This window comes from Pyrus communis, chromosome 3 (genome assembly GCF_041283825.1).
Source record: "Pyrus communis isolate YQ-2024b chromosome 3, ASM4128382v1, whole genome shotgun sequence".
NCBI classification, from domain to species: Eukaryota; Viridiplantae; Streptophyta; class Magnoliopsida; order Rosales; family Rosaceae; genus Pyrus; species Pyrus communis.
This window is the reverse complement of record NC_142567.1, coordinates 2,726,471-2,798,559: the sequence shown is the minus strand read 5'-3', so window position 1 is coordinate 2,798,559 and position 72,089 is coordinate 2,726,471. Positions and strand designations below refer to the sequence as shown.

At 36.7% G+C, this 72,089-nt stretch overlaps 5 protein-coding genes and 1 pseudogene across 6 annotated transcripts; 3 read left to right on the top strand and 3 right to left on the bottom strand.

Annotated features, from left to right (window-relative positions):
- Nucleotides 1–12,601: 12,601 nt before the first annotated feature.
- On the top strand, nt 12,602–14,435 carry LOC137714621 (putative FBD-associated F-box protein At3g50710; annotated as a pseudogene). Its single transcript, XR_015960457.1, has 3 exons — nt 12,602–13,601; nt 13,832–13,955; nt 14,119–14,435. The product of XR_015960457.1 is annotated as a putative FBD-associated F-box protein At3g50710 (transcript).
- An 11,734-nt stretch (nt 14,436–26,169) lies between these two features.
- LOC137715931 (FBD-associated F-box protein At4g10400) lies at nt 26,170–28,745 on the top strand. The gene is made up of 4 exons (XM_068455295.2): nt 26,170–26,299; nt 26,764–27,678; nt 28,084–28,212; nt 28,309–28,745. Exons 2-4 carry the CDS (start codon nt 26,770–26,772, stop codon nt 28,588–28,590), a joined length of 1,320 nt encoding a protein of 439 aa, XP_068311396.2. The 5' UTR covers nt 26,170–26,299; nt 26,764–26,769; the 3' UTR covers nt 28,591–28,745.
- Nucleotides 28,746–33,157: 4,412 nt separating this feature from the next.
- On the bottom strand, nt 33,158–33,910 carry LOC148697741 (uncharacterized). The gene has a single exon (XM_088690616.1). It carries the CDS (start codon nt 33,787–33,789, stop codon nt 33,217–33,219), a length of 573 nt encoding a protein of 190 aa, XP_088546742.1. The 5' UTR covers nt 33,790–33,910; the 3' UTR covers nt 33,158–33,216.
- Nucleotides 33,911–38,084: 4,174 nt separating this feature from the next.
- On the top strand, nt 38,085–40,829 carry LOC137716536 (Tetratricopeptide repeat (TPR)-like superfamily protein). The gene has a single exon (XM_068455989.2). The coding sequence runs from the start codon at nt 38,187–38,189 to the stop codon at nt 40,353–40,355; it is 2,169 nt and encodes a 722-aa protein (XP_068312090.2). The 5' UTR covers nt 38,085–38,186; the 3' UTR covers nt 40,356–40,829.
- Nucleotides 40,830–43,960: 3,131 nt separating this feature from the next.
- LOC137715845 (uncharacterized) lies at nt 43,961–49,458 on the bottom strand. The gene is made up of 16 exons (XM_088690615.1): nt 49,109–49,458; nt 48,190–48,292; nt 47,835–47,904; nt 47,658–47,696; nt 47,454–47,571; nt 47,305–47,362; nt 47,120–47,191; nt 46,869–46,929; nt 46,647–46,706; nt 46,495–46,514; nt 46,335–46,400; nt 45,725–45,892; nt 45,277–45,534; nt 44,889–45,101; nt 44,514–44,785; nt 43,961–44,424 (listed from the first exon to the last, which is right to left on the bottom strand). The coding sequence occupies exons 1-16, from the start codon at nt 49,216–49,218 to the stop codon at nt 44,283–44,285; spliced, it is 1,830 nt and encodes a 609-aa protein (XP_088546741.1). The 5' UTR covers nt 49,219–49,458; the 3' UTR covers nt 43,961–44,282.
- Nucleotides 49,459–66,061: 16,603 nt separating this feature from the next.
- Nucleotides 66,062–68,820, bottom strand: LOC137716133 (uncharacterized). Its single transcript, XM_068455534.2, has 5 exons — nt 68,469–68,820; nt 67,599–68,363; nt 67,324–67,519; nt 66,696–67,224; nt 66,062–66,337 (listed from the first exon to the last, which is right to left on the bottom strand). Exons 2-5 carry the CDS (start codon nt 68,043–68,045, stop codon nt 66,232–66,234), a joined length of 1,278 nt encoding a protein of 425 aa, XP_068311635.2. The 5' UTR covers nt 68,046–68,363; nt 68,469–68,820; the 3' UTR covers nt 66,062–66,231.
- Nucleotides 68,821–72,089: the final 3,269 nt, after the last annotated feature.

The window sequence follows — 72,089 nt, the reverse complement described above, 5'->3', positions numbered from 1 at the left end:
AAGCACTGTAATCTTTATATTTTGTTTTTATATGATGGAACTGTCTTTATTTTTTTTGTTTCTGTTTTCGGATTGAATATAATTTCGTGAACAAAATTTCTAGTACTGAATGCTTTCTTCTTGGGAAGATAGTTCTTACCATTCGTTGTACGGACACATGTTCATATCAAGCATCACGATAAAAATGGGTTTGATTCAAGAGCGTCACACAGGTGTTAACAATAGGATAAGTGCATTACCAGATGCACTTCTTTCTCACATACTTTGCTTCCTACCAACCAAATATCCTGCGAGGACCACTCTGATCTTATTGCTTTTGCGAAATTTGTGGATCGTGTATTTTACTTCCGTGACTCAGTTGACATCGGAAAGCTCTTTCTTAGATTTCCTTTTGAAGAATTTGAATTGCCCTGTGTTGAGGGTTGGATTTGCACTGCCATTAAACGCAATGTTGTTGAACTTGATCTTTACGTTGGTGGGGATCCGGACTATGTTTTTGAGTTGCCACGAAGTCTTTTCATTTGCAAAACACTACAAATTTGGAAGCTGCGGTCGAAGTTTATTACCAACCTCCTACATCAATGTGTTTCCCAAGTCTCAAGGTCCTTAGGTACCAGTTCATCATCCTTTAGGTAGATCATTGCAAAAGCTTTTATCTTACTTTCCTGCACTTGAAAGTTTGACTATAGAATGATGCCTTGAAAATGAGGATGAGGAGGATATGGATATCAACATATCGGCACCAGAATTGAGGACGTTAAAATAATTTTAGAGGTCAACAATGCTGGTAATCGCTACAGGTTTTTGTTGAGAATTAAGCTTCTTACTAATTTGAATTTAACCTGCAGATGTTTGAATCCTGCAGATGAAGAAGAAGATGAAGATGAGACTTTCCTTATTTAGTAGTAGCCATTAGGTTTAAATATTCTAACGGCTAGTTTAGCCCTTTGTTTTAGGAAAGATGAACAACTGTGTTTGTTCTTATCCCTATTGTACTGTGTTGCTGGATCCATTCCAAGTGGAAGGATCCCAGCGCCTAATGCACTAGAGGGCTGAGATTGGTTCCTGAAATCAGGCCTATCCAAGCCTCTATATGCTAGGGTTTTTCTTGTTAAAAATATATGCTAAGAGAAATCTACTTCACTCCCTCACTCTCGACTCCCTGCATTTCGATTCTTTGAATCTCAATTTTCAAAAAGCTAAAACCTTTAAAACAAAACCAACCATGGCCTGGTACCATTTCAACATGGTATCAGAGGTCTAGGTTTGATTCCGAACAAGGGCGTGATACTGTGAGTGAAATCTAGCTTCGAAGAAAACCCAGAAAACCTTAAAGGTGGTTCCTTTGTTGGTTGGTTCACTGATACTCACTAAAAAATGGTGGGATCGAGTTCTTCCGGTGGAGATTTACAAACTCCACAGTCTGATGGTGCAAACTACGATTTTTGGGCTGTCAAAATGGAAACTATCCTCATAACACATGATGTATGGGATGTGGTAGAACTCGGAGTACAACCGCAGGAGATTCCCGAGAATGAAGAAGGCTTTGGAGATGAAGAAAGTGAGGCTGAGCAAGTTCCAGTGGAAGCACCCACCATTTCCAGAGAAGACAAAATTAAAAAGGCCAAGGCGCTGAGTCTCATTCAGGGAGCTATAACAGATGAGCTCTTCCCTCGCATCAGAAATGAGAAGACTGCTAAAAGAGCTTAGGAAATTCTGAGAAGAGAGTTCAGAGGAGACAAAAAGGTAAGAGTTGTTAAACTTCAAGTTATTAGAGATGAGTTTGAATATCTGAGAATGCATGATAATGAAGCCTTAGATGACTACTTGGCTAGGTTCTTTGAGATAGTGAATAATCTGAAATCACTAGGTGAGGATGTGCCTGAGAAAATGATTGTGCAGAAGCTATTAATGAGCCTAAGTAGAAGATACAAGTCCATAATGTCTATAATAGAGGAGACTAGAGATCTGGATGTTATAAGGGTTGAGGAAGTCTTAGCCTCGGTTAAAGTCTATGACAAAATGGAGGACTTACATGATGAGAGGGACAAGGTCACTGGTACTGAAAGGGCATTTAGTAGCCTAAAAATTGGACGAAGTATTCATGGCAGTATTGGTGGAAGTTATAAAGGTGCACAAAGTAAACAGAACCATAAATGGCAACAGAACAAGAAAGGGAGAAATTGGTCACAAAGCAGCAACTGGAATGGTAATGGTAACTCCAGTTGGAACAACCAAAATGGTGGAAATTAGGGCAACAACAACACTTTCCAAAGAAAACAAGGAAGCAGTAGTCAAAGTGTCGTGAAACCACAGTGTCAAACTTGTGATAAATATCATTTTGGCATTTGTAGGTATAAGGGAAAACCAAAATGTGGCAAGTGTGGCAGATTTGGACACACTACAAAGGATTGTGACAATGACAAACATGTTGCTAACTATGCAAAGGAGGAAAATGTGACCACTGGTACAATGTTCTATGCTTGTCACTCAGCATCAATAACTCAGGATAGATCTATGTGGTTTGTGGATAGTGCTTGCAGCAATCACATGACTTCTCAAAAGTCTCTACTGTTGAATATTGACAAATCAGTTACTTGTAAAGTTAAAATGGGGACTGGTGACTTGGTTCAAGCAATAGGCAAGGGAACATTGATATTGAATACAAAGCATGGGAAGAGATACATCAATGAAGTTCTGTTGGTTCCAAGACTAGATGAAAATCTGTTGAGTGTTGGTCAAATGATGGAACATGGCTATTATGTTCTGTTTGGTGGTATCATGGCTGTAATCTTTGATGACAGCAACCTTGAGAATGTGGTAGCTAAGGTAGTTATGGCAGGGAATAGATGTTTTCCATTGTCCTTAGAATCTATAAATCTAGTAGCTAGAAAAGCCTTAATCGAATAAGAGTCATGGATCTGGCATAAAAGGCTTGGTCATTTGAGCTTTAGCAATGTGAAAAGGATGCAGAGAGAAGGAATGGTGCTTGGTTTACCTGAACAATCTGAGATGAAGGAAATCTGTGAAAGTTGTGTTTCTGGGAAGATGCACAGAGAACCATTTGATAAAAAGAAAGTGTGGACACTAGACCTGGTGCACACTGATGTCTGTGGACCAATGCAGAATGAATCCATTGGTGGCAACAGGTACTTCATCACATTTATTGATGATTTCTCAAATATGTGTTGGGTGTATTTCCTCAGAAATAAATCTGATGTGTTCAATGTGTTTAAAAAATTTAAAGCCTTTTGTGGAGCTATAAAGTGGTTTCAAGCTTAAGAAGCTGAGAAGTGACAAATGAGGTGAATATACCTCTCATGAATTCTTAGATTTCTGTTCTAACACTACAATGGAGAGGCAATTAATAGTTGCATACTCCCCTCAACAAAATGGAGTTACTGAGAGAAGAAATAGAACCATTGGTGAAATGGCAAGGTCAATAATGGCTGAGAAGAACATCCTTGTGGTTTTTTGGGTTGAAGCAGTTGGAACTGCAATATACTTATTTAGTAGTAGCAGTTAGGTTTAAATATTGTAACGGCTAGTTTAGCCCTCTGTTTTAGGAAAGATGAACAGTTGTGTTTGTTTTTATCCTTATTGTAATGTGTTGCTGGATCCATTCCAAGTGGAAGGATCCCAGTGCCTAATGCACCAGAGGGCTGAGATTGGTTCCTGAAATCAGACCTATCTAAGCCTCTATATGCTAGGGTTTTTCTTGTTAAAAATATATGCTAAGAGAAATCTGCTTCACTCCCTCGCCTTCGCCTCCCTGCATTTCGATTCTTTGAATCTCAGTTTTCAAAAAGCTAAAACCTTTAAAACAAAATCGACCATGGCCTGGTACCATTTCAATAGTTTTGTATTGATGCTCCCAAACTTAAATGCCTTGAGCTCTACCTGAATAGCGGAAATAGCCTTATCAAAGCCGTTATCGATCTCCAGTTTGATGAACAGTCTGATGATGATAGTGCACGTAAGGAACAGATCTCCAATATGGATCTCTAGTATGCAGAACAGCCCAAATGGCTTAATCTTTCAATCAAAATTCTTGAAAATATCGACAACGTCAAGTGCCTGTCTCTTTCAGCTTATAATTTGGAGGTAAGCATGTCCTCACTTGTTTCTTTGTGTTATGTATGTTGGGAAGAATTATAAGGAAGTTATAATTATTAGGGTGGAGGTTAAAGGTAAGAAAAGACAGTGACTACTTGTTTGTTAGATCGTAGCCCGTGTTTTAAAAAACTATTTTTAAGACTCGCCTAGACGGTTTTTGGGGCGGAATATGAAGAAAACGCCTATGCCTAGCGGGAGTGGGCTATAGCCTACAGACTAGCTTGAACGCCTAGGCAACCTCGGTGTTTGATTTTTATTTTTTAAAGAACAACCTAAACCCAAAATGACGTCGGTTTCGGTAGGGTTTTTATAAAATTCATGCTAATTTTATGTTTCTAACTTGATTTCTATTAGTTTGTTATGACTTTATGATGTGAATTAGAGAAATAATAATAGTTAATTCAATTCATTTATATATTACAATATTGTAAATTCAATTAATTTATATGTTATTAAGTAAATTTACTTAAATCCGCCTAGGCCGCTTAGCCGCCTAGGCGTTAGGCCTCAGCTCCGATTAGCGCTTAGCGTCTTTTAGAACCTTGTTTTATTTTGCCAAGCACAATACTAGGGATTCGAAGGAATCTGCTTTTTCTGATGCCATTTTTTCAGTTATATTGCATAGTATATGAACGTACCTGGTGAATTGAACCTTGGCTTTTGTACGAAGTGCATTCTTTCGTTGTTTATTTATATTGCGATATATTTACACTAAAACATCATCAACGGAGAGGCAGGATGTTGAGAAATGAATATTTTACATTTCATGTCCGTAGGAATGCTCACAGGACAAATTTCACGAGAAGGTAAAATACCTATTTTGGCACAATATGCACAAAAAAATAAAATAAAATAAAAATCTTGGCTGACGAAAAATTTTCATTGGGTCAAATTTGGTTTTGTCGCCTAAGACTTTAGACGGCAAAGGTTCGTTGGGAAAAGTTGGTCCTGCAAAAACCCATCACTTGAAGTCTTATCCAACGAGAAGTAGTCGTTTGTCAGGCGTAACTGAGTTTGCCCGACGAAAGAAATCGTCATGGTAAAGTGCATTGACTGCCCCTTACCCAACAAAAAAAATAAAATAAAATAAATAAAATATATATATATATATATATATATACACACACACACCCAATGACGTCGTTTTACCCCCACTAAATTAAATACTATTAAAAACTTGACCCGAAGAAATTTTCATCGGTCTCCTAGAATTTGGAGTCTCTCAGGGCATACCAACCCATATAACTTGTCATCCTCGAAATGGCTCACAAGGAACTCCTCTATATGCCTAAGGGCATTAGTGAAATCTCCATTTGTAGCATTAAACGCCTGAGGTTGGAAGTTATCAGATGTGTTTTTCTCCATGTATTGTAATCCTCCTAGTTATAGCATGAATTAAGCGCCTGAAGTTGAAAGCGATTAGCTAAGTAGTTAAAGTTACATTAAGTTACTAACTAGTTAGCGCTTATATATGGCAAGTTAGCAACATTCATTTATCTAAAACCATAATGTATCACTACTAAAAAAATCTCAAAGGGGAAGGAATATAGATTGACCGATCTTTTCTAGAAAAATTAAATTGAAATCATGTGCAAGCGCTTGTTCTCTCCTCCAGAGAACTTCCATTGTTTCCACCCGAGGGTAGGGTAGACTCCGATCCAGGAATGTGTGTTGCCTTATCTGAAGCACTTGACCTTTTACTCATTTGTTTAAAGAAGGCGGACTTGCAGCAGGTTATATAGGTTAGAAGGCGGAGTTTCATTGATTAAGGTTCTTTCCGAGAATGCAAATTGGGATGAGGTTTAACCTAGCTACTTCAGCCTAGAAGATGAGAGTACAGTTGCATGCCAACTATTTCAGGAAATCCAATTCAACGCTAAAAGCAAAGGTTTTATTATACAACCGATAAAATTTCCGAGAAATTAAATAGTACTGCTTGTTAAATATCTTCTGTTTGAAACAAATTCAACCAAGCTTATTGTTATAAGCTCCCTGACTGATTTAAGGTAAGGTCATAATGTGTGATCAACACATTAAATTTTCCTCTCCTGATAATTCGTCCTGAAGTAACTTGTTAGTATGATAGCCAAGCAAGCGATTGGCAAACAAGGCTCAATCCCCTTAAAACCAAAAATGCAAAGAAAGCTTCCTTACAACACAAGTAAATAAAACGAGGCATTGTGCTCATTTGATTTACACGAGCGAGCATTCTTGAATTCATCGATTTCTTAAAAAAGACTTCCCTATGTATATTTATTTATGGAATAATGTTACACAAAGCAACCCAATTTCAAGGTGTCAAGGTGCATGATACAATTCAAGGAAGAAGGTAAATATATAAACCGAAAATATCAACAGTATGACAGTTATAAAGAAGAAAACATGATCACTTTACAATTCGTGGTTAGCCATTGATTTACACTGGTTGGCAAAACCAGTGAACACTAACAAACATTTTACATTAATCCTCTATTTGTGTAAGCAATACCAACAGCTGCTGCAATTTATTCTTATTCTTCTTCTATAATTTGGAGTCTCTCAGGACATACCGACTCATATAACTTGTTATCCTCGAAAACCGCTCATAAGGATCTCCTCCATACGCCTAAGGGCAGTAGTTAAATCTTCATTTGTGGCATTACGCGCCTCATCATGAGGTTCAAAGTGATCAGCTGCATTCTTTTCTGCATACCAATGTGCATTACTGTAACCTCCGGTAGTTGCAGCATCAAACTCCTGAGGTTGAAAGTGATTAGTTACGTTCTCTTCTGGATACCTAGGGTCATTACTGTAATCTCCAATTATTGTAGCAGTAAGTGCCAGAGGTTGAGAGTGATCAAATACGATTTGCTCCATATAGATAGGGGCATTATTGTAATCTCCAACATTTATAGCATTAAGCGCCTGAGGTTGAAAGTGATTAGCTGCATTTTCTTCATAGTTATCTCGTTCCTCCAGCTTCCTTTTCTTTGATATGTCATCCTTTCTTCTAAGAATACAAAGAACAATATTCTTCTCCTGCATTTGAGAATCGCGTTTACTTTTGTTAATATAAATTCCAATCCTTACTAAAATAAATAAAAAGGTCTACATGCATATACATACATACATACATACATACATATATATAATGTGTTGCTTTCTCTAACGACTGTAGAAAAGAGAGCAATATTTTTTATTAGTGAGCAAAGTTTCAATGTCAACTAGAAAATTAAGAAAAAGAAAAAGGAAATCGCAAATAATGAAGTCCTTATAAGATTGTTCCCATGCCAATATACTTCCTTGCCTGCCAATATTAATATATGTATAAGCGTGAATATATTTTATAAGCTTTTGATCCGTTCTTCTTAACTTTTTTTCTAGAGGCTAATTTTATATAGTGATTTTCCGAATAATTAGACAGAAAACTTAAAAACAATTTAAAAGAAAGAAAAGTGTACTTACTTGATGATGTTTGTTTCGTAGTAAAGATGGATCAAGATGGAACTCATGCATAATCCAATGGTCATTCTGTGGGGATCCTTTGTTCCTGTACGTAAATCTTTTTCTGAAGCCAATAGCATGTTTAATCCCAGAAGCGTAGATTTTCTTGCCGGCGTCTTCGCCTTTCCAGGTGCCGCCGGTGGTGCCAACTGTTCGGCAAAAACGCGAGCCATTGGGAGCCTTCAAGTTGAGTGTGGTGAAGACGTAGATATCTTTATCATCTGTACATTCATGACCTTCATGTGATGCACGGCTAAGACGTCTCCATATGTCCGATGGTTCTTCAAGACCGTAGAGATCACAGTCATGAACAATGCCTTTGGGATAGTCCTGTCCGTCAAGTTTGGGACGAAGGTAGTCAAGAAGTAGTTCGTCGTCTCGAGGCATGAACCTGTACCCTACTGGAACTTGGTAGTAACCAGCCATAATAACTTTCTAACAGCAAGGATTTGAGAAGTAAGAGAAAAACGGAGGCGATGAGCAAGTAATGATACTGAATAGGGTGATCACTAGCTAGCGGCATGTATTTATATAGGTAACAATGGGCTAGGGTTTCTTGTGTGTCAAGCTAGTTAAAATTACATGGTATTTATCACGTGACCTTTTTAATAGGAATTAAGAGAGTGTTTTATCTTTATCATCAACCGCTAGCTAAATGGGAAATAATTCCAGTATCAAAAAGTAACCGTCAATATACATGCATGGTTTAAATTGCCCAACCAACCATATATACATATTTTATAGATATCTAAACTACGTTAATAAAATCCTTTTTGTCAATCAAAAGATGGCAAAATCATAAACAGTAAAATAAATTTACACAAACTAAATTTTACAGTTTTTTTAAAACCCCCACCCAAGGATGATCCTAACATCCTCTAATTTTCAAAAATAAAATGCAAAAAAGAAAACTTCTCCCTCTAATCCACATTCTTTTTTTCTCCTTTCTCCTTCCCATTTTACAAAAAAACTAAAAATGTGGTGCATATGCTAGTATTTACTAGAAAACTTCATTTTAATCCTTGAAAAAGATAATTTTAGAGTATAACCTTGTGTAAGATCAATATCTAATTTTCTTCCCTTGATACATTTAGTCACCTCATTTATTAATTATATTTTGATGTTTTATTTCTCTTTTTCTTTCTAATTTTAATGTTTTTTTCTTAACAAATGGTATTATTTACTCTATCGGGAACAGAGTGGGTTTAGCCTCACAATTGGCTAACAATAATGTAGTTCGACTTCGCCTTTAGCGAAAATCGAACCTAAGACCTCTCACTTACAAGTGAAGAGGAATATCATTACACCGTAATACTTAAAAATTTAAGTTACAATAAGGATTTATTTTAATTAATTGCGTAAACTAATAACAAAAAGCATCCCAAAAAATAACAAAAAGTCAAAGAGAACAACCATTTTACATCATCAAAATCCAAGGGGTAGGCAAATGAGCCATGGACCCGCAAGTCGGGTGGGTTCAAGCAGTTTGAGGCGGGTACAGTGCATGTCTAAATATTTTGAAGAAGGAAGATGATGGGGTGGGACAGGACAGTTGCAGAAATTGACAGGGCAGGGCGGGTCCAAAAATAGAGAAACATGCCTCTAGCATTGGACAATTGGATTGGATTTAATGATTAAACTCACTTCCACTACACCGTTGGATTTATTTATTTTTTTCCTCACTCAGAGACACTCTTGTCCCATTCACTCATGACTCAAGTCACTCGACAGCAGCCATCACCAATTCCGACTCGGACACTCGATGGCCCTCGTCTCCATAGACGATGGTGGTGTTCAATAATCTTGACAGCGGTGAAGAGGTGGTCGCGATTGGAAGGTTTGGGAGGAGTCGAAGGTGATGGCAATCCCAACTCGCAAGTCGTCAGAGAGACGAATTCAAAAACAACACCTTATCTATTAAAATATTGAATCACATTTCAGAAATTTGAATTTAAAAATGATCATTTCGACCAATTTCACTTACTTTTGATGTTTGGGTTAAATACTGCCTTACTCATGCTTGTTCAACTCTTAAACTTTTCCTTACATTTTTTAATGTAGATTAGGAATATGCTAGCTTTCCTTCTTCGTCTTCTTAATTTTCCAATGTTCTAGTAATATTTTTGTAGTTACCATTAGATTCAAACTAGTTGGGCTTACCCAAGTCATTCCAAGGCCCAACCAAAGCCAAAAAAAAAAAAAAAAAAAAAGCTAAAATTGTACAAAAATATGAGTCAAGTTCTCAAAAATGATCGAAGCCTGGAAGGTTCCCACTAACGTCGCCGCTTCTGTGGTTCTCATGTCCCTCCATTTCTCCGTAGATTTTTCTCCGGGATGTGTGTTGCCTGCCTTATCTGAAGCACTTGACCTTTTACCCATTTGTTTAAAGAAGGCGGACTTGCGGCTAGTTAACATGTATATAGGTTAGAAGGCGGAGTTTCACTGATTAAAGTTCTTTCCGAGCATGCAAATTGGGAAGAGGTTTAACCTACATACTTCAGCCTAGAAGATGAGAGTACAGTTGCATGCCAACTATGTCAGGAAATCCAATTCAACGCTAAAAGCAAAGGTTTTATTATATATCCAATGAAATTTCCGAGAAATTAAATAGTATGTACTGCTTGTTAAATATCTTCTGTTTGAAACAAATTCAACCAAGCTTATTGTTATAAGCTCCCTGACTGATTTAAGGTAAGGTCATAATGTGTGATCAACACATTAAATTTTTCTCTCCTGATAATTCGTCCTGAAGTAACTTGGTAGTATGATAGGCAAGCAGGCAATTGGCAAATAAGGCTCAATCCCCTTAAAACCACAAATGCAAAGAAAGCTTCCTTACAACACAAGTAAATAAAACGAGGCATTGTGCTCATTTGGTTTACACGAGTGAGCATTCTTGAATTCATCGGTTTCTTAAAAAAGACTTCCCTATGTATATTGATTTATGAAATATTCTTACACAAATTAAGCAACCCAATTTCAAGGTGCCAAGGTGCGTGATACAATTCAAGGAAGTAGGTAAATATATAAGCCGAAAATATCAACAGTATGACAGTTATAAAGGAGAAAACATAATCACTTTACAATTCGTGGTTAGCCATTGATTTACTCTGGTTGGCAATACCAGTGAACACTAACAAGCATTTTACATTAATCCTGTTTTTGTGTAAGCAATACCAACAACTGCTGCAATTTCTTCTTCTTCTTCTATAATTTGGAGTCTCTCAGGACATAGCGACTCATATAAACTTGTCATCCTCAAAAACCGCTCATAAGGATCTCCTCCATACGCCTAAGGGCAGTAGTTAAATCTTCATTTGTAGCATTATGCGCCTCATCATGAGGTTCAAAGTGATCAGCTGCGTTCTGTTCTGTATACCAATGTGGATTACTGTAATCTCCGGTAGTTGCAGCATCAAACTCCTGAGGTTGAAAGTGATTAGCTACGTTCTCTTCTGGATACCTAGGGTCATTACTGTAATCTCCAGTTGTTGTAGCAGTAAGTGCCAGAGGTTGAGAGTGATCAAATGCGATTTGCTCCATATAGATAGGGGCATTATTGTAATCTCCAACATTTATAGCATTAAGCGCCTGAGGTTGAAAGTGATTAGCTGCGTTTTCTTCATAGTTATCTCGTTCCTCCAGCTTCCTTTTCTTTGATATGTCATCCTTTCTTCTAAGAATACAAAGAACAATATTCTTCTCCTGCATTTGAGAATCGCATTTACTTTTGTTAATATAAATTCCAATCCTTCCTAAAATAAATAAAAAGGTCTACATGCATATACATACATACATACACACATACATACATACATACATACATACATACATACATATATATATATATATATATATATATATATATATATAAAATGTGTTGCTTTCTCTAACGACTGTAGAAAAGAGAGCAATATTTTTTATTAGTGAGCAAAGTTTCAATGTCAACTAGAAAATTAAGAAAAAGAAAAAGGAAATCGCAAATAATTAAGTCCTTATAAGATTGTTCCCATGCCAATATACTTCCTTGCCTGCCAATATTAATATATGTATAAGCGTGAATATATTTTATAAGCCTTTGATCCGTTCTTCTTAACTTTTTTCCTAGAGGCTAATTTTATATAGTGATTTTCCGAATAATTAGACAGAAAACTTAAAAACAATTTAAAAGAAAGAAAAGTGTACTTACTTGATGACGTTTGTTTCGTAGTAAAGATGGATCAAGATGGAACTCATGCATAATCCAATGGTCATTCTGTGGGGATCCTTTGTTCCTGTACGTAAATCTTTTTCTGAAGCCAATAGCATGTTTAATCCCAGAAGCGTAGATTTTCTTGCCGGCGTCTTCGCCTTTCCAAGTGCCGCCAGTGGTGCCAACTGTTCGGCAAAAACGCGAGCCATTGGGAGCCTTCAAGTTGAGTGTGGTGAAGACGTAGATATCTTTATCATCTGTACATTCATGACCCTCATGTGATGCACGGTTAAGACGTCTCCATATGTCCGATGGTTCTTCAAGACCGTAGAGATCACAGTCATGAACAATGCCTTTGGAATAGTCCTGTCCGTCAAGTCTGGGACGAAGATAGTCAAGAAGTAGTTCGTCGTCTCGAGGCATGAACCTGTACCCTACTGGAACTTGGTAGTAACCAGCCATAATAACTTTCTAACAGCAAGGATTTGAGAAGTAAGAGAAAAACGGAGGCGATGAGCAAGTAATGATACTGAATAGGGTGATCACTAGCTAGCGGCATGTATTTATATAGGTAACAATGGGCTAGGGTTTCTTGTGTGTCAAGCTAGTTAAAATTACATGGTATATATGACGTGGCCTTTTCAATACGAATTAAGAGAGTGTTTTATCTTTTTAATACGAATTAGGGTTTCTTGTGTGTCAAGCTAGTTAAATTTCATACATTTTTCTTACCTTAGTTTCTAAGCGATCAAACAGAGCGTAATGTGTGTGTGTGTGTGTGTGTGTGTACATATGTATTGCTCTTTTCCTCTGGTTACGCTTGTAAGTAAAAACAAAAATGATTAATTTTGTGTTATTGTTGCAATTTAACCACGTTTTGTTGAAATATTTCAGGTAAAAATGAGCTTGGTGTTGAAGCGTCGAGCAAAAGTTAAGGATAGGATCAATGCGCTACCAGATGCACTTCTATGTCACAAACTTTAGTTCCTTCCTACAAAATATGCTGTGAGGACCACCATTTTGTCTAGAAGGTGGAAGAACTTATGGACTTCTGTTCCCAATCTCTACTTCAACGACAGAAAAGATTTTCCTTCTTTTCAGGCAGGTCCATATGGCTCTAACCTTTTTACCAGATTTGTTGATCGTGTACTTTACTTCCGCGACTCATCAGAGACAAAAAAAATTCCGTCTTTCAGTTACCTATACTGATGATTTGTCTCATGTTGATGGTTGGCTTTGCACTGCCATAAGGCGTAATGTCGTTGAACTTGATTTTGAGCTTTGTCAGTCTCATTATAGTCAATACGGGGAATTTGAGTTGCCTCATAGCCTTTTCACGTGCTGAACACTAACGGTTTTGAAGTTGAGCTCAAACTGCATTACCTATGCTCCTCCTACATCGGGGTGTTTCCCAAGCCTCAAGTTCCTCAATGTCACAGTTCATTATCCTGATACGGACTCAATTGAAAAGCTTATTACTTGCTGTCCTATCCTGGAAAACTTGAATATAGATGGAATTCTAAGATGCAACGTAGTTTCAGATATCCATATTTCTGTGCCTACACTGAAGACATTAAGTATAAATCTGTCCGTTGATCCTCAGTATCATGATTACAATCTTCTTATCAATGGCCCAAAGCTTGAAAACATTGATTTCAAGCAAGATCTTTCGTCAAATTATTCTCTGGAGCATTCAAAATCCCTAGTAAAAGCTAATGTTGTTCTCAAAGAAGTTCCCTGCCGTGTAGTTGCACTACTGGAAGCAATATCAAATGTGAAATATCTGTCTCTTTCAGCTGAACGTTTGAAGGTAAGTTTACCCTCACTCTTGTTCCTTTCAGCTGCTGTGTAGTTGCACTACTGGAGGCAATATCAAATGTTTCCTTCTGTGCCTATATTTATTCAAATTTGTTAACAGAAGTACGCTTTCAGCTTATTTCGAGTGTTGTTTAACACCTTTTATGCCCTTAGCTTCCTATCAAATTGTTCTGTAAGTGCTGTCTTACATGCAGGACTAACTAACTCTTATTCTATATCCAGCGACTGCTCGATTAACATTAATGATCTTAGAGACAGCCAGAGACATGACATGTGGGTGCCTCTTCAGAATATTAAAACCGGGAGGCTGCATCTTGCCGTAACTGTCGTTGAAGACAATGTGAAGGTACCTTTTTACTTCATCTCAACCATGTTCTATTGATCAGGTTTACGAGTTGAAAGTAAAGAGATTAGAGACTCGTGGTTCTAGTTGCTGCATAGGTGCAATACTTAGCACAGATGCTGTAGTGTGCATTCAAGAATTTAACTTGAGCCTCCTACATATGCAGGGAGGGGTTCTCTTTTGTATTCGTAGGTACGCTATGTGAGTTGATTCTGTTGCCAATGCTTTGTTGGAAATCAAGGTGAAAGGAGAACATGACACAATAGCAGGTACCATTGGGGGCGTCTTATAGAACTGTTTTTTTTGTCACCGGATTCTCTTTTGGCGGTGCCCGGGTAGAGGGGGCTTGTTTGTTTGACAGACTCTGTAGACCTACATATGCTCGTCCTGTCAATCTGTTAACATTGGTTTGTTTTTGTTTTCTGTAAAGAACGAAAATTGTATGACATATTTTTTGAACACACACTAGTGCATTACATCGATATTCATGGTCGAAACCAATTTTTATATAGTTCGTTTTGTGTAGTTATAAGTTCTTGATTGCAATTAATGCTTCAAAAGTCCGGGGATGACGAAAATTTCTAGCCCCTTTTCACCATAAGGATCCCTTCGTGAACAGGTTGATCAAGTGGTCCCATAAAGAATTACCGACATTGCAGCCACACTGTGGGATGCTGCGGTGGCTGTGTCTCGAGAAGCTTTTCGGTTAGCAGCACATTGTAGCACATTCAGGGGTCTAAACCACAAAAAACATAGAGAAAGAGAAGCAGAGAGAGTGGAAGAGAGAAAGGTGACATATTTGTATAGGGTTTAGGCATTCAAATTACATAAGTTGATTAAACAAGTTCGACTTCCATAATTTCATCAAGCAAACATTTTGTTGGGTATTTCCTTTCTGCACAACTTCAGCGGGATGCCAGAGTGCCAACAGTCCATGATGAATCAATGAGCCGAGATTATTTTATCAGATGAAAAATCTTCAGCTTCTTCCATTTCATAATTTCGAGTCTCAAGCAGGCAGGAATATAGGTAGAGTGCTTTTCAATTCACATGACCTCAAAATTGTTTGGACGGACAAATCTGTGAGAAACATCACCACACAATCATCCATTTTGTATGATTCAACTATCTACAATTTCCTCACATGATATACAGCAATGGCTGCTCTTCTCTGCAAACATGCTTTCGAGAATCTGCCTCCACATCCCCATCTTCGGAAGAAAACCTTGTCGTATATCATCTGCTTCAAACCCCAATCCACTTCCTGCACCAGATTTTCTTTGCATAACCCATGAATCAACGCCTTATATGATGCAAAACTCGGACCAACACCCTTAAAGAAAACAATATAAAACCTCCTGATAAGACCCTGGATTCGGATCACACCTCTTCAACAACCCGAAAGTATAATCCCCTGATCGAATCTCACTCGCTTTCCAAGACCTGCTATCAATATATTAAACATGATGGTATCTGGATCGATACCCTCATTTTCCATCCTCTTCAACAACCCGAAAGCCTCATCCACCTTCCCATTGACGCACAAACCATGCATAAGTGTCGAAAAGGTCAGCGTATTCAGCTCACACCTCTGCTTAGGAAATTCGTCGAGCATATTGACTGTTTAGGTGTGGAATGCTTATAATGAGATTTGTGGAGACTTCATGCAGGGTTTTTGGTTTGTTTGAGGTTAGAGGACATAATATGGAGGGTCACTTAACTACACTTTGAAAAAGTGGCATCCTGGACTATAACATGACTTTACATATTTCAAGTTTATCTCATGCCGTCTTATAATTGGTTTGAGATACTGCTATTTTATTATCTCGTTTCATGTAAGTCATTTCTCGCATGTTCTTTAAGCTATTAGATTGAGTAGTTTAAAAGAGAATCAACGGACACAATTAAATAAGAGTGCCCGAAGAGTGGCTCTTATTCCCTAGCTAAATTTCCTTGTATTCTTAGCCTACAGCCGTTAAATATTGAACAATGCTTTCCATACACTCCAGACCTTTTAAATAGTGCATACGAACTACGAAGAGCTGTCGCTATAAACTCTACCGCCCAGTGGACCGGGTTTCACATGATTGCTATTACTGGGATTTGTTACCAGCGGTGCTCACTGCTCAAGATAACGGAATCTGGAATATCTTATCTTAGAAGATGTAAGGTTGCTAGAGCACTGATTAGAGGTTGCCAGAGCACGAGTGGAATCCGCCAGAATTTGTGCCTATCTGTTTGTTCAACCTCAAGACTATCTCCATACGGGGATTCAAGGTATAGTTTTGAGTAAGATGACAATATCTGCAGATCAACCGTACATAGATAAGAAGTTGCCAAGAATTCTCTACGTTTGCAAGGGAGATGGATCCCATCCGGATCCAAGTTGTGGGAACCCTAGGGATCCTCACATCCTAACCGTTTATCCTACATCATGAGGTCATAGATCATTTTGAATTTATTTATTTAAAATTAAACACAAATAGTACCTAACGAAAACTGACCGCACGATGTACGATGAACGGTCATGATATGAGGACCCCTAGGATCCCCACAAAGAGGATCCGGAGAGGATCCTCATCCGTTGCAAAAAGGGTTCAAAGTACAGTTCTTGGTTTATGTACAATTCTGGTTTCAAACTTCTAAAAACATCAACTTTGTCAAAACCAGAAACTTTCTATGTTTGCTACTGCTTGTTTTCAGTTGTATAATCAAATGGAGACTTCAAATGATGTAGGTTTTGGTCAGGTAGAACTCCAAAGGATGTAATATGGTTAAAGAGTACAATTCATTGTGTCGATAAGACAATAAACTAGTTATTAGTGAAATCTCCATTTGTAGTATTAAACGCCTGAGGTTGGAAGTTTGTTTTTCTCCATGTATTGTAATCCCCCTGGTTATAGCATGAATTAAGTGCCTGAAGTTGAAAGCGATTAGCTGAGTAGTTAAAGTTACATTAAGTTACTAACTAGTTAGCGCTTATATATGGCAAGTTAGCAACATTCATTTATCTAAAACCATAATATATCACTACTAAAAAAATCTCAAGGGGAGAGGAATATAGATTGAGATCTTTTCTAGAAAAATTGAATTGAAACCATGTGCAAGCGCTTGTTCTCTCCTGCAGAGAACTTCATTGCTTCCACCCGAGGGTAGGGTAGGCTCCGATCCAGGGATGTGTGTTGCCTTATCTGAAGCACTTGACCTTTTACCCATTTGTTTAAAGAAGGCGGACTTGCGGCGGGTTATATAGGTTAGAAGGCTTGATTAAAGTTCTTTCCGAGCATGCAAATTGGGAAGAGGTTTAACCTGGCTACTTCAGCCTAGAAGATGAGAGTACAGTTGCATGCCAACTATTTCAGGAAATCCAATTCAACGCTAAAAGCAAAGGTTTTATTATACAACCGATAAAATTTCCAAGAAATTAAATAGTACGTACTGCTTGTTAAATATCTTCTGTTTGAAACAAATTCAACCAAGCTTATTGTTATAAGCTCCCTGACTAATTTAAGGTAAGTCATAATGTGTGATCAACACATTAAATTTCAAGGTGCGTGATAAAATTCAAGGAAGAAGGTAAATATATAAACCGAAAATATCAACAATATGACAGTTGTAAAGAAGAAAACATGATCACTTTACAATTCGTGGTTAGCCATTGATTTACTCTGGTTGGCAAAACCAGTGAACACTAACAAGCATTTTACATTAATCCTCTATTTGTGTAAGCAATACCAACAGCTGATGCAATTTCTTCTTCTTCTTCTTCTATAATTTGGAGTATCTCAGGACATACCTACTCATATAACTTGTCATCCTTGAAAACCGCTCATAAGGATCTCCTCCATACGCCTAAGGGCAGTAGTTAAATCTTCATTTGTGGCATTACGCGCCTCATCATGAGGTTCAAAGTGATCAGCTGCGTTCTGTTCTGTATACCAATGTGCATTACTATAATCTCCGGTAGTTACAGCTTCAAACTCCTGAGGTTGAAAGTGATTAGCTGCGTTCTCTTCTAGATACCTAGGGTCATTACTGTAATCTCCAATTGTTGTAGCAGTAAGTGCTAGAGGTTGAGAGTGATCAAATGCGATTTGCTCCATATTGATAGGGGCATTATTGTAATCTCCAACATTTATAGCATTAAGCGCCTGAGGTTGAAAGTGATTAGCTGTGTTTTCTTCATAGTTATCTCGTTCCTCCAGCTTCCTTTTCTTTGATATGTCATCCTTTCTTCTAAGAATGCAAAGAACAATATTCTTCTCCTGCATTTGAGAATCATGTTTGCTTTTGTTAATATAAATTCCAATCCTTACTAAAATAAATAAAAAGGTCTACATGCATATACATACATACATACATACATATATATATATATATATATATATAATGTGTTGCTTTCTCTAACGACTGTAGAAAAGAGAGCAATACTTTTTATTAGTGAGCAAAGTTTCAATGTCAACTAGAAAATTAACAAAAAGAAAAAAGAAATCGCAAATAATTAAATCCTTATAAGATTGTTCCCATGCCAATATACTTCCTTGCCTGCCAATATTAATATATGTATAAGCGTGAATATATTTTATAAGCTTTTGATCCATTCTTCTTAACTTTTTTCTAGAGGCTAATTTTATATAGTGATTTTCCGAATAATTAGACAGAAAACTTAAAAACAATTTAAAAGAAAGAAAAGTGTACTTACTTGATGATGTTTGTTTCGTAGTAAAGATGGATCAAGATGGAACTCATGCATAATCCAATGGTCATTCTGTGGGGATCCTTTGTTCCTGTATGTAAATCTTTTTCTGAAGCCAATAGCATGCTTAATCCCAGGACCGTAGATTTTCTTGCCGGAGTCTTCGCCTTTCCAAGTGCCACCGATGGTGCCAACTGTTCTGTTCTGTATACCAATGTCTATTACTGTAATCTCCGGCAGTTGCAGCATCAAACTCCTGAGGTTGAAAGTGATTAGCTGCGTTCTCTTCTGGATACCTAGGGTCATTACTGTAATCTCCAATTGTTGTAGCAGTAAGTGCTAGAGGTTGAGAGTGATCAAATGCGATTTGCTTCATATAGATAGGGGCATTATTGTAATCTCCAACATTTATAGCATTAAGCGCCTGAGGTTGAAAGTGATTAGCTGCGTTTTCTTCATAGTTATCTCGTTCCTCCATCTTCCTTTTCTTTGATATGTCATCCTTTCTTCTAAGAATACAAAGAACAATATTCTTCTCCTGCATTTGAGAATCACGTTTGCTTTTGTTAATATAAATTCCAATCCTTACTAAAATAAATAAAAAGGTCTACATGCATATACATACATACATACATACATACATACATACATACATACATACATACATATATATATATATATATATATAATGTGTTGCTTTCTCTACCGACTGTAGAAAAGAGAGCAATATTTTTAATTAGTGAGCAAAGTTTCAATGTCAACTAGAAAATTAAGAAAAAGAAAAAGGAAATCGCAAATAATTAAGTCCTTATAAGATTGTTCCCATGCCAATATACTTCCTTGCCTGCCAATATTAATATATGTATAAGCGTGAATATATTTTATAAGCTTTTGATCCGTTCTTCTTAACTTCTTTTCTAGAGGCTAATTTTATATAGTGATTTTCCGAATAATTAGACAGAAAACTTAAAAACAATTTAAAAGAAAGAAAAGTGTACTTACTTGATGACGTTTGTTTCGTAGTAAAGATGGATCAAGATGCAACTCATGCATAATCCAATGGTCATTCTGTGGGGATCCTTTGTTCCTGTACGTAAATCTTTTTCTGAAGCCAATAGCATGTTTAATCCCAGAAGCGTAGATTTTCTTGCCGGCGTCTTCGCCTTTCCAAGTGCCGCCGGTGGTGCCAACTGTTCGGCAAAAACGCGAGCCATTGGGAGCCTTCAAGTTGAGTGTGGTGAAGACGTAGATATCTTTATCATCTGTACATTCATGACCCTCATGTGATGCACGGTTAAGACGTCTCCATATGTCCGATGGTTCTTCAAGACCGTAGAGATCACAGTCATGAACAATGCCTTTGGGATAGTCCTGTCCGTCAAGTCTGGGACGAAGGTAGTCAAGAAGTAGTTCGTCGTCTCGAGGCATGAACCTGTACCCTACTGGAACTTGGTAGTAACCAGCCATAATAACTTTCTAACAGCAAGGATTTGAGAAGTAAGAGAAAAACGGAGGCGATGAGCAAGTAATGATACTGAATAGGGTGATCACTAGCTAGCGGCATGTATTTATATAGGTAACAATGGGCTAGGGTTTCTTGTGTGTCAAGCTAGTTAAAATTACATAGTATTTATGACGTGGCCTTTTTAATAGGAAGTAAGAGAGTGTTTTATCCTTATCATCAACCGGCAACCGCTAGCAAAATGGGAAATAATTCCAGTATCAAAAAGTAACCGTCAATATACATGCATGGTTTAAATTGCCCAACCATACATACATATTTTATCGATATCTAAACTACATTAATAAAACCCTCTTTGTTAATCAAAAGATAGTAAAAAGACAATTTTGTCTTCTCCCACAAAACAAAATCAAGGGTAGTAAAATAAGTTTACACAAACTAAATTTTATAGTTTTTTTCAAACCCTCACCCAAGGATGATCCTAACATTCTCTAATTTTGAAAAATAAAATACCAAAAAGAAAACTTCTCTCTCTAATCCACATTCCTTTTTTCTCCTTTCTCCTTCCCATTTTACAATAAAAATAAAAATTATTTTCAGACACAAAGAGTGGGGCATATGCTAGTATTTATTAGAAAACTTCATTTTAATCCTTGGAAAAGATAATTTTAGAGTATAACCTTGTGTAAGATCAATATCTAATTTTCTTCCCTTGATACATTTAGTCACATCATTTATTAATTATATTTTGATGTTTTATTTCTCTTTTTCCTTCTAATTTTAATGTTTTTTTCTTAACAAATGATATTATTTACTCTATCGGAAATAGGGTGGGCTTAGCATCACAATAGGCTAACAATAATGTGGTTCGACTTCGCATTTAACGAAAATCAAACGTAAGACCTCTCACTTACAAGTGAAGAAGAATATTATAAGTGAGGAATGTGCTAGCTTTCCTTCTTCGTCTTCTTAATTTTTCAATGTTCTAGTAATATTTTTGTAGTTACCATTAGATTCAAATTAGTTGGGCTTACCCAAGTCATTCCAAGGCCCAACCAAAGCAAAAACTTTAAAAAATTAAATAATAAAAAAGAAGCTAAAATTGTACAAAAATATGAGTCAAGTTCTCAAAAATGATCGAAGCCTGGAAGGTTCCCACTAACGTCGCCGCTTCTGTGGTTCTCATGTCCCTCATTTTCTCCGTAGATTTTTCTCAGGGATGTGTGTTGCCTGCCTTATCTGAAGCACTTGACCTTTTACCCATTTGTTTAAAGAAGGCGGACTTGCGGCTGGTTAACATGTATATAGGTTAGAAGGCGGAGTTTCATTGATTAAAGTTCTTTCCGAGCATGCAAATTGGGAAGAGGTTTAACCTACGTACTTCAGCCTAGAAGATGAGAGCACAGTTGCATGCCAACTATTTCAGGAAATCCAATTCAACGCTAAAAGCCAAGGTTTTATTATATATCCAATGAAATTTCCGAAAAATTAAATAGTATGTACTGCTTGTTAAATATCTTTTGTTTGAAACAAATTCAACCAAGCTTATTGTTATAAGCTCCCTGACTGATTTAAGGTAAGGTCATAATGTGTGATCAACACATTAAATTAATTATCCTCTCCTGATAATTCGTCCTGAATTAACTTATTAGTATGATAGCCAAGCAGGCGATTGGCAAATAAGGCTCAATCCCCTTAAAACCACAAATGCAAAGAAAGCTTCCTTACAACACAAGTAAATAAAACGAGGCGTTGTGCTCATTTGGTTTACACGAGCGAGCATTCTTGAATTCATCTGTTTCTTAAAAAAGACTTCCCTATGTATATTGATTTATGAAATATTCTTACACAAATTAAGCAATCCAATTTCAAGGTGCCAAGGTGCGTGATACAATTTAAGGAAGTAGGTAAATATATAAGCCGAAAATATCAACAGTATGACAGTTATAAAGAAGAAAACATGATCACTTTACAATTCGTGGATAGCCATTTGTTTACACTGGTTGGCAATACCAGTGAACACTAACAAGCGACATTAATCCTGTTTTTGTGTAAGCAATACCAACAGCTGTTGCAATTTCTTCTTCTTCTTCTTCTATACTTTGGAGTCTCTCAGGACATACCGACTCATATAAACTTGTCATCCTCAAAAACCGCTCATAAGGATCTCCTCCATACGCCTAAGGGCAGTAGTTAAAGCTTCATTTGTAGCATTATGTGCCTCATCATGAGGTTCAAAGTGATCAGCTGCGTTATGTTTTGTATACCAATGTGCATTACTATAATCTCCGGTAGTTGCAGCTTCAAACTCCTGAGGTTGAAAGTGATTAGCTGCGTTCTCTTCTGGATACCTAGGGTCATTATTGTAATCTCCAATTGTTGTAGCAGTAAGTGTCAAAGGTTGAGAGTGATCAAATGCGATTTGCTCCATATAGATAGGGGCATTATTGTAATCTCCAACATTTATAGCATTAAGCACCTGAGGTTGAAAGTGATTAGCTGCGTTTTCTTCATAGTTATCTCGTTCCTCCAGCTTCCTTTTCTTTGATATATCATCCTTTCTTCTAAGAATACAAAGAACAATATTCTTCTCCTGCATTTGAGAATCGCATTTGCTTTTGTTAATATAAATTCCAATCCTTACTAAAATAAATAAAAAGGTCTACATGCATATACCTACATACATACATACATACATGCATATATATATATATATATATATATATATATATAATGTGTTGCTTTCTCTAACGACTGTAGAAAAGAGAGCAATATTTTTTATTAGTGAGCAAAGTTTCAATGTCAACTAGAAAATTTAGAAAAAGAAAAAGGAAATCGCAAATAATTAAGTCCTTATAAGATTGTTCCCATGCCAATATACTTCCTTGCCTGCCAATATTAATATATGTATAAGCGTGAATATATTTTATAAGCCTTTGATCCGTTCTTCTTAACTTTTTTTCTAGAGGCTAATTTTATATAGTGATTTTCCGAATAATTAGGCAGAAAACTTAAAAACAATTTAAAAGAAAGAAAAGTGTACTTACTTGATGATGTTTGTTTCGTAGTAAAGATGGATCAAGATGGAACTCATGCATAATCCAATGGTCATTCTGTGGGGATCCTTTGTTCCTGTACGTAAATCTTTTTCTGAACCCAATAGCATGTTTAATCCCAGAAGCGTAGATTTTCTTGCTGGCGTCTTCGCCTTTCCAAGTGCCGCCGGTGGTGCCAACTGTTCGGCAAAAACGCGAGCCATTGGGAGCCTTCAAGTTGAGTGTGGTGAAGACGTAGATATCTTTATCATCTGTACATTCATGACCCTCATGTGATGCACGGTTAAGACGTCTCCATATGTCCGATGGTTCTTCAAGACCGTAGAGATCACAGTCATGAACAATGCCTTTGGGATAGTCCTGTCCGTCAAGTTTGGGACGAAGGTAGTCAAGAAGTAGTTCGTCGTCTCGAGGCATGAACCTGTACCCTACTGGAACTTGGTAGTAACCAGCCATAATAACTTTCTAACAGCAAGGATTTGAGAAGTAAGAGAAATACGGAGGCGATTAGCAAGTAATGATACTGAATAGGGTGATCACTAGCTAGCGGCATGTATTTATATAGGTAACAATGGGCTAGGGTTTCTTGTGTGTCAAGCTAGTTAAAATTACATGGTATTTCTGACGTGGCCTTTTTAATAGGAATTAAGAGAGTGTTTTATCTTTATCATCAACCGCTAGCTAAATGGGAAATAATTCCAGTATCAAAAAGTAACCGTCAATATACAATAATGGTTTAAATTGCCCAACCATACATACATATTTTATAGATATTTAAACTACATTAATAAAACCCTCTTTGTGTTAATCAAAATATAGTAAAAAGATAATTTTGTCTTCTCTCACAAAACAAAATCAAGGGCAGTAAAATAAATTTACACAAACTAAATTTTATAGTTTTTTTCAAACCCTCACCCAAGGATGATCCTAACATTCTCTAATTTTGAAAAATAAAATACAAAAAAGAAAAATTCTCTCTCTAATCCACATTCTTTTTTTCTCCTTTCTCCTTCCCATTTTACAATAAAAATAAAAATTATTTTCAGACACAAAGTGTGGGGCATATGCTAGTATTTATTAGAAAACTTCATTTTAATCCTTGGAGTATAACCTTGTGTAAGATCAATATCTAATTTTCGTCCCTTGATACATTTAGTCACCTCATTTATTAATTATAGTTTGATGTTTTATTTCTCGTTTTCTTTCTAATCTTAATGTATTTTCTTAACAAGTGATATTATCTACTCTATCGGGAAAAGGGTGGGCTTTGCCTGACAATAGGCTAACAATAATGTGGTTCGACTTCGCCTATAGTGTGACATCCCACATCGCCCAGGGGAGTGATCCTTAAATGTATATTCTCATCCCTACCTAGCATGAGGCCTTTTGGGAGCTCACTGGCTTCGGGTTCCACGGGAACTCCGAAGTTAAGCGAGAAGGGGGCTAGAGCAATCCCATGATGGGTGACCCACTGGGAAGTTGCTCGTGTGTTCCCAAAAACAAAACCGTGAGGGAGTGGCCGGGGCCCAAAGCGGACAATATCGTGCTACGGTGGTGGAACGGGCCCGGGAAGTGGTCCCGCCCGGGCCGGGATGTGACAATTTGGTATCAGAGCCTAACCCTGGTCGCGTGTGTGCCGACGAGGACGTCGGGCCCCTAAGGGGGGTGGATTGTGACACATCGCCCAGGGGAGTGATCCTTAAATGTATATTCCCATCCCTACCTAGCATGAGGCCTTTTGGGAGCTCACTGGCTTCGGGTTCCACGGGAACTCCGAAGTTAAGCGAGAAGGGGGCTAGAGCAATCCCATGATGGGTGACCCACTGGGAAGTTGCTCGTGTGTTCCCAAAAACAAAACCGTGAGGGCGTGGTCGGGGCCTAAAGCGGACAATATCGTGCTACGGTGGTGGAACGGGCTCGGGAAGTGGTCCCGCCCGGGTCGGGATGTGACATATAGTGCAAATCGAACCTAAGACTTCTCACTTACAAGTGAAGAGGAATATCACTACACCGTAGTACTTAAAAATTTAAGTTACAATAAGGATTTATTTTAATTAATTGGGCAAACTAATAACAAAAAGCATCCCAAAAATAACAAAAAGTCAAAGAGAACAACCATTTTACATCATCAAAATCTAAGGGGTAGGCAAATGAGTCCTGAACCCACAGGTCGAGTGGGTTCAAGCAGTTTGAGGTGGGTACAGGGCGGGTCTAAATATTTTGAAGAAGAAACATGACGGTGGGTTCAAGCAGTTTTAGGCGGGTACAGGGCGGGTCTAAATATTTTGAAGAAGAAGCATGACGGGACGGGACAGGACGGGTGCAAGAATTGACGGGGCAAGGCGGGTCCAAAAATAGGAGAAACATGCATCTAGCATTTAGCATTGGATAATTGGATTGGATTTAATGATTAATCTCACTTCCACTACACCGTTGGATTTAATTTTTTTTCTCACTCAGAAACTCTTGTCCCATTCACTCATGACTCGATTCACTCAACAGCAACCATCACCAATTCCGACTCAGACACTCGATGGCCCTCGTCTCCATAGGCGATGGTGGTGTTCGATAATCTTGACGACGATGAAGAGGTGGTTGCGATTGGAAGGTTTGGGAGGAGTTGAAGGTGATGGTGGTTCCAACTCGCAAGTCGCCAGAGAGAGACGAATTCAAAAACAACGCCTTATCTACTAAGATAATGGATCACATATCAGAAATTTGAATTTAAAAATGATCATTTCGACCAATTTCACTTACTTTTGATGTTTGGGTTAAAAACTGCCTTACTCATGCTTGTTCAACTATTAAACTTTTCCTTACATTTTTTAATGTAGATCAGGAATATGCTAGTTTTCCTTCATCTTCTTAATTTATCAATGTTCTAGTAATATTTTTTTAGTTATCATTGGATTCAAATTAGTTGGGCTTACCCAAGTCATCCTAAGGCCCAGCCAAAGCAAAAACTTAAAAAATAAAAAATAAATAAATTGTACAAAAATACGAGTCAAGTTCTCAGAAATGATCAAAGCCGGGAAGGTTCCCACTTCACAGTTGCGGAGGTGATAAAAACGTCGCCGCTTCCGACGCTCCTGTGGTTCTCATTTCCCTCCGTTCTCCGTAGCTTTTTCCTCAGGTATTTTTCTTCAATATTTGTTGTCAGCTCCTTTCCTTACCATCTGTTTGGTTACCGAGAAAACTGAGAAAAATCAAAACAGAGGAAAAGATTAGAAAATTAAAGTCTTACCCTTTTGTATCGTGTGCCCCTGCAAAATAAATGTATAATCTTTATGATTTATTTCTGTTTCACTAGAAATTAGAATTTTTAGTTGTTTATTGATAGATTGAAAGTTTATTGCTTTTGCATTCAATTGGAAATCCTTGAATTGAAATATCTTAATGCTGTTAAATTTCATACATTTTTCTTACCTTAGTTTCTAAGCGATCAAACAGAGCGTAATGTGTGTGTGTGTGTGTGTGTGTGTGTGTGTGTACATATGTATTGCTCTTTTCCTCTGGTTACGCTTGTAAGTAAAAACAAAAATGATTAATTTTGGTGTTATTGTTGCAATTTAACCATGTTTTGTTGAAATATTTAAGGTAAAAATGAGCTTGGTGTTGAAGCGTCGAGCAAAAGTTAAAGACAGGATCAATGCGCTACCAGATGCACTTCTATGTCACATACTTTCGTTCCTTCCTACAAAATATGCTGTGAGGACCACCATTTTGTCTAGAAGGTGGAAGAACTTATGGACTTCTGTTCCCAATCTCTACTTCAACGACAGAAAAGATTTTCCTTCCTTTCAGGCAGGTCCATATGGCTCTAACCTTTTTACCAGATTTGTTGATCGTGTACTTTACTTCCGCGACTCATCAGACATAAAAAAATTCCGTCTTTCAGTTACCTATACTGATGATTTGTCTCATGTTGATGGTTGGCTTTGCACTGCCGTAAGGCGTAATGTCGTTGAACTTGATTTTGAGCTTTGTCAATCTCATTATAATCAATACCGGGAATTTGAGTTACCTCAGAGCCTTTTCACGTGCACAACACTAACGGTTTTGAAGTTGAGCTCAAACTGCATTACCTATGCTCCTCCTACAGCGGGGTGTTTCCCAAGCCTCAAGTTCCTCTATGTCACAGTTCATTATCCTGATACGGACTCAATTGAAAAGCTTATTTCTTGCTGCCCTATCCTGGAAAACTTGAATATAGATGGAATTCTAAGATGTGACGTAGTTTCAGATATCCATATTTCTGTGCCTACACTGAATACATTAAGTATAAATCTGTCCGTTGATCGTCAGTATCATGATTACAATCTTTTTATCAATGGCCCAAAGCTTGAAAACATTGATTTCAAGCACGATCTTTCGTCAAATTATTCTCTGGAGCATTCAAAATCCCTAGTAAAAGCTAATATTGTTCTCAAAGAAGTTCCCTGCCGTATAGTTGCACTACTGGAAGCAATATCAAATGTGAAATATCTGTCTCTTTCAGCTGAACGTTTGAAGGTAAGTTTACCCTAACTCTTGTTCCTTTACATTTCTTGTTTGGTAGATAATTGTATTGGATGAAGAAAGCGGTAGAGGAGGAAGGTAAGAGGGGCAAGTCCTGCATATAGTGTACCATTCCTCTTCAATTCAACCTTGGATTTATTGATAATGTTGGGGTCCAGGAGTAACGAACACTAGGTCATCCTTTGTTTTTATAAAATGTTAACTGTACAAGAACATCCTCTGCGTACCCTCATTCTCCCGTTTACACGTGTTTCCTTTTTATCCTTTGTTGTAAGCTTAAAGATAGTGATGGAACAGTTCCTTCCTTTCGTCAATACGATTGATTTCAAATTGCTTGTTATGGATAAGAGAATCCTTAATTTCTGATTGAGTGCTTTAATACTTGTATCTTTCATGTAGGAATGGTATCTCCCTGTTTTTCGTAATTTGAGCCAACTGAAGGTGGTTCTTTATGATAGCTGTTATTGGGAAATGCTTGTAATGTTACTCCGTAAGACGCCCAATCTGGAGGATCTTATCGTAGAAGATGTAAGTAAGATTTGGGGGATGCATATTGTGCCGCATGGTATCAACATGCCCTCTTAAGGATTCTTAATCTCATTCATTTTTGTAAATTATTGTCAGAGAACCATATGTCAACGAGATTATTCAAGGCTTCGGTGGAATCCACCGAAGTTTTTGCTTGTTTATCTTCGATCGCACCTCAAGACTATCACCATAAGAGGATTCAAGGGACGAGAGATTGAGAGGGAAGTGTCAAAGTATTTGTTAGAGAACGCTAAGATTTTGAAGAAAATGACGATATATACAAGTCTTGTGCATATTACAGAGAAAGAGCTATACAAGGAATTCTTAATGTTTCAAAGGGGTTCGGTGACTTGTCAAGTTGAATTCATCAAGATGTAGTTGTACAATAGTTTGAGCTTTGAAGTTCAATTTTTTGGATTACAAGGATTTTTTTCAAACTCGTAAAAGTATCATAGCATGATTGTTGTTTGATGGTGGATTGAACCTATTTTGCAGTCTCTGTTCCATGTAATGATGGAATCTCTTTAAGCTTATTTACCTTTGTTTAGTTGCATGTAAGTTTTTCTCGTTGTTTTAGTTGACGCGTGCGCGTATTTTGTTTTTAGTTTTTATTCGTGTTCTTTCACATCTCCCTCCACCCCTTTTTAATCTCTCTACTGTCTCATATATATTTAATCTCCTTCTCTAAAAATAAAGGATTTATTTTTATCTACGCTCCTGTAATTTCATTTTGATCTTACTTTACCCACGAAGGATTTTTTGTGCTCTAACAGAGTTGTCAAATGAATCTGCGAACATAGAAAATGCCGTACACGCTACATTTAGAGAACGAGTTGTACAAGGAGGATTCTGATGTTCCAAAGGGCTTCGATGATTTGTCAAGTTGAATTTTTCAAGATGCAACCTTTGGTTTTCCAGAGATTTGAATTTTGAAGTTCAGTTGCCTGAGTTCAGAAGAATTATGTTTTCAAACATGTAAAACCATCCTGTTTGTTGTTAGAAGATATATCATAAATCTACTTTGCATTCAACTTTTGTTATTAATTTGGGGCTACTTTAGAAGCACTTTTGTTCATAAGCGTTTTTTGCTAGAATAAATCTCTTTGCTTCTTAGATCTCAAGGAAATTCGATTATGGCTGCAGATGCATACATTATATATCTGAATCGAAAAATCTCCAAGGCTTTCAAATTAAAATATACGGACGGGCAAAAATCTCTTTGGCCTAGTCGTACATGATTGAATCATATGCTGTTTCCTGCCATATAGAGCTGTACACATGCTCCTCTTCTATGCCAACACCATTACAATAAACGTGAGAATAATCACCAACCCATTCACAATGATCAATCGGACAATTATCCATCTGATCATACTCACAAGAATCCACATACCAATTCATGTCATTACTTGGTGAGCAAGCCACCTGATCCATTTCAAACCATCCCAACTGATCGCAATCCTGACCGTCCAAGCCTCCTACGATGTTCCACAAGTTACTATCTTCCAAATCTTTGATAGTGATGAATTCAGAGTCTGTATTACTCGAACCATCGCTGCCCATTATTGTTGGTTTGATTATTTCTGCCTCTAGGGACTGGATCACACTGTTTAATCTCTCCTCGTCTCGATCTTCCTCCTGCAATTCTTCTAGCAACGACATGAGAATGGCACCATTTGTTTCCATGCCTTCGTGAACTTTGAAAGCATAAGCGTCGTTGTCATTCATGCTTGCATAGTTTCTGATCAGTGTGGTGGAAGAATCCATTTTGCAGAAGAAGTTTTTATTTTCTTGAAGGAGAGAAAACAATTGAAGAAAATAAAGAGTTTTAAGGAAAGCCAGGCTCAAGAAGTGAGATATTGCCCTTAACTATTTGTGTATTTGGTATATGATTCCCTTCAAGAGAGGTAGGACTTTATATAGGCATATGACCACGAGGGGGACCTTTTATTATGGACTGGCCAATCATGTGTGCATGAACAAATAGAAAAATGTCATCTTGTCAAACCATATGTTAATGTCGATATCAATATTGACATATATATATATATATATATATATATACATATATATATATATGTGCACACACATCAATGTTTGTCAGACTAGCGATATAAATTATTAATCATATAAGTTTGTATTTGAATATGTGGTTCAAATTGACGACAACTTGGTAATACTACGTAGTATGTATATAGTATATTAAAATCGAAATGTTATGTAACCACTGATCAAATGAACTCAATTTTGTTTGAAATATCAGTTATATTGACAATCTACCAGCATGTTGCGTAACATGTATACAGGTGGACTACTTAATTTTAATTAGAGAGAGAGAGAGAGAGGATTATGTAATGATGAAACATCCATGTTAACAATGGACCACTTCACAGTTTCACCATTAAACAAATATCTCATTGTCAGTCTTAAAATCCCCAGCTTTGCTTGCAAACCAAGCGAAAATGCGAGATATCATGCATGCATTGAATATGAGGCAAACAAGTACGGCAGAACATATATTTGGCTGACGGATCACCAAAACAATAACAATATAATGTAAATAATTAAGGGTGGTCAGCTGGGCCTGTCCCAGTTGCTTACTTGAAAAGATACATTCTTGGACAATATTATTAGAACAATGTTGACTTCTTTGGATTCTTTTGCTTTGGTGATGTGAAGTTTGAGGCTCTCGTTTCAATTTTAAAGGCAAATAATTGATACCAACTAGGCAACTATGTGCATATGTAATTGATCGATGTTATTAAGTTTAATCAAGGATCGGTTAAGTGGTGTGTCCAATTGTATCTGATACTGACCACATAACATCTCTTACCTCTATCACATGTCGTGTAGGATTTTCTTTCGACAAACGTATGAATAAGTGATCAACAAGTGGCTCCCACATGAATAATAATGGTTGATATCCATTTTTAAGAATTTTTGGGTATTACCCGGAACATGATCATGTGATGTTACTGTTTTACTCAAGTTATAACACGCGTATTTACATAACATCTCTTACCTCTATCACATTTCTTGTAGGATTTTCTTTCGACAAACGTATGCATAAGTGATCAACAAGTGGCTCCCACACGAATAATAATGGGTTGGTATCCATTTTTAAGAATTTTTGGGTATTACCCAAAACATGATCATGTGATGTTACTATTCTACTCAAGTTATAACACGCGTATTTATTGTTTTATTAATATAAGTAGATCATATCAACTATATTGCATACCACATTATAATATATAAAATAATATATTACGTGATAAGTGTTTCCATATACATAAGACTTTCTTTTTTTTCTTCCAAGTCTTGCTTACCGAAACATGTTTGGTGGTGTTTAAAGATTTAGATCCCTTATGTATAGTACTTGTTAATAATTAAATGGATGGTGAATGAAAAAGGATCCCACACACCATGTGATTATGTCCGTTAGTTATTGTGCAGAAAATTATGGACCAACTTTTCTGATCCCCTATCGACTCTATTCATCATCATCTTTGCTATGGTAACGTGTGATTAGTTGGAATTGGCGAGTGCAATTTTGCTAACCACTTAAATTATTTTAAATTTTAAAATTTGTGTAGTAAATAGATTAAATCAAACATATTCAACGGTAATTAATATAATGGTGAACATCACTCTTTAGAGTAGTGAGTAAAAATATTTTTGAAATCAGTTGTAAGCAACATATGCCCCTGTCTTTCGTATAATTAAGAAAACAATCAATGTGCCAATGCATGAATGAAACTACAAGATATTAAGCTAGATTTAAAGTTTGAAAACCTTCAATATAACCAAAAAACACTACAAATTATGAGGTTTCTTTTTTCAATTAAAACTTTTCTAATCACATTGTATAAATTAAAGAAAATCTTTTGAGATGAGGTTTCACATGATGATGAGTATATAGTTCTCTCCTCTTCTTCTTTTTTTTTCCGCAAAGAGGAAGGTTAGTAATCATTAGAGTTCTGTTCAAAAAGTTTATATAAAAATTAGAAAAATGTAGTCTCTTTATAATGAATCATTTGTTGTTAACAACAATTCACTTTTTTTTTTCTTTTTTTTTTTTTCAAACATAGCATTAGTGGGCTAACTTGTTAGTTGTTAGGGAGAAAGGAATCAGTGAGAATCAAACCCGCACCCGAATTTATAAGTATAATTCTTTTTTGCTAGTGCGGTATAACGCTATCTGCAACAATAATTTAACTTTGAATCTGTTTTATTTGTATAAATTTATAGCCGTAAAATAGTTGAATTTTCTACTTGCTCAACCCTCGCAGAGAAATTTCTACTTCGTACATCTAATTCTCTTTAGGCGTTTATAATGTCTCTTCTTCAATTAGGTTTTCCCAATCCAAGGGTCTACAAATCTTTCGTCCAAATTAATATATTGTAACACCAGTTATTACATACAATTGCTCATTAAACAAAAAATTTAGGAGTAACCAAACTACCACGCGGTATAACTCGGCCAATTTTCTCAAACTACACCAAAATAATTAATTAAAGATACGGCTTGCAGTTTTCTTTCTAGACGTCAATAATAAAGTGCGAACAACAGCTCCCTAAAGAAGAAAAAGAAGAAAAAAAAAAAAAAAAAGGAGGTTCTAGGTTCGATATTTTGTAAGTTGTGAATCTGTTTAATCGTGGCCACATGTATAGTGAAATTCTCAAGTAACCTTCTTCGGGCCTAGAAAAGGTGGATAAAACGTGGTTCGTCACCAATTATCCCCTTTTTAAAAGAGGAAAAAAAAAATAGGCAGGGATAGTTATTCATAATTTTAGTTATTGTTGGTAACATTAGTAAAACATTGTTATTAATTTATTGTCAGTGATTTGGCAAGGCCGATTGTGATTTCCTTCAAATAACAATATCGATTCTTGATGTTACCACTAGTTATCTCTCGATGATATCAGCTTGTAACAACTTAAATTGCGACGCGAAACATATTCATAAATTAGATGTTACATGTAATTAATTAATAATAAGTTTCAATTATACATATGCATCCTTGTATTAACATACGTTTCCTGCCACAGATTTTGGTGTCCATCTTCCTCAGAAGGAGTATTAGTTGTAGTAATGCAGCCATTGTACTGAGACCCTCCAGAACTAGACATGCGATCGATGTCACCAAAACAAGAATCATCCATGTACCAATCAACTGATTCATCAGTACCCTGTGAAGAAGAAAACCATATTTCCATATCCATCCAACCGAACCCAGGTGCGTTTGTTTCCTGGAAATCCCTACCGTCCACAGATCCAACATCGAACAGCTGAAAATGATCCTCTTGGTTAATGCTACCAAATTCATGAAGATTATCCATGAAAATTCCATCACCTTCACTCGTGGTAGGCTCGAGCTCTACCTCTAGAGCTCGGATCAGGCTGCTTAACCGTTCCTCGTCGTGATCTTGATCGCCACCTTGTGTTTCTTCCAACAAGGACATGAGTAGGGCATTGCTCACGTTTGATGATGCAACTCCAACTGATGATTCCGAGAAATTATGGTTAACACCCATATTGGTATATGCCAAGTTTTCAGGTGCCAAAGAAACCATTTGGGAAAGAGACCAAATTGGCAAGAAACTACGAAATGAGGAATATTGCAAGGTGGAAGTCTAGAACTTGTGTCTAAGTTATTAGACCTAAGTGATTTGCAAGTGTTATGAAACTATAAACAAGTTAGGCCTTTTATATATATACATACATACATATATATATATATATATATATATATATGTATGTATGTATAAGTAGGCATGCAAGTCTAGGCATGCAAGTCATGATAACATGGGCATATTCGCACGAAGACATCTTATCATATAAATTTCACCCACTAGCTGCCACCTGTGCTCAATATATATCCCTTTAATTTTATTCAAAGACCTAGGTGTGTGTTTGGAATATTTAAAAAAAAATAAAAATTCTAGGTAAACCGAATACGTTTATGTTATATTATATATATATTTTTTTCCGAGTTAATGTAATAATTAAGTTATAAAACTCTTTTTTACAATGCTTTTTCAAGAAACACTTACAAAAAAAGTTTAAAAGCAGAAGTTTGCAATAAAATCTTTTATTTTGTTTTGTTTTTATTTTTACAAAAAGTGTCATGGATAGAAGTGTTTCACATAAAAACTTCTCAAATTTATACTAATATATAATGCCAGCAATCCATTTGGAGTCACAGGCTTCACAAAAATTAATAGGACACAAATGCCCTCTAAACAAAAAAGTTCAAAACTAGCTGAAAAGAATGCAGGGGTAATTTTTTTATAAAAAAAAGAAATTTTTATTCTTAATTTTTTTTTTTTTTTTATAATTAGTATCTCACTATTACGTAGAATATCCACGGGTTTCTTCTAGCATGGTCTAATACTATTCATTTAGTCCAAGTATTTGACTTTCTTTTTCTTGGATAGAGTTATCTGTCTGCACTTGTGACACGTTTACGTAAGGGTAATTGGAATAAGATAAGGGAATTGAATTCCGATTACGGAGTATTCCGGTGTTTACTAAATCTTAAGGAATCAAAAAAAGTGGTGGAGCCCACACGAAACAAGGAATCCAATTCCTGAAATTGGAGGAACGGGATTCCCTAGTTTTGTGAGGTATTTGAATTCCCTGAGGGTAAGGGAATCAGGAATGGGTCTTTTATTCCTATTATGCCCTCACTTGTTTCTTATTATCCCAACATTGCCCTTCATTTGACACTCATTATGTCATTTTTAATAAATAAATAAAAAAACCTATTTATATATTTTTATATAGATAATTTTATTTTATAAATTTAATTAAGAATTTAATATAATTAATTAGTATGAAAATAATTTATTTATGTAAGGGTAATTTAGTCATCAAATTAGTTTTCATTCTGATTCAAGTGAATTAGTAAACAACTTACATGGACTCAACATTATTCTTGCCATCCCTTAATAAATAAATAAAACCTATTTATATATGCTTATATAGATGAATTTTATTATATAAATTTAATTTAATTAATTAGTATCAAAATAATTTATTTATGTAAGGGCAATATAGTAATCAACTTAGTTTTCATTCCGATTGAAGTGAATTAGTAAACAACTTATATGGACTTAACATCATTCCTACTCCGATTCCAGATAGTTTTAGTAAACAACTTTAACAAGAATTTGATTCTGATTCCACCTCATTTCAATTCCTCCTCAATCCAATTCTCCCTCAATCCAATTCCTCTCAATTTGATTACGGATTAGTAAATGCGGCATTGGAGTATTGATTACATGGAACATCCACTAGTTTCTTATAGTATCTTGTAATTCAAGTAAAGAAAATATTAGGAAGACTATCATTTTAGAGTCTAGTTTGTAAATCATATGATGTGGCAGTTGATAATTGAATTTTATATTTGATGATCTAAAAAAGGAATCTAATATAAACCGTCACATTATGTGGTCTAAAACGATTGTCTTTCTAGCATCATCCTCCAAGTAATTAACAGAGTTTGTATGTGGTTCAATATCTTAGTAGATAAAGAATTGGGTTTTCACACATACGTTCCGAATTCAAAACTTTTCATCTCTTGAATTATTATTATAATAATTTCAAACTTTCTTTCTTCTTAATAATAATAAATAAATAAAAAGTAAGTAAGTTAGTCTTACATCTTAAGTCTCGTGTTCAATTTTCTCTTACTTCAATATTATCCACTTGTATAATTTATTGTTATTAATTTCATTGGCTCCTCTAAGATAAAAGATACATTATAAGAGATGCAATTATCTGATCAAACACTCGAGGGGGCTGTCAGTCAAAGATATGGTTGGAGGAAGATGCTGACAAAATGCATGGATACCAATTAGTGAAACATGTTTGATCGACCATCCAACAGGCTACGGTGCATGTGGTGCCAGCACATCAATTTTGGTGGAATTCAGATCCCAAAATCTCCCTCAACCTCTATTAGTGGCCTGTGAATACGAATCCCCACCCAAGCGATATGCTTACCGACAAGACATCAACACGTTACAGCAGGCAGGCACCACGCCAATTAATTAAAGTATAATCATTTTGATTAATCGTAATCTTGATTTGTCATCCACTTGCTCGAGTTAAAGAAAGTTCTAGTTTGCAGTTGAAGGGTTAATGCGTTCTTAAGTAGTTCTGAAATTGGAGTTTGATTCTAATTTTACACGAATTAGTCTGTTAAAAAATTTGAGTTGCATAAGAGTGATGTTAATTATTCATTTCAACTAAATGATCAACGATAATAAAAAACAGAAAAAATAAATCAACATGTGTCGTATTCTTGATGAAGGTAAAATGTTCTACCTTTGGATTTAAAAAGTTTCCAAAGCTGTCAACCGACCTTGATATATCATTGTTTCTTTCTGCCGACAACTTAAAAAGCAAAGAACAAATTAGGAGACTAAGGGGAATGGATAGTAGTAAATATTATGCTAAATCAGTGCAATGGGAGTACTTTAAACTATTTGATTAATTGGCTACATAAAAAACATCACTTGGTTAGATAATTACTAAACCCCATACACATGTTGTTTTGTTTATGTGCATGCATGCGTTCCAAAATTATATTGAGAGAATGAAAGAGTGAAAATTGGGTTAGATGCATGATAGGATAAGGATAGCCTGGTGGGATGCATTTGGATTTCGATATTAGAAAGAACAAAAGAAATTTCATATCGTAAAATTTTCGATATATAAAATTTTGGGGTTCCTAGTGCAAAGGTTTGCGTTTTTGTAAGGGCTATAAATCAGTTAGTTGGAGCTTGACAGTGAAAGTAACAAGAAAAGTTTATATTCAGCTAGATAAGAATTAAGTTGGTATGTTTGATTCGTCAAACTTGTGAGCAACCGTATTCTTTCACGAGACATATGGAACTATATTATAAAATTCTTGAACAAAAGGTCATACTTGTGATTTTTCTTTTGAAGAATCACGTTTACATTTGTTCTAAGGTTAGATTGACCATCTTCAGTTTGACATTAATTTTAGAAGGAGATTGATATTAGGTCTTTTTTTTTTTTTTCGCTTCTATTGAAATTTCATTAACTTTAAGAGCCGAACATGCTAATGCTAAAGATTTTGTTTGTTTCCATTATGAGCGAAGCTCAATATTGTTAAATATCCTATATCAACCGTATTTATGATAAAAGAAGAGTTTAAATATCTTAATCCTACTTCAACTAACATCGAAGTCTTTTGTGATAAAACCTCACACTTATAGGACTCTGCAAGTAGTAATTAACAAGTTGGAGACAATATCGATGTTGTTGAAAGTGGGCCTTTGCTCCTTCACTCTAATACTTTGACATGGTATCAGAGTTAGGGAGCGGGCCCATACTGCACGCAATGGGTGGGTTCCCTTGGCCCCGTGCGATGATGGTGGGTCCCTTGGCCTAGGGTGAGTCCCCTTGGCTCCACATGATTCTCGATGTATGGATCTCCCACGTGTGACCCACTAATTGTCTCTCACGTGACAGGGCATGTTGAGATATCTCACATAAACCATATCTCTGAGAAAAAAGAGTTTAAATATCTTAAACCCAATGCAACCAATAGGGAGACTTTTGTGATAAACCTCACACCAGTTGAACTATGCAGGTGGTAACTACCAAGTTAAGGACAATATTGATGTTGTTAAAAGTTGATATTTGACCCATTTCTCTGATAATTTGAAATGATATCAGAGCCGGGCCAATCAAATTCACAATCCTAACCCAACTTTCATCTCAATCGGGCCACCTAACCCAACTTTCATCTCAATCAGGCCAGGACTTTTAAGCCTATTCAGATCATTGGGTCTAGGACAATGCCAACATGCCCATCAAAACAAGAGTTGGGCTTTTGAGGCTAGGCAACTAGTTCAAGATTATTAACATGGATTTTTGCCCATTAGATTAAATACAAGTTTGCTAATTGAGATCATGTGGTGTGTCAACTCAAAACATGCCAACAATACTCAAAACCAGCATTTTCCATAAGTACTTTTCCAATTGTAGCTTTTCGCGTTGTAAGATCCACTGCTCGTATCTGTCCACTCAAGCCTGTTCAAAACCCCAAAGCGTGTCCAAAAGCAGAAAAGCCAGCAGCTTTCTTGTTTACTGCAATTCCCAGATCACCCAAAACGGAAGAAATGGTGATATCAAACAAGCCGAATCAGTATTCAACCGCATGCCCGAGAAAAACACTATTTCCTGGACTGCTATGCTCACTGCATATGCCGAAAATGGCCAAACTTCCAAAGCACGTAAACTGTTCGATGAAATTCCCCAACGAAACATAGCATCGTATAATGCGATGATCACGGCTTATATTAGAAATAAATGTACGGTAGGTGAAGCTTTTGAGTTGTTTTCTGGGATGCCGGAGCGCAATGAGGTGTCTTATAGTGCCATGATCACGGGTTTTGTAAAGGCGGGGATGTTTGACAAGGCTGAGAAGCTTTACTGTGAAATGCCAGTAAGGTGGCGGGAACCGGTTTGTTCAAATGTTTTGATAAATGGGTATTTGAAGGTTGGAAGAACTGAAGACGCAGTTCGAGTTTTTGAGGGTATGGTAAATAGCAATGTGGTTTCTCAGAGCTGTATGGTTGATGGGTATTGCAAAATGGGAAGGATTGTTGATGCTAGAAATTTGTTTGATCAGATGCTGGAGAGGAATGTGGTTACTTGGACAGCACTGATTGATGGGTATATGAAGATGGGAATTTTCGAAGCCGGGTTTGAATTGTTCTTGGATATGAGTAGGGAAGGGCTAGTGAAGGTCAATAGCACTACAATGGCTGTAATGTTCGAAGCTTGTGGCAGTATTGATAGATATCGAGAAGGGATTCAGATGCACGGGTTAGTTTCTCGTAAGGGGTTTGACTATGATGTCTTTTTAGGAAATTCTGTTATCATTATGTATTGTAGATTTGGTTGTATAGATGAAGCTTCTAAGGTATTTAATATGATGAACAAGAAAGATGTAGTTTCCTGGAATTCCTTAATTGCGGGTTATGTTCAATGTGCTGAAACTGAAGAAGCTTTTAGATTGTTCGAGGTGATGCCTGCAAAGGATATAGTATCATGGACGACCATGTTATCGGGATTCTCTTGCAAAGGGATGACTGAGAAAGCCATGGAGTTGTTCAAAATGATGCCTGAGAAGGATGATGTTGCCTGGACTGCCATAATTTCGGGTTTTGTAAATAATGGGCAATATGAAGAGGCTCTCATTTGGTTTATTCAGATGCGTCGAGAGGAAATCAGGATCAATCCCCTTACTTTGAGCAGTGCACTCAGTGCTTCTGCCAGTTTGGCCAGTATAAACGAGGGGATGCAGATCCATGCTCTTTCATTTAAGATGGATATGGAGTTTGAATTATCCGTTCAAAATTCTCTGGTCTCTATGTATTCAAAGTGTGGGAACACTGTTGATGCCGATAGGATCTTCAGAAGTATCACTTCGCCCAATACTGTTTCATTCAACTCATTGATTACAGGGTTTGCACAAAATGGGTTTGGGAAAGAAGCTTTTAACTTATTTCAGAGCATGCAGAATGAAGATTGCAAGCCAAACCAAACCACCTTTCTGGGTGTTCTTTCAGCCTGCGTCCACGTGGGACTAGTAGAAGAAGGATGGCAGTATTTTAATTCGATGAAATTGGAACACAATATAGAACCAGGACCGGATCACTACGCTTGCATGGTTGATCTCCTTGGTCGAGCTGGTTTGCTACATGAAGCTGTCGATTTGATTCATTCAATGCCATTTGAGCCCCATACCGGGGTTTGGGGAGCTCTTCTTAGTGCTAGCAGGACTCATTTATGTCTTGATCTTGCACTGCTTGCAACTCGGAAGCTAATCAGATTGGAGCCTGATGACGCGACCCCTTATGTGGTCTTGTCTAATTTATATTCTACTTTAGGGAAAATGAAGGATGGAAACCAAGTGATGATGACCAAAAAATCAAAGGGGATAAGGAAGAGTCCAGGCTGCAGCTGGATTACAGTGAAGGACAAGGTTCATTTGTTTCTTGCAGGAGATCAATCCCATTTGGACTCACAAGCAATTAAAGGATCACTCTCGATCATATCAATGGAAATGGAACAGCTACATTTTTATAGACGATAATTTGAAATTTTCTATTTATTCGTCGTCTCAATCATCAAGGTTTTGGGATCCTTCCGCTGTTATGTACTTCAGTAATTAGACTATGAGGCCTTGTTCGGACGGAAACCATTGTTCGTCGGAGATTTGAGTAGAAGCTGTTGCTTATTCGCCTAAACTTGGTTTGGTGAGGGATACTATGGTATGGTTTTTCGCCAATATACCTCTGAAAGAAGTGAACTAACTGTTGGGTTCCCACGCAAACAGATTAATACTTGCAGTCGTGCTGGAAGAGTTAATTGGTAAAAACACTTGTGCTGGAATAGTTATCAAATTCTCATTTGTTTTGTATGTAATATATTCAAGGGAGTTGTAATTGAAAAATAAGTTACATATTAGAGTACCTTGTATTACAAATCCAAAGTCAGTAAGTACATAATTAACTGTGTAATTTCAGATCGAACTCGGAATATTAAATACATTCCAATTCCTATCCAATTTTTTCAGACTTTTTTGGATTTGGAATTTAAATCACACGGAGTATTTTGGAAATTTTCAACTCGGAGTCGGTTGGAATCGCATATATGTTTCTATCCAACTTGCACGCCTAATGAGGAGGGATACTAAAAATGAGCCCAAGCGTGAGAGATTTTCTTATGCAACAAAGATTTAGATCTAATGGCCTCACCGCGCAAAACTGTTTGTTGTGTTCAGTAGGTGCATTGCTCGTCTAATTAGATTGATGAACAGAGGGGGCTTTTAAATATGCATGGGGTGCTTTTTTGGTTTAATCCGTCGTCTGTCACTTCCTGTTTTAGCTTTGTGTACTAAGGAATGCTACACCAGTTATGTACTGGTGTGGAGTTTCATCGTCCACAACTGCAGCTAACCGCCACCACCTCCACCACAACCACCGCTGATGCCACCAACGTCACTAGTTGTTGTAGCTACAGCAGCTGCAGTAGCAAGTAAAACCATCTCCTCCCAAAACAGTTCCTCCACTTAACATCGTGGCCGGCAGGGTCCTGTGCGAAAGTGAATTTAGAGGGTAAGGGTTCGAATTTTCGTGTGATTGTGTGGAATTTTTATATTATTTTGTTGAAGTTTATGCATTTAATAAAAATATTTTGAAAAAATAATGGAGATGAGGTTCAAACCCATCCCCTAGGCCAATGTAAAAAAGCAGTAATACCATTTTCGCTAAGACTCAAGTTTGTATTATTTTGCACATAGTACTATATATACATATATGCATGCAAATTTGAAAAATTGGGGTCCTTCTGATTTGGGGACCCTGTGCGGTGGCACCACTTGCACCCCCTTAGAGCCTGTTCTGGTGGCCGGAAGCTCGTTGACCAGAATGAGGCACCGCGGTGGCTCGTTTTGCTTTACGATTCTTGTTATTAGACGTGTAGAAAGCAAAGACACCAAATAAATGCAGCAACCCCGAATAAGCCTTCGGCTACGAGAGTTTGCGCAAATGAGTCACTTCTTCACAATTATCCTCCACAGGAAAAGGGGCATGCTGCGCGTTCTTTATATATACACGGTTCGTATTGCGGATGTTAGGGGTTGGATCGTGCATGCATTATGTTAGACATTTTTTAAGGGCGTTTATGCGGAAGTTCACAGTTGCTGTTAATTTCTTTAGGGTTTACTAATTTGTGGGAGGTAATGCGTCAAGTTTGTCATTCAACATTTTTCTTCCAATCATAAGTTGACTTTTGGTGCAATTTCTTGGAATTTATCATGCAAGCCATACTTATGCATATAGCAATTTCTTGGAATTTATCATGCAAGCAATTAGTAATATAAATTGATTTAGTTAACTGAATCTTCAGATATTGCGCTAAAAGTCTAAATTGATATTGGGCAGGGTAGTGTGTTTTTGAAATTTATCTGATCCGATAGCCAAAAATTAAAAAAATATGTGAGAAGTAAAATAGGATGTGTGAATAGCACACCCTTTCTTTTATTATTATATGAGCGGTGATTTGACAAGATGGCTTTGGCAGAGAAGGCCACTTTTATTTCTTCGAATGGGAGCTTTGATTCAATTTTTCCGTTAGAGGGTATTCCTTTGCTAAAAATTGTGCAGACTCTAGAAATCTCTTGTTTGGCCCGTGAATTCTTTTTCAGGAAAACTAATGAAAATGGTTTAAAAACTTTGATTTTTAACGATAAAGATAAAATAAAGGATAAAATGAATAGTACCATGATTGACTTTTTAGTGTAAAAATGTAATTTTTAGTTAAAATGAACAGTACCACGGACTTTTCGTTAATTTGAAATTTTCTTCGTTTATTTTAGATTAATATAGTGTAAACTATCACATGTATTAAAAAAAAAAAAAAAATTCTAAACTGGTATAGATAACACCTCCTATGATTGTGGCATTTAAATTTAGGTACACAAATTCATTATAATATAGTTTGGTACAGACAATTCAGTACAAATATTTAGGTACATTAATTCATCATAATATAATTCGATACAGACGTTTCGATTGCAAACAAATCTTAATATATTTCGGTACAATCATTTTTGGAAACTTTTGTATTTACATATTTTTCTTATGTCTCGCTAATTTCTTTTAAATGTTTTCTCATTTTAAGTTTATTTATAATTGGGAAGAAATAGTACAACAAGCAACCCCTAAAAAGAGATAGTATAACATGATCCAATCACAAGCACCCTCACCCTCCTCCGCCACAGCCTCCACCACCACAGCCCCCACCGCCACAACCGCCGCCGCAGCCCCCGCCACAACCGCCACTATCTCCGCCGATCACATTACTAGCTACGGAAGTTGCAACAGCTGCAGTAGCCAAAGCCAGAATGACCATCCCACCATCTTTCTGTCCACCACCTTCGCCTCTTTCAACATCGCCGCGGTTAGGTTTTTGAGCCGAAGAAGGCACGACGGTGGCTTGGCTTGTTTGCTTCTTCTTGTTACCTGTACTACAGCAAGAAAGCACCCCAAAAATACCAATTACGACTGCAATCACAGAGCCAACGGCTATGAGACACATTTCAAATTCTTTCATTTCTTCACAGTTTTATTCGGTATCGCAAAAGGGCATGTCGCGCACTCTTTATACCTCTACGTGTTGCGTATATTTGGGGTTGCCATTTTCATGTTGACATTATTAATTTCAAGGAACAATGCGTGAATTAGTCTGTTATGGCATGTACGAGGCAGTTTCTTGGAAATCTATTACGCAAACACAGAGCTAAGTTCGTAGATATTGACGCGTCGGATATGGCCTTATTCTTCAAATCATGGTCCTCCCATTATTCTAGCCTAGAGTAATATTATTGCTTGTAATAAAAATAAAATAATTGTTTTAAGTACAAAACCGAGTTAAAAATAATGGTCAGATTTTTTTTTTTTTTTTTTTTAATATCCGAAGCTGACTGAATCTTCATATTTTGATAACAAGATAATGTTAATTATTTTAAGTATTGATATTTGGAAATCTCATATGTTCAACAAGGTCTTCAATACAACATCAATTTGTTCAATAAAGCAACAACAAAGCCTTATTACACTAAGTAAAATCAGCAGTATGAATCCTAAACGTCAATGTGCTCGGTTTGATCAATAAAGAGCGGGAAAATGAAAACCCTTATCTGAAGTGAACATTTCATTCTGTTTTTTGATATCCTCTCTTTTTGAAACACTAGTGTTATACAAATCCAGTTTAAATGGCTACTTCAAATAATTAATTAAAAAATAATTGCAGTACAAACAATTTGGAATTGTTACAGTAATTAGACCTATACGAGCTGTCCTTTTGATTCTTCACCTCTTCACAATTGGAGAGTGAAATGAATCTGACATTTCAGTACCAAAAGAGCTGGCTGCTAGGCCTGCCGGCCGGGCTTTGTGTACAAAAATAGACAAAATCGCCCGAGACAAAGTATATATCAAGCATCCTCTCTGTTTCTTCAATCTGATCTCGGGCGATTTGAGCCGCCTTTGTGATTATTGTACAAGGGTAAGATCCATCCGGACCCGTGTTTCCTTCTTCCGTAACACCGCCAATATAGTATGAACAGAGCTACCAAGACACCGGCTGGAATAGCCCATCTGCCTCAAACAAAGAACAAATTAAAACACAACTTCACTTGCAACTCAAGCAACATCCTGAGGACTAAGGAGTAGAAGAGTTTTGTTACCTGTCCAGATCAAGGACGGGACTGTAAACGAGTGTTTCCCAAGTGGCTACTATTACATGCCACACAGGGTTGTAGTAGAGAGACTCTGCAGACCAAAACATCCTCGTGTATGTCTCTAAGAAGATGAACATGATCCAGGCCCCGATTTCAATCAATATAAACTTTATGATAAACCGGCCAACGACCACCATGACAAGGGAGAAGGTGACCAACCAATTGAAGAGTCGGTGATTGTATTCTTTTATAAATAGAGATCGTGACTTCCCCAACATCTGCAAATCAAATCATATACATCGTACAAATGAGTTTTTGCACCCAGCAGAGAGAAAATGAAGACGAGGAAAAAGAAAATGGAGAACACAACGTATGCCTGACCTTCATCATGCGAACCTCATAGTTCTCTTTTGCAGGTCCAACACACTCTTGCTCAAAACTTTGGTTGCACTGCAGGAAACCTGCGTTGAATTTTGCCATGGAAGGAAGTCTGAGAACTTGAAGCCGGTCCATTTTATCCTCACATCTGGTATACAATGCCTCACAGAGCTTTGAAGATTGATATTCATTTGCCATGACCACATTCTTAAACACCTAAACAAATTCGCAGAGTATAAGCAGCAAAGTCATGTTAATATATTTGCAGGATGTGTAGCTGGTGCAAGTGAGGGTGCCAAAAAAATAGGTAAAACGACTTGGCATGTTAAGGCAGAGACTAAATACATGACTCGGAGACGGGTTTAGAGCTACTATTACAAAGTTAATATACCTTGTCTACTTCTTCTTGAAGTTGCTCGACTGACTTCTTTGCATGGTGACGGCCAAAATGTTGATCCTCAAAAAGTTTCATCACTTCCTCCATGGACCGTTCATGGTATTCTTGCACAGATTGCTCTACGAGAGGTAAACTGAGTTTTTCCATCCTTTCATGGTACAGCTTTAAGCATCGCTCAAGAATACCCTTATTGAAAACCTCCACCAGAGAACCTGTTGATGGGATCTCCCCCTTGTTCAACGCTTCAAGAATCTGAAAAAAATAAAAAAAATAAAAAAAAACACAAAATAAACTAAAAGAACGATTGTAGCTAGGATCCTTTCTTTAAGTTCTCTTAAATACCTTATAGATGGGATGCAACACAACATAAACTGTAATGAAACTTAATGATTCTCCTATCTTAGCTGATTTTAACCAACCAACATTATAATATAACAGGTACCTGCTCCAGAAAAGATACAAACTCCTTTCCATTTAGAGTTTTTCCCTGCACAATCTTTGGACGGATGATACTAGAAACAAGCTGTTTTAGTTGTTCCTTTTTCTTAACATACATCGGGTCAAGCTCACCATCCTTCATGTCGCAGAGTTTCGTTCGCTCAAGGTGAGGCTGTTTGAAAGTTCGGAATCACCACAGAATCAAAACATTTGACAAACAAATAGAAAATATATCTATAGCAAAGGGAAGTTTAAATTTATTATAATACAAGCACAATATTACAATATTATGGATTATATTGTATAGGTTAGAACGACGCTTATTTTTATCAAAAGTGAACTCAAGTGTCTTACTCAATGTTGAAATAACCATATAGCATACATAGCAACTAAGAAATCATAAACTATTGCACATGGGTCAAAAATAAAGCTTGTCCAAAACATGCCCACGTCAAGGGAACTCGACACAACATTTTTGTCCATTTTTAACAAAAAAAGTCTAGGGATTTGCAGTAAATGTGTAATGCTGAGAGGCTTCATTGAACAGCCTCCCAACTAAAACATAAAGCCAAGAAAATGAGTGCAAAAACTGCTGAAAATAGGAAAACCCATACTTGTGGTAAACTGAAGGCTGTGCTATTATCACCCATAATAGCCAAAGAATCTCGGATCTGGTTAACCTGATAAAGACACACAAAAAGGGTTCGCTTTCAATCCGTGAACAGCAATATCTCAGCAGAAATGCCGGCAAGTGAGAATATAAGGTGAAAATACCATATCAATGTTTTTGTTGCCTGCAATGTCACAAAGCACCCACTATTAAATCCATGATAGACAAACAAATAAATAAGTTGCACTGCATTTATGTAAGAAGTAAAGACAGATCTTTTGCAAGGATGCATACTGGGAGGAAACAAAACACTAACCATCATTGTTAGGGACGCGAAGAAGAGCTTCATTAACCATTTGTTGCACAGATTTCCCTTCTGCAGAATAAACACCACAATGTCAATTCATGAGCACTGTGCTGGAAGCTAGGAAAAAGGGTTGATAGGTGAGAAGACTAATCTCGGTAGACTGTCATTGTAACTTATATGTTGCTCATATTTAACTTGAACAAACATGCTATAGGCATTTCTCAAACTTACGTAAAAAATCACGCTGGATGAGCCACAATAGCTTTGCAGGTTCAAAAGCAACATCTTGTCCCTACAAAACAATCCAACTATTCACATGTGTAAATTATTGCGAGATAATACATGCCAGGGACAATGATTTAAGGGATTGGAACTTACCTTCACTCTATTTGCGACATGAAATTTGCAACCAAGACGCAAACATGTCAGTTTTGATAATAGCAAAACAAATTAAGTATAATAACAACAAGGATTGAACAAACTGCGGACCTTCCATAAAATTCTTCAGCAAGCTCAACAGCAAATGACAACCTGGCAATGTCAGCTTCACGGATCTACAGAAAATGACAACCATAGAGATATATCAAATAAGGCAAACTGGGATTGAACAATAATGGACCAAGGACCTAGTACATGTTTCTAATACATCACATGTTGTGCAACTCACCGTCTCAGGCAGGTTATAAACAAGAACAGAACTCATAACAGTTGCCAGAGCGAAAATCCTGCAAAAGAATACTCAGAAACCCAGCAGAAGACATAACCTGAATGACCATCAAAGGAAAATTGAAGATTACATGATGACTTGGAGATTACCGGTCATCATACACGTTTGACTTCCCAACACTTTCAAATCCCTCAGTATCAAGGTAAAAAACCGAAGTTTTCACTCCGTCAATATCCAATTCTATTGGGGTTCCCCATACCCAAATCCCTGTAAGAGGCAAACAGCCACCGTAAATATATCTCTCAAAAAACAATAATGCACATCCATGATATCAAGGTTGCATAAAGATTTACCTTTTGTTTTTGTGTCACGCATGTGTCCAACACCAAACCCTGTGGGAAAACCGTTTAAAAATAAAACTTAAAGGTTGTTATATTGTTCAAACCAACAACCAATGCATAAAGATTAATCAAACAAGATCCACAGGAAGAAGGCGATAGAAGTATAACTAATAGAAGTAAAGACTACACCTTCATAACAAGAAAGGGAGAGCAGTTGGTTGAGCAAAAAAGATTTTCCAGAGCGGTATGGTCCAATAACCTAAGAAAAAAAATCATTTGAATAGAATCAAGATGTACACGGAGAACAGAAAGTTTGCTTTACCCAGGGAAATGTAGGACAATAAATTTAATCGTAAATCTTTTAGTCATATTTGTATGCATGGAGACTGAAAACCACTGCCCTTTAGCCTACATGATACTACTACACCTCTACAAAGGTGAGGTCATTAAACTCTAGCTAAAACTAAACATCCAGAGTTTGGAAATTAAAAATGTAAAGTTCGCAAGAATTATAGATGCTACGGAGAACAGGTTTAAGTCTTACGGCAACAGCTGCAATTGGATTTGTTATTCTTTCAATGGCCTCCAACCCTTCCCTTGAAAGACGAAGTTTTGTATGACCAGGATCAGGTTCCACAATAGGAAATCTGTATGTAAAATATTGCACAAACATTAGCCACATACGATGTGCATAACAATGGCAGAAAAACAGCAACAATGGTTAGGCAGCATGTAATCTCAAAATAAGGTGCATAAAGTGACTCATGGGTCGACAAGGTTTCCAAAATATGATGCGAAGATTCACAGTACCGCACAATTGAGGCAGGGAGCATAGTTTCTTATGATGTTTTATTTCCCTCGTTATAGTCTCCCATTAGTGTTTAGGAACATCCTACCTACTTCGATAGCAAAACAATATTTAACCTTCACAATCTAGAGCACCTTAAAATCATGTTCAACATTCGTGATTGGCCGGCACTCTCGCATTGCTGCATTATTCTAATTTACACTATCAGATAGTAAACTAACATAACCGCACTACAATTCGCTCATAAAAAAAATTTACAAAAAAGAAACACAGTGCTCATATGAAGCACATTGACATACTTCATGCTGTTAACAAATCACTAAACGACACAAATAAGCTAAAAGTTCCCAACTTTTCAGTATTTTGGAAGCACTTTTCCAACTTTCTCATGTTTCTGAAACTTGTTTTTAGAATCACCAAACGCCGTCCCAGATCTAAAACAAAAGTTTCAAAATTTATTCACTAAGCATAATAACTGCATTGCAATATTGTTCACCATGATCAAAATTCAACTACAACTATTCAAAAAAGCCAAAAGCCAAAGCTGTTTATAGCTAATCCCATTGGCACCAGATTTCTCCCATCAGCAAAAACAGAAAAAACACCAAACTTTAGATTAAAAAAAATCAGAACTTGCATCACAAAAATCACTTACGCCTGGTGAAAATTCTCAATTGCGAGCGACCCAGATGCGAAAAAGCAGACAACAATCGAAAACACAAAAACCCAATTCGACATCGCCATGGAAGAAGCAGGGGCCTTCATATGGCAAATGCGGTCGAGTTACAGGCGGGTTCACGGAACTGTGTGCACGGATCAATCATGGGGGTGAGAAGAGCAATCTGTTTAACAGAGAAAAGCAGTGTACGTGAAGGGGATCTGGGGAAGACTAAGATATGAGTGTGCACGTTAAGAATCGTGCACCCACACGATGGCGGTTTACTGAGAGGGGAAAGCTTTCAGGACAGTTGGCTTTTTGTCCCGAAAAGCACAGGATTCCTGCCCTAAGAGAGCGAAAGTGGTCTAAATGGAGTTTAAGTTTGAATTGACGGATGAGTCCTCGGAGTTTGGAGTTTGACCTACTAAGGAGAAAGGGTAGGTTGGTAAATTTCTGTAAACAATGTGTGAGTAGGATTTTAGCACCTGGATTGTGATTGGCTGTGTTTACGTTGCTGTTGTTGTTGTTGTTTCCCTTTTGTGTTCCAAAACGAAACTCCACGATTTTTCCAATGTCAAATTGTGTTGAATCTCAAGGTCATCTGCAACCAAGGGCTGATCAAATGGTTCGTTTTAGTCATCAGGCTCTTCAAGAAATTAATATTTTAATAAACAATACAGGGTCATATTTGACTCTATCTCCAACCGAGGGTTAAAGGGTCATAGGGCTCATTTTAGTCCTATCACAAAAAACTGTCTCCAACCGAGGTCCAAAGAGTCATAGTGTCAAACATAATTTATTATTTAAATTTAACAACTACAACAACTTAAATTTAAAAACTACAACTTAAATTTAAAAACTACAACAACTTAAATTTAATATCCATAATCAACATCATCTTCATCATTCACCATTGTAGGAGTATAGTTAGAGCCGGGTCATAATTTCTTCTTCTTCTTTTTTCCTATCAAAATAGGTCTTACTCATTGGAGTGTAATTCGAAGTATTCATTTTCATATTCTTATCATCCATCTCTTCATGTATCTCTTCATGTATTTGTTTGGCCCGTTGTTCATGCCTACGGTTCCTTTCTTCCACCTCAAGGACAGTTTGCTCTGCCATTAATCGCAATGAGGCCGCCATTTCTAGTTGAGCGGCGTAATCATCATTTGCCTTCCCCTTTTCCTTCAACCTTATTACCTTGTTTCGTCTCATAGCCTTAGGTATGGAACCTTCACTCGAAGATGGATTTTCTACCCTTATTTGCTGAATGGTAGGAGATCCATCTTCATTCATATTTGCAATTAAGGATGCAGTTCCGAACACCGGGGTAGGACCTACTCTATGTTGAGGTGGATCTTCACAAATAACACCTACCCCTTACCAATTTCCCAACAACTGTGAAACTGAAAGGGTTTCGAACTACCATCCATATACAATTCCTCTGTTTGGCTTACCTAGAAAATATAATTACAAAAAATTAAAGGAAATTAATTTATGAAATTAAATGCAATATAATTAAATGTATTTACAAAAATTAAAGGAAAGTAATTCATGAAATTAAATGTAATATAATTAAATATTTAAAGTAAATTGTGAAAACACTTACTTCGTCGTAGTAGTTAGCGCCGTTTTCATGTCTACTTGCGGCTGCTAATAGTGCTTGATGCCATTTGTTCAAACTTGGGTGAAGATGTTTCTTCCATCTTGAAGAACAACTCTCGTGATTTCGGACATTCAGTGGAGTGGTGCATTCGTAGAACTCTAAGTATTTTTTAGACATACGAGTCCAAACACCTTTACTTGTTTGAGAAGTCCCCCTCACATTATCTTCCGACACCCATCTATAAGCCATGCAAAGAGCTTCATCTTCTTTTTTGATCCAAGCCCTACCTTTTATTGTAGACGAGGCCATTTGAAAATAATTGAAGGAAATGTTTTTGAAAGAGGTAAGAAAATATGAGAATTGAAATGGCGTAGGAATGGTAAAAAATTTGTGAGGAATGGTGAACGAATGGTTTAGGTATTTATAGGGGAAAAAATTAGAATTTTTAAGAATTTATAAAAATAAAAAAAATAAAAAATTGGCCCAAAAAACCAAAAAAAAATAAAAAAAAAAATGAATCCAACGGTAACTGTCGTCAGCTAGCCATTGGATTCAAAAAATTGTTTAAGAATTCCTGTTGGATATAACCGACATGATTAATAACAATACTGTCGGTTATATCCAACAGCAATTCTTAAATTTCTGGCCAGCCTGGGGCTGGCTGGTTGGCTAGCTGAATTGGGCCAGCCCTTTGGCCCTTTCAAATTCTGTGAGGCACACGAGCCCTTTGCCCTAACCCTCGGTTAAAGATGATTTTCGGGCTATTTTCGGCCCTCTAGACCCTTCGGTTGGAGATGGCCTAAGGTCTAAATTTCGATCTAAAGCAATACAAGTCCAAATCTTGTTCCTTTCCATCGTTTGAATTTGGAGTTTCGATTTGATGATGTTAATGTGAAACACTTTAATAATCAAACTATAAAATGAGGTTCTGTATATATATGATTCATTTGGAAATACTTTTAAAATGACTAAAAGTGATTTTAAGGGGTGTAGTCAATTTGAATTTCAGAGGATTTTAATGGATTTTTTGTAGGTGACAGATTTTAAAGGATTTTAATAAACTTTACAATTTCATATGGATTTCAACAGATTTTACATGGATTTCTATTACAGATATGTATGAATTCTTTTTTGGATTTCTTAGGATTTTGTAAAAATTGAGAATCACACTAAAAAGCATTTTTAATGAAATCCAACAGCTGGGATTAACATATCCAACTCTCTGCAATTGAAACCCTAATTTTTTTATTTTTTTTTCTTTTCCGTCGTTGCTCATTCTCTTCAGAGTTGAGATGCATTATCTTGGTTGAGCACCATTGCAAGAATGGGGATCTTAGATTATACTTCTGGGGTTCTGAAGGAAATAAGGAAATGAAAAGGTCCAAAATTGCTTACCCTAATTTGATTAGGTAGTCAGCTCTCTTGGGTGGTCTCTGAAAATGGAAGACTCACAAAAGCAATGGATGTATGATCTCAAAGAACCAAATTTTGCCCAATGTCCTAGTTTACAACATTTTGGTTAATGGGTTTTTCAATGGTGGCAAAGTCGACAGAGCTGATACCGTGACTTCCAATGTGATACTTGGAAGGTTGTGCGGAGAGGGGAGAGTTGAGGATGCTCTTGAGATGCTGAAGAACTCAAGTGTAGACACTGAAAGAGGATTTTGAATTAAGGATTTGAGATTTTTTTTTTTTTTTTTTTTTTTTTTTTTTTTTTAAGGGATAAACTCAGTAAAACCTACAATTCGTAGTATTTGTTTACGAATTTGAACTTGTTAAAAAAATATCCATAATGGATGAGTATGAAGAAGATGAAGTATGAGATATGAGAATGGGTTTTTCCTCTGTGTGAAAAGAAATCGGAAGGGGAAGGATAGGATTCTTGATGGCATATGATATTTATACTACTCACTCTTAAATCCATCAAAATCCACCATTCATTGAAATCCTAGCAAATATTTAGGATTCTTACTACATCTAGACTTGAGTGGACCTTGTAAAAAAATTTAATTGACTACCCATGTATTTTGATGTATTCTTTAAAATCTCCCAAATCTTAATTTGACTACACCATGTTTTCAAACTGTTTCAAAATTCTAATTGAACACATCTTGATTTTAAAACCTATTAAAATCCCACCAAATCCTAATTTGACTACACCTTAGAAAAAATATTTTGTGTCCAAAAAGACTTCAAGTGTTTTTTCATGACTTACTTGCGTTTTTACTTACAAGGATTGGTTCAAAAAATATTTTCACCAAAACACTTCCAATCATTTGAAAGCACTTACAAATGAGTTTATAGTGTCATAACTGTCTAAAAAATAATAGATGGGCACAATAACAATTAAATACAATTTTTTCTGTATACTTAACACAAGGTTAAAAGAAGAATTTAAGTACTGCTTTTGCTATTTGTAATTTTTTTTTTTTTTTAAATATGAATTAGCCATAGGTTACCTCAAAATTTGTTTAAACAGATCACTAGACACCTAAGTCACCAATTTTCAGACCTTTCATGTGTTTGTTTTTTTTTTTTTTTTTTTGGTTGTTAACATGCTTATTTGATTACGTAACATATTAAGCTTTCTTCTTCTTTTTTTTAATGAAACGTAACATTAAGTGGTACAAAAAATGAATGATTGAGATTAAAAACAAAAGATATAAACATTTGTAGATCAATTCTAACGACTAAAACACTTATGACATTGTATATTCCACAACATTGAAAACTCGACCCATATTAAGCGCTGATTTATATTCCTTCATGTCAAAAGCATTTTTCGAAACGCTTGAGAAAAAGATAAAATTATGTATGACTTATGCAAGAACATGTAGAGATTTTTTATTTATTTATTTTTTTTTCAGGGGAGGGGTGCTTCTAAATGCATTTGCTGGAAACATTTTAATTTTTAGTTTAAAATTTTTTGCTGTGCTTCTAACAAAAGTGTTTTTTCTTAAAGTACTATGGAACATAAGTGCTTTTACAAAACGGACCTAAACAAAGTACCCCGCCTATCACTTGGACCAACAAACAGATCCCAACCTCTTGACACCTTGAACCAGTTCTAATCCAACAGGGAAGTCTCCTGGGCCCGGCCTACCTCTACAATTTAGGCAGCCACAGGCATCAAAATTTAGTGAGACATGTTAACTTGGTTAAGTTCATCGAAAAACCTTTTTAAACTATAATTACATCGCAAAGGCTCTTTGCCTTTGGGATCTTAATTATGTGTCGTTTTGACAAGACGTGATAAGCGATATTTCATTCATCAATAAGAACGATTATAATGGGAGCCACGTGAGTATATTTTTCATGTAAATAATACATTGCTTTGGAGATAATTTGCACAAACAAACGTAATGAGTTAATCCTTACATTGCTACCATAGACACTGCCAGTACAAATCTGCCACAAAAATGATACACGCAACAGACTTACACTAAGGCACACACAATGGCATTACTAGCAAGCGAGATCACGTCAAGTCATCGTTGATTGGCAAGACCACATCATTAGCTAGGTGAGACAACACGCATTAAAGTAGCGTAAACAACAAATCAACACTAATCAAAACTACACTAATCCGAGAAGAATCCATCGATTGACTATCTCGATAATAGGGATTAGGATACCTAGGCAAAGAACGCCTACAACCATATCGTTTCTAGTAAGATCCACAGCTACCACAAGTCAAGCAAGACTGAACCGCCATTGATCTGACCAAGTAAGGCAGCACCGCCACAAATAAGGTCGAGGAGAGTAATTTTTCCATGGAAGCTAATCGGAGAAGATGAATTCAACCCACCAAAAAATCACAAATCCTACACAAGCCACGAATCTAGCTTCAAATCAACGAAAATGACCTCATAAGAGGCCAAGTTCCAAGTTTGCGATGGAGATTTCACGAAATTCAGGAAGAGAGGTTGCCCACCAATTGGTGTGGGAGGAGGAGGAGGAGAAGACGCCTAGGCGCGGAAGTAGGAGGGAAGGAGATGGGAAAGCCTCATAACTCCTAACTTCTCAACATTGTTGTACCAGAGCTCAGAAATCCAACAAACTAGAACCATCACTGATTGGAACGCGCAGTGTACAGAAGATCTGAGATCGACATGTCCAAAAACCCTAAACCCTTTTTGATCTTTTATGAGTGTGGTTCAAGTGAATAAGTTTTTGTACAAGAGAATATGGTTGCATTTTAGTGAGCCATTGATTGCAGTCTTGCAGAACCAATTTCACGTAACGAAATTTAGCATGTATAGTCCACCGGCATGTCAGTCATTCAAAATTTTTTTGGCTTTGAACAGTTTTTTTGTTGACCTTTCGTCCTTCTAGAGAGCGGATCCTTGTTGGGTCCTCTTTGTGAGAATCTCGGGAATCCTTCAATCACATATGTTCATCATACATTTTGTCAGGTACTGTTTGTATTAAATTTTAAATAAAAAAAATTAATAATAATTTTTGACCTCATGATGTACGATAAACATATGTAATTTGAAAATTTCCGAAATCCTCACAAAGAGGATCCGAACCTTCTAGGATGAGATTAAAAAACTGTGGTCAAGTAGGAATTTTATATTTTTATCATGTACTATTTGTTATACTATTTTCTCCTCGTGAGGACATAAAGGACGTAAGCCCCCTACAAATCTATCTTCGCTACATCGATGACTAGATGTCAACGACGTGATAAATTTTTTATTGTGATCAGAATACGAGTGGTACATCATGTGTTTTTATATAAGTGGAGGAAAATTTTATCTTTTAATTTATTAACTTTTTAACACACATATTCCACATTTGCATAATGACATAAGGTATACCACATCTTGTACTGATCACACTAAAAATCTCTCCAACGACGTATGCGAGAGTCAAAACTTACACACATTCACAGCTAACAATTGTCAATTAGTCTCACTATATGTATTTGTACATATATGGTAGCAGATCGAAGAGGTTAGGGTTAGGTCTATTTCTTATGGAGTAGCTAGGATTATCTCTCTTCCAAATCTCCTCCCCTCCCCATCATCCACTTTCTTCTTTGCTTTCTTTCTCTCTGTAAAGAAAATAACATAAAATATTGATATGATTTAATCGTAACCGTTCAAAAACAAAAACAAAATAGAATGAGAGGGGAGGGTAGAGGAGGGAATCGGATTTCATTTCTTACATCATTACTGCTCCCATACAACAGGGAATCGCATCATACACTGATTGCACTACACCTAATGCCACAGGTATGGTTTGATGGGTAGGAACCAGGAAGGACACAAACAACAAGGACCCCTTTATCATCTGCAAAAACTACAACAGAAAAAGCGAAGTATGGACACGTTCTTTGAATGCCAAAAGCAGAACCCTACTTTTGACGAGTCCCGAGAGCAGAAGCCAGGGTTAATAAAGCTTGCTCTACAAACCCTAGCCAGCATCATAATATATATATTCTTCGAAGTGGTCCATATAATGTGACAGAAAAAAGATTACAGTAGTACTCGAAGTGGAAGGAAGGCAGGTGTGATGTGTGTTTGGATCATCAGACACGAAGCGAAACTCTCGTGTCCCTTTGCACCGACGCATGCAAAAGATCAAGGGTTGAATAACAGTAATGGTTCTAATATAGTTTCTTAAGTTTATTCGGATTTTCACTTTTGTCATGGTAATTTTGTATTGCATTTTGTTCTTGTTGTATTCTACCTGTAGAGCGCGCGGTTAGTCCATTTTTCAAATGAGAAGATGTTCGCATAAAGTTGATGGAAAAATCTACTTATTTGACGGATTTGTCTAAAGTAAATCAAAACCAAAAATATAAATACACAAATTTAACAAAAATTCAACGTCTGTCCAAGCATTGTTAAGTGATTAAATCATTTCTAAATTTTCACTTAAATTTTTTAAGTTTAGGACTTCATTTTTATCGTTATCGTCGATAATTAATATATTACTATTAAAAAATCTGTCAGTACATTCGGAAATTAAGTTGTCGATGTTTCCATTAAAACTGCCATACAAAACCTTTGCATGTACGAAACTGAAAGCACAAGTAAACAAAGGGCACTACTAATGCAATTCGACCGAGAATAAACACAAAAGGTACCTTCATGACTTCTTAATTTATTATTTTTTTGTATTTTAACAAATAATATTATCTACATTAAGAGAGAAGGTGGCGAGTTTAGCTTCACAAAGTACCTTCATGACTTCTTAATTTATTATTTTTTTGTATTTTAACAAATGATATTATCTACATTAAGAGAGAAGGTGGCGAGTTTAGCTTCACAAAGGTACCTTCATGACTTCTTAATTTATTATTTTTAATTTTGTTCTTTTAACATGGGAAACAGAAATTTAAAACAAGGGACTTTTACCACAATAAAATAATAGTATATTTGGACTAGGGAACGAACCATCATTTTGTCATATCGTGAATAATGGCTCGTTTGGGAAGTAATTTTAGAAGACTAAAATGATTTTTAGAAAAAATGTTTTTTTGACTATTTTTAATACAAGTGTAAATCAATTATAAAAAAACATTTGAGTGCTTCCTACAAAAAAAAACACATAACAAATGCTTTTTACTAAAGACTCTTTTAAACACACAAAAAAATAAAAATAAAATCTTCAAAATCGCTTTTAACCATTTAAAAACAAATCTCAAATCAACCCTAAAAATTATAAGTTGAGGACAAAATCATAGTAGACTGCAACTAGCAGAGAGCCTTATTTGTCTTATAAGACTATCTCCAACGGAACGTTGGCCAGATGGCTCGTTTTAGCCCTCTGACCCTCCAAGATATTAAATATTTTAATGAACAGTAAAGTGTCATATTTACCTCCATCTCCAATCAAGGCTCATAAGGCCAAACATAATTTATTATTTAAAACTACAACTTAAATTCAAATCTAATGGTTAAGTGATGTCAGCATGGAAAAAAAAATAGAATTTAAAAAAAATATATGAAACAAAATTTTTAAAATAGAAGTTATAGGAAAAAAAAATATAATTTAGAAAAAAATATAAAACAAATTTTGTTAAATAGAAGTTATAGGAAAAAAAATATAATTTAGAAAAAATATAAAACAAATTTGTTATAGGAAGTTATAGAAAAAAAAAATAGAAGTTATATAAAAAAAATTGTGTAAAAAAAAAAAAAACAATTCAAAAATAACGGCTAGCTTATGTCAGTTAGCTGTTGCATTTGAAATTTGGCCTATAATTCCTGTCAGTTATATCCGACATGAATGATAGAATTTATGGCCCAGCTCGGGGCTGGCTTGATTGGGCCAGCCGGTTGGCCCTTTGGCCCTTTCAGATTCTGTGGGGTCCACGACCTCTCTGGCCTAACCCTTGGTTGAAAACAATTTTCAAACTATTTTGGGCCCGTTGGACCCTTCGGTTGGAGATAGCTTAAAATAGCACAATCCCAAAGCCTCTGAACACTCCACCAGAACCTGAGGACCGAGTACTTTATACAAAAGCCATTCCGCATTTCAAAATTTTCGAAACTTGCTTCATATAAAGAGACCTTGGCTTATTTATTGAAAGTTTCAATCCCACGTTATGAAAAGAGTGCATGTGGTAAAAAATAGTTTGATTATTTTTATATTGTTAATTCGTTTTATGAAGAAATTTTAATTTTTTTTTATAGTGTTAGAACATGTGTTAAATCCAACAGCCACACATACTTCATGTTACCCAATATATATTGTCCACGTTTAGATTTGAAAGTCGTCACACATGAAGGAACATGTTGAGAGTATAAAGCCCACATCGAGAAAGAATAGACATTGCATGTGCTTATAAAAATGTACTTCTCATATTACCAATTACGTTTATACTGAAACCTCAACTTTTTTCATTGTTTATTTATGTTTGAGCACTACTCCAGCGTTCTCTGGCAGAACCAGTCATTGATCGAAAGGGTATCGAATGACTATGATTCTAAATACCTGAACAGACAATAATTCTTTAATGTGTTTACAAAACGACAACTATTTCAGGTTCCACAACATAAATTGAACTTGTGACTTTTGCAAATATATACACTTCCACAACGTATACCGGGGGAAAAAATTTCGTCATCACAAGATTCACAACTACACTATCGACACTTACATAATAAATTTGTTACGAATATATATTATTATCGTCATCTATGAACTCGTTTGGATGTTTTTTTTAAAAAGCTGAAAGTGCTTTTAGATAAAGTATTTTTGGGTTCCAACAGCACTTTAAGTGCTTTCTTCAAGAAGCACAAGTTATGTACTTCTTCAAGGAAACATTTTTAAATGTTTTTTTCATGATTTACTTGTATTTTTACTGAGGATTGGTTTCAAAAATATTTTCACCAAAAACGCTTTCAATTATTTTAAAAGCACATTCAAACAAGCTCTATAAAATCTAACATAAAGCATTTTCCAGCTAAACAGAGACAGTTACATCTGGACCCAAAAACTAAGTTTGAAAAAATTTAGCTTAAACTGTAAAAGCACATGTGGTTAAGTGTGAGAAACTTTGAAGGGGAAAACTTTGGATAAAGGAGAGTTTCAAACGCGATTAAGATTTAAATTAAGCAAAGAATCACAGCTATTTGCAAGTTCACCAAATTAGTTTGTCCCAAGCTTAATCCCACAAGTAACCCAATATTTCAAGGACAAGCTACCAACAACAAAATTTTATTTGCGACTGAGTTAACTAAAGTTGGTGGATTCCTTTCACAAAGTAAAACATTTTTCTCAATCAGTTGGACGTTGGTTTAGGATAATTTTGCAGCGTAACAGTCACACCATTGCATAGTACTGGATAATGTATTATAATGTTGACACGATGTTAAATTGTTAAGTGACACAGAGTTCCTAGAGAGTTACATTTTTGAGAGTCGCCTTAGCATTTGGTCTCAAGCAATTGGACGTTGGTTTAGGAGAATTGTACGTCGTAACAATCACAACAATGCATAGTACTGGATAATATATTATAATGTTGACACGAGAATTAATGTGAAATTGTGAAGTAACAGAGAGTTCATGAAGAGTTACACTTTTGAGAGAGTCGCCTTAACATTTCTCAAATGAATAACAAAAAAATTTGTTTTGATTAGGTCTAACATCTTCTCTCGACAAAGGCGAAGAAGACTCTCTCAAAGTTAGGCTCTTCATGAATTCTTTGTCAACTCATAGTTTAACATTATTTTTCATATCAACATTATAAAATATTATACCATAGATATAAAGTATCAAAAAATTCATGAAAATTTTCATTTTTGAAAGAGTCTTCTTACTATTTTCTCTCTTCCAAATTGTACAATTTTAAGGGTCCCTTACATATAAGCCCATGCAATACTTATTTCCTTGACAAATACCCGTCTCATTTTAAACATCCAAATAAAACCCAAATTTGAAGTAGATTGCCATGTAAACAAATAAATACCTATTATTATCAAACTATTTACAATTGTGCCACAACACTCTAATTATGTTAATGAATTTAATTATCCACCATAATTGTGGGAAATAAGTGCCTTATTATTATAAAATTATCTACTTTATACTTCTCTTACCATCATATGTTTCATTTCTTTTATTTGTTTGACAATCATTGTAGCTAAATTATTTTCCATGTATGTATTAGGCACATTTTGTTAAAATTATATATATGCTTGCAAATAATTTATCTATATTTTTACGTAAAATAATATGTAATTAATTAATTTTGAATCAATTGGCTAAAACCATTTATTTATTTTGTAGGTAAATTATTTTTCATGTGATAATACATATGTACTAGCCATATTTTGTTATTATTGTATAGAGTGTGCAATCAATCGACATGTAAATTATTTTGCATGTAGGTAAATTCTTTTATATATATATATATATATATATATATATATATATATATTGCAAAATATTGGTATTTAATTAATTTTGAATAAAATAATATTTATTTATTTTGTAGGTAAATTGTTTTGCATGTATCATTACATAATTTACTAGGAACTTATATTGTTATTATATATGTGCAAAATAATTTACCTATTTTATATTTAAAATATTGATAATTTTGAATAAAATAACTTTTTTTATATTTGTAGGATATACTAATTTACTTGTTAGCATCATGTGAAAACAACTCTATAAGGAACATTGGTATCTTGTAAATTTTTGTTATTGAATGCATAGGAATCATGACATTTAAATTTTTTTCCAAATCCCCATAAAGTATTTGAAGATATTTAATTGAATGAAATAATGTAAAATAAATGTAGATAATAAGTGAGAGACCCAAAAATAAAAATTTAGACATATAAAAATTTAGACATCCAAAAATAAAAATTTTGCAAAGTCAAACTTAATTATGGATATTGCTTAGTTGGAGCCTAATCATTGGGTTTTTATTAGAAAAGTTTACCATGATGGGTTATGGTTAAAGTGTGACAACCCGTTCCAAATTTTACGTTTTTATTTTATTTTAAAAGCGCGAATTTACTAAATTGCCCTAGAGGCAAAGGATTTGACTTATGTTGACCATCGTCTAGAGGGACGTATGACTTATTCTTTTAACATATTCTCATAATACTCGTGAATGTGAACGCATAGGTAAAAGCCGTTTGCGAGTCCGGATTATAAAGGTATAGTTACAGACGTTTGAAATTGGTTATTTAAAAGTAGTTAAATTATTTGAACTCCCACCTTGTGGGAAGACTAACCAATCAGCCTTTAAACAAGAAATTAAGGGACCAATCAGAAAAAGAAAGGGAGGACCAATTAGAAATTGAGGAGAAGAGAGATAGAAGCTGGCAGCTTCCCCAAAACCAAATCCAAAACGACATGCACGACCACCCATTTTCCGAGGCCTATTCCGGCCAACTCTGGTGGAGTTTTTCGATGCCACCATCACCATCTTGAAGCTCTCATTCCCCTCTACAAAACCCACCCAAGAACCACCTTGATTAACCATGGTATGGGGCGATTTGAGGTCACGAAAGTTGACGAAAATCAATGGTGCTCCGGCCATCCTTTTCGATTTTCCGGCAAATCGGCAAAGCGATGGCCGATGCCACCACTTGGGCTTTGTAGCCTAACATCCCAGGAGCAAAACCCAACCAACCTTGACCCCGTTGGACCACCGTAGACGACAAATCGACGTCGGGAAGTTTTAGGCACCCGCCGGCTTTGTGGGAAAAATTGACCATCTTCCGTCCACTTTTGGACTTCGTGGCAGGTATGAAAGTTGCTCCACTCACTGAGATCTTCATTTCTGTGAAGTTTGAGAATTTTTGGAAATAGTTGGATTTTCTGGCGAGTCGGGACGGCCGACCGCCACCCGCGGCGGTGCGTGGCCAGTGGGCCGCCAATGCTATTTTTAGGCTATGTCGAATGTCTTGTATTCAGTTTTGTTATTTGAATGACGTAGGTTGATCATTGGAACCTAAATTTGTTACGATACGTTACTTGATAAAAATGTGAATCGACGATCCGACCGTTGGATCGTCACCAAAATTGGATACATTATAATACGTAATATTTAAAGATCATAGGAATTTATGGATTGGGAATCCGACTTACGGATCTTCCTGAATTGGATTTGTAAGTTAGTAAAATAAATGTTCACGGCCACTTGTTTTAGGCAAGTGGCGGAGATCCGACCGTTGGATCGTAATGAAAATTTAATATGTTATTGTAGAAACATATTGTGGATCGTTGGGAGTTGCGGATTGGAAATCTGATATAAGAGTTCTGAGATGTGATTTGATAATTGGTCACAGGGACCAATCATTCAGGACGCCTCGATGTGTGCGCTAGAGAATCATAGCGTGGACTCCAGGTGAGTGGATATTTTCCTTTTTATCGTACATATTGTTGAGAGTTCTATCGACACTTTTAAATTGATTAGGTATATTACCTTCGTATAATTATTGTGAATGCTTGAAGTACCTATATGAACTACGAATGACTTGATCCCTGTTTAGGGTACGTAGGCAGTCTAACGAGACGTTAGATGCATCCATAATATATTTGAGACAAAAGCCTTATTTGGGAAATTGAGTAATGCGAAGGAAATTTGGTAAAGACAAGTTTTAGTTTTGTGAATTAGTTGGTTAATTAGTGTTAATTGGGTTGATATGGATAATTATCCCTGAAAATAAGTAGTTAGGGAGTAGGGCGTTATTGATTGTACATTTCACACCGTATTGTTTATAATTGAAAATGCTACAACATGGTTGAGTATTAGATTGCATCATGGTATATCCATATGTATATTACTTGCATATAATTATTGGGAATGCTTTCAAGTGCAAAGGTAGACGCAGGACACCCAGGTAAGCTTCAGGTGAGTACATGTTGATGTTAGTGATGGTAGTAAGTACGATTGTGTTGAGATATAGTATAGCTCATAAACCTGCACCCCGGTGTTAGTACTCCCGCCCGTGGCCAGGGCACAGTCCTTTATGTGATGTTCACCTCTCGCACTTTAGGTGGTTCCGACTCGTAGGTGACCCGCGATTATTCGTCCAGTCTTCACGTGATCGTAGCACTTGAGCGTATTTATTTACACCCAGTCCTGTCGTACAGACCACTTTAGGTGGTTCCGACTCGTGTGCAGGTATACTTATTGAGCTATTGGCTAGCCAGGATTGATGAGATATGGATAAGTCGTACAGGTCACTATAGGTGACTCCGACTTATATGCTAGCCAGGATTGATGAGATATGGATAAGTCGTACAGGTCACTATAGATGACTCCGACTTATATGCTAGCCATGATTGATGAGATATGAATAAGTTGTACATGTCATTTTAGATGACTCTGACTGATGTATCACTTTGTATTGATTAAATTCATTTGGCATACTTATTAATGTATGATAGAGTTGATGGCAACCCGTGGTTTTGATCATTTCTGAGCATGGTTTGGATATATGTATATATGTTGTACTGTCCTATAGAAAACGATAAGGGGATTACGGTGAGGGGTTATTACTGTTAGAAAGGTAATAGTTTTGGGAAACTTGGTTTTACAGCTTACTCACACTTTTTGTTTTGTACCCCTTCAGGTTTTAACTGCTGAGTTCGTATCGACGAGGATATATATAGCTAATCTTAGTTTTGGTGGCTACTTTTAAGGGTATGATTCTTACCCACACTACGGTACCTTATTTATGCTCTGACATCGCGTGTGAAATGGGTTCGCTATCACTCGTAGCGCAACTTAGACACTTTTAGATTCAAATTTATTCACTTTTTATACACTATCACATTTTATGGCTTCGTCACCTTCCAGGTGTCGGCCAACACAGCTCGATTCAGGGTCCAAGTGGACTTTCTGGGTCAGGGTGTGTCATAAAGAAAATTGAATACCAAAGGGTGTACTCATATTTTTAGTAATTTTAATTGTCCCTACCTGAATTTCCCTATTTAAAATGTTTATATGATAATAAAAGCGAAATGGATAGAAGGAGCTTTCAAGATTTAAATAACGGTACTAAATTTTGTAAAATTAAACAGACGCAATGATTGCTACGTGACTTAAGACAAAATACCCAAAAAATAAATTTAAATAACGCAATTCCAGATAAAGGTTATGGACCCGGCGGTTCAGTACGAGGCTCCTTAAAACGACAGGGAAATTTTGGTGCAAGTTAGCAGACTTCATGGAGTGAAGGTGCAATCTGCGCGGTGGGTGGAGGATTATAAATTTACAAGATTAGGGTTTTAATGTGTTTAGACCATCTCCAACCTTGGTTTATAACCTATTTTTCCCCTTCTATTCACCCTCCCCCCCAAAAAAAAATTCCACCCCAACCCAAGCTTAAAATTGGATCTAAAACCTAAAACCTAAAACCTAACCAGATTTGCCCCAGGATTAGTGGAGCTAGCCCACCATATACGTATATTTTATTTAGTATTATATTTATAAATTCATTGAATCCAACAGTTAAGATCTAATTTGATCAAAGTCAACGGTAAAAACAAAAATTTAATGGTCCAAATTTAAATCTAAAGGCTAAAGTAATTAAAAACAAATCTTTTATGTGTTTCATATTTTTTCATAATGTTTAACGAGTTTCATGGTGTAACATCCCACATCGTCCAGGAGAGTGGATCATGTAAGCCTTATATGTATATTCCTATCCTTACCTAGCACGAGGCCTTTTGGGAGCTCACTGGCTTCGAGTTCCATCGGAACTCCGAAGTTAAGCGAGTAGCACGCGAGAGCACTCCCATGAGTGGTAACCCACTGAGAAGTTCTCGTGTGAGTTCCTAAAAACAAAACCATGTGGGCGTGGTCGGGGCCCAAAGCGGACAATATCGTGCTATGGTGGAGTCGCGCCCAGGTTGTGGTGGGGGCTCGGGCCAAAATGTGAAAATTTGGTATCAGAGCCGAACTTTGGCTATGGTGTACCGACGAGGACGTCGGGCCCCTAAGGGGGGTGAATTGTAACATCCCACATCGTCCAGGGGAGTGGATCATGTAAGCGTTATATGTATATTTCTATCCCTACCTAGCACGAGGCCTTTTGGGAGCTCACTGGCTTCGGGTTCCATTGGAACTCTGAAGTTAAGCGAGTAGCGCGCGAGAGCACTCCCATGATGGATGACCCATTGGGAAGTTGTCGTGTGAGTTCCCATAAACAAAACCGTGAGGGCGTGATCGGGGCCCAAAGCGAACAATTTGCCGACTATTTGGCACCACCGACTATTTGGTTTTATTGCCGTGTTGACATTTGCCGAGTTTTTCATTAGCGTATGTTTTAAGATGTGAAAATTTATGTTTCAATTTTATACTATCTCATGATGTTATGAATAAACATCTCTTTCTAAACTGAAAAATGTCACTTGAGTCAATACGTCGAATGGTACACAACTATTAGACGTTCCGGTTCAATAGTATATATTGTTCATGCTTCAAACATGTCTTACTGACTCGAGAGTGTATATACGAGCCTTCCCATTCCTTTATATGGCCTATTTATCGTTCATTTATTTTGTTCCGAATCTAGCTAAGATTTTCGATGATCAGAGATGATATAAAACCGGTTATATGACAAAATCTCTTGTCGACTTTCCATGAGCGAGGGAGATAAAACTCATTGATGCCGCAACCGTGTCAATTACTGACAGGCCAGAGCTTGCCCCACACTTTTAAATGAAACTTCCGGTTTCATATCCACCATCAGTACCAGATTGTTAAAGCACATTTCCATCTCTACCAATTCATGAAATTCAACGGCAAAAATTGGGAATATAAGTAAACATATGCCACATTATTGAACCACACTAGATTCTGAAATTTAAAAGAAAAAATTGCTCACCAAAACAATGAAAATAGAGAAAAAGATGGCTTATTCCGAACGCAATGAAAATTGGATTCATGTAACGAAAGTTACAGACAAGCAGAAATTTCAAGTTACAACAGAAATTAAAACTTATTAACTGAAACACGAACATATTACTCTAACCAACTTATTGAAAATCACACAAGCCCAAGAGATCGTCGCAATTCTCGTCAAAATCACACAAGCCCAAGAGATCGTCGCAATTCTCGAGACAGCGCGAGTATATACCAAGTTTTCTTCAGTCTTTCGTCATCGAATTTTGTTGCCCATCTTCTCCTTCTCCTTTAAAAACAAGAAAAAAGACAATAAACAATTGAGTTTCGGCAAAGAGTTTTGAAATAATAATATCATTAAGCCACTGAAAAATATAAACCATAAAATATTTACCTTTTTCTCTTTTCCTTATTTTCGCAGACTAAAATATTAAAATTTCCTAGATAATAGAAAAGCAAAGGGCAAAATAATTTAGTAAAAATATTATTTTTATTGCTATTAGTAAATCCGACCCTTACATCAAAAACGTGGAAGGGATCAAACGGTTGTTATGCTCTACCATTAGAGGGTCATATACGATATTTCACTTAACCTAACAGTCAAAAGTAAAAGTACAAGAAAAATCCAAAAATTATCAAAATTTTACTGCTCATCTTCCATGACGGAAGCCAAACCAGTCACGATCTTTACTCCGGTCACCGACGATCTCTTGGGCTTCAGCTCCGGCGGCTTCCATTCCTTCACTACCACCGCATTTTCCTCCTCACCAGAACTTGCCGACATCTCAAACACCGACTCGCAGCCCAACTCATCATCCTCCCGCGAGTTCTCGCCCTGACTCTGTCCCAACTCGCCAGCCACCGGAGCCTGAGTCGAATCGGAAGGCGCCGGCGTAGCTCGACTGTGAGGAGACAGCCACTTGGCCTTGATGTATTCCGCTTTCCTCCACGGCGGAACGTGCATCCCCTTCTTTTTCAAGCTTTGCTTAGCCGCCTCCGACACCACCGCGATGATCCGCCACAGCCGGTCGGGTTTCCCGACGAAGATGTACGGAAGCGTCTGGAGAATCGCCTTGTAGCTCTTCGACGGCCGTGCGATCTCGAATTCCGATCTGAAATCGACGTCGATCAGCAGTCTCTCTCCTTTGACGATCACGTCAACGTAATCATATTCTCCTGCAAAAAAATTCAGTAAATTTTAGTCCTGATAAATTCCAACAATTCCAAGACGGCGTCGTATGGATCGATATATTTGGAAGGCGGAAAGAGAAGTACCGGCGGGATAGGAAGGAGCTTTTTCCCAACGAGATTTGCAAACCGACGCGTCGTATCCGAGAGCTAACAGGCTATCAGAAACGACGGTTCTGCAGGTGTCGTCTTTCCGCTTGCAGCAGGCCTTGTTTTTCTCAACGATCTTCGCCGCGTCGGCTAGCAAGTTCCTCTCGCTCACGCTCTGGCACGAAACCAAACCCTGTGGATAAACATTTTCGTATCAAAACGAAGTCGTTTTTTGGCTGTTGAAACTCCGGAGAATCAAATACTTTATTTACCTTCAGAAGCTCGCATGCTTCGGCAGAGGATGCCACGTTGGAGTCGCCAAAACCGCCAAACAGCTCCGATTCGTCTTCCGAACTGTCGTTGCCGTTGAAGCAGTTGCAGCGGTTCCGGCTGCACCGCGCCACAGCCGATGATTGCTTCTCGGTGCTGTCCTCGATGAAATTCTGGACCATCTTCGTCAAGCACATCGAACTCGGCTCGAACTCGGCCGATCCTCCGCTGCCGCCTCCGACGACGCCGTCCTTGTTGAAATGCGGCTCCTCGCTTCCGACGCCGGCCTTCTCTGCCGCTGCAGAGTTTTTCAGTACGTTCGTAAACGGCCGCTCGAAGAGCCGCTTGAGCCGCGACTTCGCCACCACCGGCTTGACCGGCTCGAACCGAGTCAGGTCTTCAGGACTCGTGCGAAAATCGATCGGTTGGATTTTCATTGAAAAAGGCATGACCGGCGTGATCAAGTTCACGAGAAAAAAGAAATCAGAACCTCCGATCGTCTTCACATAGTCCCTCCATTTCCACAAGGTTAAAGCTTCCTCTCAAGCTTAATCAAAAAAAATTAAGCCTAATTCTCTACCTAATATACTAATCAATTTTCTCTCCGCAATCAAGTTCAAAATCCGAGAACAAAGAGTTAAAATTTTACATTTAAAAAAAAAACCGAAATTACAAAATTCAAACCCCGAAAGCAAAAGGCAGAGGGTTCTAATGCCGATACATCGATCAAACACCTTCACTGACAACTCCACAGCATCTTCTCGCAACTGAGATCGACGAAGCAGAAATCAAGAAAAAAAATTGGAAAAAAATAATCCGGATAAAGCTAAATTCGAGGCTCCTGAGCTAGATGAAAAACAAGTAGCAAGTACCTTTTAATATCCAATATTATATAGTTTCTTCTGCCTCCAATTTGCCAAACAGAGTATGGAATAACTTCAAAACTCTGCCAGGTAAAAGTCGCTTTTGCGTAGGATTTTCTCTGGAAATGCGGTTAGGGTTCCCGAGATAAGCGAAGGCACGAGAACGTCATGATGCTGCTGCTGGTATCCTCAATTCCGAGACCATCGGCCGCCGGAAACTCCATTTTCCGGCACTACCTGTTCCCGTTCGCCGGCGAGAAACCTAGAAATTTCTAGAGAGAGAGAGAGAGAGAGAGAGAGAGAGAGAGAGGTGAAAACGAAATGAGAGCTGCTTCCTCTGTTTATGGTTTTTTGTTGTTACGGAGGCAAAAGAGCAGAAGGTGTGACCTATAAAAAGAGCAGCTGCTGACTGAGACTTCGGTCCTCCACGTGGATATCCTTCGTGGCAAAGTATTCAATCCGTCGAGGGTGGGTACGTGTCGTAAGCGCGAACTGGGCTCGTTAAGCTGTCGCCGTTTGGTGCTGACACGTACTGGTTTTGTGGCTACGTGGCGACATGGTTCCGCATTTTATGTCGAAAACACCCTCGGTATTTGCTAATATTACTGGTGTGCGGTGCTTGTTTTGGAGGCTCTCGTGATACGGGCGCTCTCAATCCCAAAACCGCCTCCACGTTCGAGAGATTTTTCAATATGATCGAAATACAAAGTGGTACACAATATATTATTATATAAATAGTAAAATATGTATATTGAAATGTTAATAATTTAAAAAATATAATTTTTCATTATTTATATAAAAACACGTAATATATCATTCGTATTCCGATCACAATAAAAAATTTCTGCTTACGTTGGTGGCGTGGTCCGAGTTCCAAAAACAATCCGTTTTCTGGTTTTTTTTTTTTTTTTCTTAACTTGTTTTGACTGAAAAGTCCTCCTCCGGGTGGAGATAAGAGTTTGATTGGAACGGATTTTCGGGCCGCGTAGCTGGATATGCATTAGGGTAGATTCGTCAGTTTAGTCCATCAAACTTCCAGGTTGAAATTGGGGTGGTTGGCGCGCCTTGTATGACAGAAAGGCCCTTTTGTAAACCTGAATTAACGTGGTCCATCTTAGGAGTATTTTCTGGATGTACCCCTATAGTAATGGTAAAATAGTTTTTGGACCCTCAAAAAAAAATTATTCAGTATTCAACTAAGAAGGAATTTCTAATTGTACTATACGTTTTACACATTTTTGCATAACTTACATACAACATTATAGTATTACAAATAGACCCGAAGCTAACTTCGGGATGGGAGACACGTGCGTTGTGCCCATGTGACCAAGGTGTTGCTTAACAAAACAGTGATCGTATAGCGAATTAGTGATGCTTGTGTCTCCCTTCGATATTTGCGAAAATGAAATCCATAAAACAATTGTTCCCTCATACTACCCTATTTTTCGAAAAAAAATTTCCTCCAACTTTGTTTTTTTCAATATTGTATACAAGGTAAAGGTTATATTCTTGTTTTCAACTACTTTTTGGTTTTAGATATGCTCTTTCATCTTAAAAAAAATACGTTGCTTCCGAAATTAGTGGTCTGTAAATTGTAACTGAAGCATCATAATTTGGTTGATGATCTATAATTTTGATTAAACATCAAATTATAGACCAATGTTCTTCCACCTAAGATTTACATATACTTTAAATTTATAAATGGTAAAATTTTTGAAAAGATTGGGCAACCAACCAAAGTGATGGTGAAAGCTATAGAGAAAATTGAAAAGAAAAAAAAAAAAAAAAAAAAAGCTAAAATTTGGGGTCCAAAAAACAAAGTTGGAGGATGTGGGGTCCATATTCGATGACCGTTGAGTACTTGGTGATACTCTCACTTGGGAAAGCAGGGAATTTTCCTTTTAATTTATACAAAGCCGTTTGTGTAGGGTCGTTAGCAAGCGGATCCTTTTCCTAAAGATCCTAGAGATCTCGTGATAGTGATCGTATATCGTACAGTTAATTTTTGTTAAATACTATTTATATTTAATTTTAAATTTTAAATTTTAAAATGATTTCTGATTGCACGATATACTATAAACGATCACGATCACGAAATCTCTAAGAAAATAATGCTCGCTGGATCCTTTTTCGTTAGCAAGGCATGCGGCATTAGGTACGTTATGTCTTTTCTGTAATCTTTCGACACGTGTGCAGTAAGTGGTGGTGATAGCCGTTGGATTAATTTGGCTGACTGCCAAATCACCAACTACCCCCCTTACAGAATTTGAATCCTCCCAATTACCGTTGAGAGAAATCGGGTTCGGATCTATGGATCCAGATTCCAGAGCCCGTTAGTACTGGTAGGCCCATAAGTTTTCATGTCGACAAAAGTGGGTTGAAGAGGAAAGAGGTAGGTATTCAGGTAAAATGGACCCACAAAAACACTGCTGAAATGACATATATGTCCCACCAAATTACGTACAATATCAGTCTGTAGTGGCCCTAGTGGGTAGGACTTAAATATTTACATTTATCACAAACTCTCAAGAAAGAGAGATAATGCCACCTGATGTGACCATTTGATGAGTACAAGTCCCTTGTGTTTTATCCACACAAAAACATAGAATGCTTCTGCAAGATTTTAGAAACCGTCGGATAAGATTGGGGTTTAAGAATATATTAGATTTTGTAAAATAATATTTGTAATTCGTGTATAAAAATAGATTAGTAACTCATTATATTCTGAATTCATAACCCTCATTTCTAATCTTGTTCATCTTATATTTGACACAACAAACAACGAACTCGATTCAAATCCTTTTTAATTGGTGGCACCTATCCCAATCAGCACATCAATCAGGCTCTGAGGGTTTTTTTCTTAGGGCTTTTAGTACGTGTACTTCGAGGACTAGCGATTCCGCGATGTCGTCGGGTGTACTTTGAGGATCCACATGAACGTGGAAAGCATATGTCGAATCCAATGTGCTATGCTAGCGGCGATCGAGTGTGCATGGGTGGTATCATCTCGCCTCTTTGAAAAGCATGGAGAATTTACTGTCCATTACGCGTGGGAGCAACCTTTGAATAGTGTTTGGAATTTTTAGTCAATTGAATGTTCTGATATTATCTATCGAGTGTGGGCTTGTGATAACATCTTGATTCGTTACAAGTATCTCATCCACACAGACTCGAATGACCAATTACCATACATTGTCAAATTGTTAACATGATGACGATATTCGAAAATTTGTTTATTTTATATAGTTGGGGAACTAATATGAACGGTGGAACTTCTTTATTGAAATTGTTGTTACTTGTGGGTTTGAATAAGGTATAAAGTATAGATAATGTTTGTTATTGATTTGGTAGATGAGATTTTTTTTATTATTTTGCTAATGTTTTGCTTTGAGGAGGGTGCATCCAAATGGAATCTTAATTAAATTCATAAATCATTTTAGGTTTACTTTTAGCTACATCTTCTGAATGTCGATTTTGATTTCGTTTTGTCTTTAGTAACTCAAAAGTCGTTATTTTATTCTTTAAAACTCAAAATTCGCTTTACTTTATCATGTTTCTCTTTTTTGTCATATAGTCAGAAAAAAAATACGATATGTTAATGTAAATGGGAGTTTTGGTCAACTTTAATGT

What these genes read in the sequence shown, in the direction of transcription:
- LOC137716536 (XM_068455989.2), top strand. Translation starts at nt 38,187, where the DNA reads ATGCCAACAATACTCAAAACCAGCATTTTCCATAAGTACTTTTCCAAT.
- LOC137715931 (XM_068455295.2), top strand. Translation starts at nt 26,770, where the DNA reads ATGAGCTTGGTGTTGAAGCGTCGAGCAAAAGTTAAAGACAGGATCAAT. An exon ending in TTTCAGCTGAACGTTTGAAG is followed by an intron (nt 27,679 to 28,083) that starts GTAAGTTTACCC and finishes TCTTTCATGTAG; the next exon opens with GAATGGTATCTCCCTGTTTT. An exon ending in AGGATCTTATCGTAGAAGAT is followed by an intron (nt 28,213 to 28,308) that starts GTAAGTAAGATT and finishes AATTATTGTCAG; the next exon opens with AGAACCATATGTCAACGAGA.
- LOC137716133 (XM_068455534.2), bottom strand. Translation starts at nt 68,045, where the DNA reads ATGCCTTTTTCAATGAAAATCCAACCGATCGATTTTCGCACGAGTCCT. An exon ending in AAGCATGCGAGCTTCTGAAG is followed by an intron (nt 67,520 to 67,598) that starts GTAAATAAAGTA and finishes GTTTATCCACAG; the next exon opens with GGTTTGGTTTCGTGCCAGAG. An exon ending in AGCTCCTTCCTATCCCGCCG is followed by an intron (nt 67,225 to 67,323) that starts GTACTTCTCTTT and finishes ATTTTTTTGCAG; the next exon opens with GAGAATATGATTACGTTGAC.
- LOC148697741 (XM_088690616.1), bottom strand. Translation starts at nt 33,789, where the DNA reads ATGGTTTCTTTGGCACCTGAAAACTTGGCATATACCAATATGGGTGTT.
- LOC137715845 (XM_088690615.1), bottom strand. Translation starts at nt 49,218, where the DNA reads ATGAAGGCCCCTGCTTCTTCCATGGCGATGTCGAATTGGGTTTTTGTG. An exon ending in CATCCAGCGTGATTTTTTAC is followed by an intron (nt 46,707 to 46,868) that starts GTAAGTTTGAGA and finishes TTTATTCTGCAG; the next exon opens with AAGGGAAATCTGTGCAACAA. An exon ending in GCAACAAAAACATTGATATG is followed by an intron (nt 46,401 to 46,494) that starts GTATTTTCACCT and finishes TGTCTTTATCAG; the next exon opens with GTTAACCAGATCCGAGATTC.